Source organism: Mesoplodon mirus (genome assembly GCF_964341445.2).
Source record: "Mesoplodon mirus genome assembly, chromosome: 2".
Taxonomy (NCBI): domain Eukaryota; kingdom Metazoa; phylum Chordata; class Mammalia; order Artiodactyla; family Ziphiidae; genus Mesoplodon; species Mesoplodon mirus.
In genome coordinates this window covers 33,688,116-33,741,162 of record NC_138977.1, presented here as the reverse complement: position 1 = coordinate 33,741,162, position 53,047 = coordinate 33,688,116, and the positions used below count along the sequence as shown (strand labels likewise).

The following is a 53,047-nucleotide window of genomic DNA, read 5'->3' as shown; positions in this document are numbered from 1 at the left end:
TCCCCGCGGTGGAGCTCGGGGCAGTAACTAACCTAAGTGCCTGGTAGAACGGAGACCGGAAGTAGATTAATTAAAAGTCTGCTCGTTTGGTACCCGGCCTTTTCCAGTTCAGCAGTTCCCTCGGAGAAAGAGCAACAGAGGCCAAATTGTGGCCAGCTACGGACTCCCTGGAGTCGTGGCTCCTGGCTGTGGTGCGGGGTCAGGTGTCCCACCCGGATGGAGTCCAGCGCCCCCTGGACTTGGCAGGGCAGTTGAGTAACGGGCAGATCTGGTTGACACGATGCTCATCCAAACTATGTTACTGAAAATTTTGGCTCTCTCAACTAGTCTCATTGACGAAAAGTGGAACGTGATGAGCGCAGTCTTATGAGCTTTCAGTTTGCCATAAACGATGTTGAGGGAACAAGCCACAGAGGAAATGTTTATCTGCAGCACTATACTAAACAGAAGGATGCTGACCACGAGGGCGTATTCCTTTCAAGGGGTGTGCGTTACAAGATAGACACAAACACACACACACACACACACACACCCTCCTTGGTCTGCACACACACACACCCTTAGTCTGCATACGCACACCCTCCTTAGTCTGCCCACACACACGCACGCACACGCACACACACACCCCTCAGTCTGCACACGCACTCGCACACCCTCCTTAGTCTGCACACACACGCTCACCCTCCTTAGTCTGCACACACACGCACACGCACACACCCACACCCACACACACCCCTCCTTATTAGTCGGTGCTCCCCCCCGGGGCAAACCTCTGCATAAGAATACGTTTGATGGGAGGACGCAGCAGCTGCATCTCCCCGCCCCAGAATTGGTGCGCGGAGCCGCTGCGGCTGCTCCGCCGTCCCTGCCGCGGCCTCAAACGAAAGCTCGTCAGCGGGCGGGGCAGCACCGCAGCCACCGAATTCCCTGCGCTGCGCGGCCGCGGATTGGTCGGGAGGCGGGGGGCGGCGGCAGCCGGGGGCTCGGCGCGCGGGCGCTGCGCGGGGGGGCATCGGGCCGCGCCGGGCCGGGCGCCGCCGCCTGGGTCGCTCGGCCGAGCGGGCGCGGACATCATGGTGAGTGCTCTCGGCGCCGGGCTGCGCGTCCCGCCGGCCGGTGGGGCCTGGCCGCCGAGGGGACCGGCCGAGCGCCGCGGACGCGCGGGGGCCCGGGGCAGCCTGGCGGCTCGCTGTCGTCCGGAGCCGGCAGACCGGAACGGCCGGGGTCGCGGCGGGGGCGGCCGGTGCCCGGCTTCCCGGAGTCCGCACCGCGCGCGGCCTCCGGAGCTCGGGCAGGGGGCGCTCGGCCGAGGCGGGGGGCGCCCGTCTCAGGCGGCCGGCGGCCGGGGAGGGGGCGGGCTCGCGTCCCCTCCGGAGGCCCAACCCGTCTCGGCGGCCTGGGGGTGGGGACCACGGTGACCGAAGGGCTCTGCGCGCGACCGGCGCCAGGGCCGCCTCTCCCCCGCTCCCGCGCCCCCCGGCCGAGCGGCCGCGGAGGAGGCAGAAGCTGGGGGCGGGGTAGCGGGCGCGGGTGCGGCGGCGGCCGCCGGGCCCCCAGGCGCCTTGCCCCGCAGCCGGTCCCTGACGCTCGGCTCTCCCTGGCCCCGCAGTACGGGTTCGTGAATCACGCGCTGGAGCTGCTGGTGATCCGCAACTACGGCCCGGAGGTGTGGGAGGACATCAAGTAAGTGCGCGCCCACCACCCCGCTTCCTGCCCGGGGCCGCCGCGCTCCCACGCTCGGAGCCGGCCGGGAGGGGCGGGCGGGAAGGAGCCCGGGGTCGCGCGGCCTCCGCCCCGGCGGGCGTGGGAACGCGCTGCCCCCGCCCCGGCGGCTCCCACGCGGAGGGGCCCCGGGGACGGCGGGACCTCTCAAGCGGACCGAGACCGTCTCGCGGGCCCTTTGCACACCTTGCAGGCACGCGCGGCAGGGACGCCCTTCCGGGCTGCGGACACTCCCTTCTGAGCAGCTGTGAGCGGAGCGCGTTTTTCCCCCTGAAACGAAGGGACACCTCTCCCGCCCCCCGCCCCTCCCGTCCCCCCCGTCTTTTACGTCTGGTTTCTGCTGTGGTGAAGTCTGTCCGCGGTAGGAGGGCACCCTAGTTTCTGTCCAGAGCTGTGAGCCCAGTGCTCTGCACGTGCGCGGAAATACCGCAGCCACTGGGAGTTTAGACCTGCTGCAGCGACCGGGGCATCGTCCCTGTGGACCCCTGAGCGTTGCAGTCCAGCAGCGCTCTCTCCTTTTTTTCCTCTCACTCTGGTGAAATTTGCGTGTAACGTGTATGGATGACCGCAGCCAAGTCGCCACACCGACACCCAGTACTATCTGGATTTGCAGCCTGGGACAGCAGTGCGACTGCCACAGGCAACCAGAGGGAGAGAGGGTGTTTTCCCCGGTGGGCAGAGAACACCTTGCTGTTATTCACTCTCATTGCCTGTGCTCACGGATTTCCTTCTGTTACGTCAAGCAGGTGATGCTTTATGCTGTTTGCTCCTAAATGTATTACAGTTAGTGGCAGTGAATGCCAACAGGCTCTATCATGCAGTTCCGTGATAGTGATTTCTTCTACAGATCTGTTCCCGTGGAAATGCCCAGGATTAAATATTAAGCAGTAGAATGCAACTTTTCCTCCCCTCGGGTCTGTACCCTTGAGCATTGTTTCAGGTTCCATAAGCCACTTATGTTGCCCACGGAGCACATCTACTTACTATAAAGAGAAGTGGGGATTTGAGAGTTACGTGGTTCAATCAAATGAGAATCTAGGCACTAAAGCTTACTTTGGGATTTGAACTTTCTATCCACCTTATTAATACCTTCATAATTTTTATGTTTCTTGGTAGACAGAGTTATAGAGAAGGCAGGCATCAAGAGTAAGATGTTAAACAGTGTAACCTCAGTGTAGGATTGTTTTTAAGCCGCTTTCTCTGTGAATGTATGAAAACACCATATGTATCTCCCACGTGGTAATGTCTCATCCGTAAGCTAGAAATCCCCAAATTTCCTGGTGGATGTGCGATGGCAATGAATATGTTTAGAATTTTGAGAGCACAGGATGGCTGTTGTGGTGAAACAGTCTTATGTATGTTTATTGGCTTAGAACGTGTGTCTTACCCATTGTCAGTTTCAATCACTGTCAAATACAGAAATGAAAAATAATACCTCATAGGGAAATGTGTCGGAAATTTAAACATTAAAGTATCGAATGATTTGTTTATGTTGGCCGTATTTTCCACAGAGAAGGTCAAAAATATCTAAAAATTTACAAATCCCCTCGATGTGAGAACTTAACTCTACCAAATCACGTTAAGAATGTTGTTTCATTTTCCTTTAAAAAAAGTATTAATTTTTAATTAAACATCACTATCGTCTAACTCATGAATTTATGTTTAAGTAGCATCAAGCAGTATCCTTCATCTGTTTAAGTGCTAATAATTTAAATTGTACAAAACATTTTTTTTTCTGGTAAAGTGAAGCAAATCATATGTATCTTTTTCCTACAGAATGACCTCAAGGATTGTGTGCCCCTGCAAGAGAAATGCTATTAGTTATACTGGTGTTGGCAATCCAGGTGTTGAGTTTGATTCTCTCTTGTCTCAGCATCCCTCTTGGTGGAGCCCATCTTGTCTTGGATATGGTTTAGTATCTGGACGAGAGAACCTTGCTGAGCTTTCTGCATGGAGGAACTTAGAACAGCTCACTGTCAGGACCCCTGAGGGATCCCTGTGTGCTCCCTGGAAGAGTATTTACTTAGATCCACAGAGATTCTCACTGCCTGGGGGCAGGACAGGAGAGGTTGGCAGGGTTTAAGTTTAAAATGCTCCCTGGGAGATTCTGAGTCCTCCTCTGACCTCACCATCTGCTCCAGGGAGGGTTGCTGCAGTCACTGGTCCAAGATACTTTCAGGTTTACCTTTTTATGGAAACTGAATAAATGAAAAAAAAACTTTTTTATCTCAGTAAATTCCAGACTCCTCTAGCTTCCTTTTTGCTCTGTGAGAAACTGTCTAAATTGATGTTTATAAAATTTCATATAATACTTTTTTGGTTTAGGAGGAAGTGGCCATCCATCCTTCTTCAGAAAGTGTGCCAGACATTTAAGGACAAGTAAAATCCTAAGTAACAGATTCCAGACAGAAAATTCTAAGTGGGTTAGAGCCAGAAATGCTTCATTGTAAACTCCGTATCCACTTACACTATTACCAACAATATAACCATTTCACAACAGTTTTAAATTCCTCTTTGTAAGAAAATGAAAAATTGTCAAGACTGAGGGTCAGCAAACTTTCCCTTCAAGGGCAGAATAGTATATATTTTAGGTGCTGCAGGCCACGAGTCAATAGTGATAATATTATGCGTACCTGTATAACCATTGAAGTGTAACCACTTAAAAAGTGTAAAAGCCGTTCTTAGATCCCCAAAGAGCAGAAATCAGTGTTGGCTGAGATTCGACCCAGAGACTGTAGTTTGCCCCTCTGATCTAGATCATAAATATATGTAAAAAAAGTCAAAGAGACCTCTGAATCTACCTCAGATCTTATTTTGTTGGCGTCCTTTCAGTTTTGAGATGGCCCTTTCTGGAAGCCGTGGGTCCTAAGGGATGAGAAATCTCAATCGCCATTTCAGGAAAAACATCAAGTCAGGATATACATATTAGAAAAGCACCTAAATACTTGATTTAATGACCATGTCTGTCACCCTGCCATCGGCCCTGGCTGCGCTAACATTGCATCAAATTACTGGGTCCAAAATCTTGGTGTGTGATTTGGAAGTGAAGTAATGACACTGTTAGTTGATAAATATTGGAGTATGTTCCTTTAGAAGGCCGCCAGGAAGATGATTACTTCCCTGTGTAAAGAACTCAGACATGTTTGGTATGTGTTGTGAGATTTATCTATAGCAGGGCAGCGTACTTCTTCATTCAGTGACTCAGACCTGCTTTCATTCTCTAGTTAAGCTTATTTTTAAGGAGCACAGTCTAGTGTTCGGGCATTGAGGATGGAAAAATGTTTGACATAATCCTTGCTTTCAAATAGAGTCTAGAGATATCAGGATATTTCTAATCTTATTATATCTTGATTTTTCTGCCTGTAACTCAAACATGGAAGCATTTGGCTGTTGGATAGCATATTCTGATCTTCCAGTTTTGAAATTAATGCATCTACTTGAATTTGCTACTCACGAATTAATCATTATAGTTCATATAAGCAAATGCGTGGCTGTAAGCTAGTTATACGACTTTCCCAGTTGCCTAAACTTTCCAAGACTCAACGCTATAAGGAAACAGATAATAACTACTTCATAGGGTTGTCATATGTTGAATGATGCCTGTAAACTGCTCAACACAGTTCTCGATAAATAACTTTAATAAATGGTAGCTGTTAACGATTTTCACTCTAGAGCCAGAGTTTTTCAGCTTGTCCCTTCCCCAGCTCCGCCTGCATAAGAGTAATCCGTTGAATCCACATGCCACATCCCTCTAAGCGTGCTGTTATTTGAAGATGCAGCATATGCTCTTTTTAAAAATCATTAATTAGTTTGTTTCATTTTTTAGATCCCATATATAAGTGATAACATACTGTATTTGTCTTTCATTTTCTGTAGTGAATTATTTCACTAAGCATAATACCCGCCAGGTCCATCCATGTTGTTGCAAATGGCATTATTCCATTCTTTTTCATGGCTGAGTAATATTCCATTGTGTATATCTACCATATCTTCTTTATCCGTTCCTCTGTTAATGGACACTTAGGTTGCTTCCATATGCTCTTAATATTCATTTTGTCAAAACAAATTAAAACCAAATAGTGGGCCACATTTTGCCACGTTTTAATCAGATTTTCCTATTCCTGAGGCGATATAATTAAATTTCTATACCTTCCTATGTTCTTGCTCAAGTGGGTTTTAAAATATTAACAGTACTTTTTATTATAAAGCTGTTTAAAATTTCCAAAGTCCTTTCCTCTCTAATTTCATGAGTGCCACAATACCCATTTGAAATAAGAAAGGCCTTTTCTACCTCAGTTTTTTTCCAGCTTTATTGAGATGTAATTGGCCCATAACATTGTGTAAGTTTAAGGTGTATGATGTATGGATTAGATATGCTTGTAAATTGCAGAATGATTTGTTCCTCTATTGAAAGTCTTTGTGGTCAGTCTTCAGATCACCCAAACGTGGGACCTTTCAGTCCACACGGCCCACTTACTCTCAGCACCCTCATGGGCCGGGGGTCAGTTCCTCAGCCAGGCTGGCCTTTCCCGCCCAAGAGGGAGGACACCTGTGCTCAGTAGGGTTTCTCTCCGCACGCCCCACTCCGTCCTGCAAATGGAAATACTTCCAGCTTTGAGATGGCAAGACAAATCTTACTTCTTTTTTTTTTTTTTTTTTTTTTTTTTTTTTGCTGTACGCGGGCCTCTCACTGCTGTGGCCTCTCCCGTTGCGGAGCACAGGCTCCGGACACACAGGCTCCGCGGCCATGGCTCGCGGGCCCAGCCGCTCCGCGGCATGTGGGATCTTCCGGGATCGGGGCACGAACCCGTGTCCCCTGCATCGGCAGGCGGACTCTCAACCACTGCGCCACCAGGGAAGCCCCAAATCTTACTTCTTAAGGGAAGACTTCTTTCACCTCCACAGCTGTACTTTTCTTTTCCTTCATAGCACATGCACAAGTTTATAATTACTTATTTGTAGTATTATTTGATGAACAGCTGTCTTATCTCACTAAAGTCTAGCATCTATAACTAGCAGAAACCTTCTTTCTCTCTGTATCTATCTATAATATGTATATGAATTATCTTTCATTTTTTAATTTCCAGAGAATAGAGCACGTGTATATTCATCACACTTAATTTTTTTTTTCTGTAACTGGGATTTATTATGTCAGAACGGTGACATCTTCAACTACTATTTAATAAAATATAAGCTCCGTTGAAATGGGCATTTCTGATATTAACAAAGGCAGAAGATGTATCAGTAAATTATAACGTCTCTTTTTGGGAGGGTCAGCGTTCACACGTGGATATAATAAAAGGATTAAGAACACTGCTGTTGGATTACCAATTTCATAAACCCCAAGACACTTACTGGGTTGGATTCAGGGCAAGATTGAGTCCTTTAGCAAGTGTCTCAAAGGTGCTGTTTAAGGTCAGTATCATAGACTGTAAGTAGACGTTTGTGATGCTGAAATTAAATTTAAAAACCAGATGAGAATGCTCACCAGGACCTTCAGTGCTGAACGTAACAGCTCATACATGTTGGACACTTACCATAGGTTCCGCGGTAGTGGTCCTGAAAGCTTTGTACTTGTTAACTCACCTAATCCTCACATCCACCATAGAAGATAGATGTGTTCATTATTCTTCTTTCATAAATAAGGGAACTGAGTCTTCAGGACTTTAAACGCCTGCCTCAAGCCACTCATTTGTTAATCATCAGAGCAGAGATTTGGACCCAGATAGGCTTGTAATGATCCTATTATGTGCTTTTCCCCAAACAAGGACTTCACGAGCTTCTCCTTTCCGATTTTCCAAAGACCATTTAGCATGGAAATGGGCAACATATATGTGTGTTACTGCTACCATCTTTGTTTTTGTTTTCCTGTACTTTTCACGCTCTTGCCAGGTGCTTGTGGCTGTTATATTTTTACAGGTGATTTTATTCAGGAACAGGACCTCTACTAAAGAAAATCAGAGCCTCAGAAATTCTGAGCAGTTTATGTCGTTTTGGAAGCACCCTGGGCCGCTGTGCTCGTGAGCCGAGTTCAGGGTAAAGGACACACAGGGCTGAGGGACTCATTTGTTTGATGAAGCTGCTGCCGAGTGCTCCTTTGAAATGTTAGTGATTGTGTTTCCAGAACTGGGGCCGTTTACTTATGAGGCTGTCTCATGGCAAGCTGGACACAGTCAGAAAAAAAAATACCATTATGTATCCAGAGTGGTACTTTGCCTAAATCCGTGTCACTTGTGAGAACGTGACTGTCACCATTTATAGGGCTTGGATGAGTGAAGACACTGGCTTGAGAGGACTGACCTTCACCAACTGGAAGGGGGTCCGAGCAGGAGGCCTCTCTCCTCCAAACCCCCTAAACTAGCCTCTCCTTTGGGGATTCAGACTTTTTGGGAATCGTCGGATTGTGCTGTTGAAAATTGAGAGGTAGTTAATACTTCACAGCCACTCCAAATAAAGGAATGTAAAATTTTAATTTTTAGGTGTCATACATCGTAATTGCCTTGTTTTATGGTGGGAGGTTTTAATTTTAATACCAGGTGGACACAACCCAGCCTTGAACGTCCTTACCTCTCACTAAAATGGACCATCCTAGGATTTATCGTCACGACGATATCTGCGTACTGTCTTTAATACAGCATGTGCTGGGATAATGGTTTTTATAGGATCAGCACCCCTGGGAGCTGTCGTTGGTCAGGTTGATCGTTTGATGTGTGTTGATCTTTTCTGCCTGAGACCAGACCTTATTTTGAGACTCCTGTATTCAGCCCATCCCATCTAAGAATTCCCGTTTTCATACCTCGCTGGGAAGCTTCTTTACCTACTAGCCAGCAGTCTCTGTAGTATCCTAAACTTCCTTGAAAGGTGTATAATAGCAGGAGCTCAGTGTCAGAATATGAATTCAGTTTTGTACATTCACATTTTGAAGATAAGGAATATCTCCTTAGGTATGGAGTTATGAGAAATGCTGCTTGGATATTTCTGACAACTTTAAATAATAAAAAAATTCCCAAGTTTGAAAACAAACTCTGAACTTCTGCCGGTAACGTGTGATTGTTTGATTTTTGGTAGGGAGTTTGGCAACACGTGGAGGGAAATGTATTTCATTCATTCATTCACTTCTTTTCAAACATGCACACATTCACAGAGTGCGTGCTCTAATCCAGGCATCTGGGTTAGGCACCAGTGATTAAAAAAACAAAACCATCAAACCCCACCATAATAAAAATAGCTGTGACCCTTTTGGAGAAAGGTAATTTGTGTAAATAAATGATCAGTTTAAATTCCGACGAATAGCCATCTCTAAAAGTAAGTAGGAAATGAACTGCTACTGGGAACCTTTTTTTCACGTATACAGACTCAGTTTTCAAATACTTCTTATGGCTACAAATATATAGAATAGAGTTATTTCTTGTTTTATTTCCAGGTGAAAGTTAGAACTTTATTTTTAAAGCTCTTGGGAGAGGTGGAATTTGTTTGGGTTTGGCTCTCCAAAGTAATAAATTCTATCAGCTAATCAACACACTAAGTGCAACTTTAGTTTAATTGTTTGGATGCTGAGTGGAAACCTCTCCCCACGCCGTCCCCGCTTCTTCCGCTCTCGCCGTTTCCCCGCCTTTGTCGTCTTCAGCTACTGACTACTGTCAGTTAGACGTTCGGGACATTGAATGTGGGAGGCCTTCCCCCTAGATTCTTATGCCACCAGCACGGCCCCAGGTGGCGCGGTTCTGCCTGTGATAGGTGAGCGCGCGCATCCTGAGGGCGGTGTGTGTGGGGTCCTTCCTCTCCGGCATGTGCAAGGGATGACTGTGACCTGGGATGAAACCACTTGAGCTTCTTTCCATCTGGGTTTACGTGGTGGTCAAAGAAAGTGCCTTTTCATCTCACCCCACCTCACCTAGGCAAACTTAAAACTGAACCTTCTCTAAATATTTATTACTGTCTGCTGACCTCTTTCAGGGAGTAATGCACCAAGTAGAAAGATCTAATGCTTAACCCCCAAACACAGTTATTAAGTGTACAGGGAAAGATAACACAAAGTACGGCCAGTCACACTATTTGGAAACAGTGGGAGACTGTAGTCGTCTGGGTTTATCCGGGGGATTGTTACAGTCGTAGTGGGAAACAACAGAGTGTAATCACACACACCAGGATATTTGATGGTAGTGTCTCATCAGTTGCCATTTGATAGATGAACAGCGTGGAATTCATCTTAATCCAGTTCGCCTATGGCTTGATATGGTCTTTTTTGTCAGCTAAAAATTATTGGGAAAAAAAAAAAAAACATGTCCAAAGTGTTTCATTTTGGGGAAAATTTTCAATCATGTTTCTCAGAGAAGCCTGTGTTTTCCTCACATGTAAACCGCATGCCATTTAAATAACGGGGAATTATATAATTGTCTTGTGTAATGCAACATTCTAAACAAAATTGCTGCCCAAAAATATATTCTGAATAATGAATGAGTCTAGAAAATTTGGTCAAGGTGCATGGCTGAATTTGGATAATTTAAGCACAAAAGGAATTCTACATATCAAGAAAATAAATCAAATATTGTTAGAAATGTTGTATGTGTATATTTGAGTCACCCTTTACTTTGCTTTTAAGGAGAAAAAAACCCTTGAAAGTTATGGGATGACAAAGTGAGGGGTAGAGAAGTATAAGGTGATGTTACCTGAATTATGTATGGTGTTTATGTAATCCGAATAGTAGCTTACTTCCCAAGCTTTCTTTCATTTGTGGGTCACCCTCTGTGATTTCAGGTAGCTGGTGAAAAGACATTTTCTTCCCTCAAAGAACAGGTACAACTGAGAGATTATTGTTATCACGTCTGTGCTCTCTGGAGGCCAAAACATTTGACAGCAAAGAGTCTGAACGAACCTAAGTTTACCTCAAAGTTAGAAGAAGAGCAGTGTTGAGAATTAAGAGACATTCACTCAAAAGTCTACTGACTTCAATGGCCGTATTGCCAGAAATCAATTTTTTGGGTATGGCTGCTTTGGCTCTGTAAATTCTCCTGTTCAGTGTAACGGAGCAGACCAGTTGTCAGTAAAGTGTTTGCAATATCTCCAATTAGCTTTTACCCCGAAAAGGGAAGAATCTGAAGAATGGGCTGCAGAAAGACGTGCGTTGGGTCCAGAGAGACGAGGTCCCAGACAAAGTGTGGCCTCTGGACCCTTTGCTGAGAGGTAGCTTCAGGAAGCCTCTTGTGGTCACTGCTTGACCTTGCATCCTGCCCCTCCTCCTCTGCCCTCCCCTCACCCGTTTATCCTGCTCTCCTTTCTTTTGTAGCATTTATCACCTCGTAATAAATTATAAAATGTGCATATATATTATGTAAACATAATAATATATAACTATGGTAATACATGAATATAATGATACATGCTTGTTGTTTGTTTCCATCTGCTAAAATGTAAAGCTCTTTGAAGGCAGGAATCTTCATCTGTTTTGTTCATTCATATATTAAAAGTGCTCAAAAAGGGCTTGGAGCATAATAGGTGTTCAGTTATTTGTGGCAAGACTCGTTCCCCATGGGGAAAAGGACCCAAAGGGCGACCCAGAGTTCCCAAAGATTTCTAAGACAAATGTAAATAAGGAATTCTAAGCACTTTGAATAATTTATTGGAATTCAGTGTGAGATTTTTGAGAAGACGATTATTTCCTTTCATGTACTGCTGTTTAATTTATATCTCAGCCTCCCTCCTGGGAGCATGTTGAGCTTGATTATTCCAGGAAGTAAAGCTTAAAAGATACGGGCACTTATTTTATTAAAGCAGAAGAAAGAAAAGAGGGAATGCATTGACTCATGGTTAGGGGATTTCTAGGGAAATGGCCCTTTCTCTATTTTGTGCAGAAGAACTTTGTATTCTGTTTAACGGTTTTGAATTGGTGACTGTTTCTGAGAAACTGAGTTCATTACAAAAACTTACGTCATTCGATTTATCTCAGTTGGAAGAAAAAGAATAGGGCATAGTGAGAGCATGAGTTAATTTGTCCTTTATTATATATTTAATTAAATTTTATTTATATTTTATTAGAATGCCCTAAATCAGAGGCTTCAAAATTCCAATCTGTAGACCAGTGCTGTTTCATAATAAAATGTTAGTGACAAAATGAGAAAAATTAGACTCTCCATATCCTGCAAATCAGCAATTTCTTTTCTAGGAATTTATTCTAGAATAAATTAGAATTTAATTTAATTCTAAATCTAGAATTTTTACATAGAAGTATAAATAATGCTACAAGGATATTCATCACAACATTTTGTTTGGACTTATGAAAAAATAAAAGGACTTTAATATCTACTAAAACTTCAGTGTGCCTAACCAATGCAATTTTATGTAGTCAAGGTATAGAAAGGTATATTTATTGACATGAAAAGATGTCCATCAAACAGTTAAGTCACTAAAGGAGGTTTTAAAGCATTATGATCTGGTGTGTGTTATATACGCAATTATTTTCAAGCATAAGGAACCTGAATATAATACCAGCGGTGGTTGTCTCAGGATAGTGGAGGATTGTTTTAAGTTTTTCATTTCATATACTTTATATTTTTATACAGTTAGAAATTAGAATGTGTAAGTTACACAATAGCATTTATCAAAAGGTAAGTAAGTGTTTTTACATTCTATTTTCATAATTTGGGGATATTTCACTGACTTTTGGTATTAAAAAGACTTGAAGTTTTGAAGATGTGTTCCTTTCATTTAACAGCAGCGTATGTTCAGCCAAAGGGAGAGTTTCACAGCTTGTATGTAGCTCTTTGATTTTTTTGAATATATAGACATGGCAAGCACTGCGGTCATCAGTTATATATATCAGTTATATACATAAAATGCTTCAGCAGCTTAGAACACACTTTTGCACTCTTCATCTCACTACAGCTGTGGAAGGTGGGTTATATTATTGCTCCCATTTTAGAAGAGAGGGTTTTAAAAAAAATTTTATTGAAGTATAGTTGATTTACAATGTTAATTTCTGCTCTACAGCAAAGAGATTCAGTTATACACATATATACGTTCTTTTTCATATTCTTTTCCATTATGGTTTATCACAGGATATTGAATATAGTTCCCTGCGCTCTACAGTAGGACCTTGTTGTTTATTCATTCTGTATATAATAGTTTACGCCTGCTAATCCCAAACTCCCAATCCTTCTGTCCCCCAAGAGAGAGGGGTTTTAATGCTCACATGCTTTATGTGATTTGTCCAAGTTCATTCAACTAGGAAATCCTGGGCTCTGAAATTCACGTCCTCGTGCCCACCAAAATCATGCCTTTCCCCCCACGTGCACTGTTACGTGTAACTGCAGGCAAATAAATGGACTGCTCTGAAGAGCACAGCGGTGTTTGAAGAAATGTCCATCCTCCCCGGGCCCAAGCTGTGCTACCATTTGGAGCAGACACTGGTGTCACAGCCACGGGCAGCCACTGTGACAGCCCCACTTCCGAGGGAGAGAAGGCAGGAGGCTGCCAGGCCATGAGGAGCTCTCATGTGGTGAGAGCTCACCCAGTGAGCTGTGGTGAAACTTCACCCAGTTATGTTCTCCCTGAGCTGCCTGTTTTTGTGCATCTCACGTGGACAAGGTGTCTGGAACCTCTGCTGTGCTCTTTCAGGGCAGGCAGTGTTTTGAACAATGGATTTCTCCTCCCGTTTAGACACTAGTTTGAGAAAAACAAGCTAAATCCCATCAAAATGAATATATAACCATGACAACTATTTAACTGATAACTATGATTTCCTGTCACTAATCCTGCGTGTATTTTGAGTTACTGCACTTAATACGCTGAGGATGTGTTGGAAGATGTTACCTGTCCACCGGGCACCTCAAACTTCACGTGTTTAATACAGAGCTCTGGGCCTTACCCCTTGGTCCACAGCCAACCGGCTGTCTCAGTTCAGCCTCTGGCGACAGCATCCTTCCAGCTGCTCCAGCCAAAACCTCAGTGTCATCCTTGTGTCCTTCCCTTCTCTCACATCCTGCGTCCATTTCATCAGCGAGCCATGTGGAACCTTCATGTACACCGGGATCTGGGCCACTTCCCTCCCTCCCCTGCTTTCACCCTGACTCAGGTCACGGGCCTTTCTCGCCTGAATGTCCCGGTGGGCTCTAACCTGGTCTCCTTGCTGTGGCCTTGCTTTGTCCTTGCTATGACCTTTCTGTCTTTGCTCTGACCTTGCTATGACATTGCTCTGTCCTTGCTATGTCCTTGCTATGACTTTGCTCTGTCCTTGCTATGACTTTGCTGTGACCTCTCTTTGTCCTTGCTCTGATGTTGCTTTATTCTTGCTATGACCTTGCTCCGTCCTATATGCCTTCCATCCACGCTCAGTGCAGCCCCAGGATCCGTCCCCTCACTGAAGCTCCTGCTGCTCCTCCAAGGCCCTGGGCTGCCCCCGCCAGCGCTTTCACCTACTCTTCCCCCAGGCTGCTAAGGGCTCCCTGCAGAGATGCTTCGCACTTGAGTGCATGGCCAGCTTCTCAGTGATGCTTCCGGTTGTCGTACTTGAGTCCCTTACCCCCTTGCCCAGCTTTATTTTTCTCCAGACTACTTGCCATTATTATATGTGTGTGTGTGTGTGTGTGTGTGTGTGTGTGTGTGTGTGTGTATATCTTAGTTACATCTTAGTTCTATGCCTAGAATACATTTGTTCCAAGAGGTTGGTACTCTCTCCTACTAAAGGCTGTATCCCTAGTGCCTCTAACTGTGCCTGGCACATAGAGAGACTCAACACATATTTGCTGCCCATTAATTTAACCAAAAGTTATTTCATGATTATATTTAATATCAGGTATAGTATTGAGCATTAGAGTGCTATACAAATGTTAATCTTGTTAAAACATAATTAAATGTATCATTTTTAATCTGGGGAGGGGGGATGTGAAATAAGATCTTTGTAATCACTAGACTTTGAGGTACCTGTCACTGATTTAACCAAATTTGCCAAAAGTAAATTCTGTTCCAGATACGCAGCCATTTCTTATATGATCATTGTAGCTGTTCTTTTATCTGTCTGTCTTGTTTTTGTTTTCTAGAAGAGAGGCACAGTTAGATGAAGAAGGGCAGTTTCTTGTCCGAATAATATACGAAGATTCTAAAACATATGATCTGGTTGCTGCCGCAAGCAAAGTCCTCAGTAAGTTAAATGTGACTCTCCTTCTTTGGCTAAACCCACCATAGACATCCAAAGGCATGCATGGCCCAAGGTCGCGGTGTGAGCTGCATAGGACATGTGCTGCCCAGCCCCGGCCTGGGGCACAGTCACTTGTAATGTTAGCCTCAGGCCACACTGAGTCCCACTGCTCTTTTTACAGACTCTTTAGAGCAGAGAGGAGCTCTCTGCCCCTCCCCACAAAAAGCCATGTGTTGAGGAAGGAAAAAAAGTATTGATACTTAATGTAATAAGTTAATAACGCAATAACAATTTAATGTTGCCATGTCAACAGCACAGTCATTACAAAAGTGTAGAATGCAGAAAATATTATCTCCAAATCTCTTTTGTAATCACAGGTTTTGTTAGGTATTGGTAAAAGAAACAAGAAACTGAGGTCTGCGTCAGACAAAACTCATGCAAGGAGGGCAAAGTCCAAAAAAAAAAAAACTTCATGGGAAAAATGTTGTTCTCAGAGTAGTATCTCACATCCTAATAGCACTTAATTTACAGCTAGGCTACAGGTTGGATAGACTAGATGGATGCTTTTTGGCTTTGTCAAATATAGCTAGAGCAAGTGCTACCTTTTGCAGGATACAAGAATTACCAAAAAAAAGTATGGTAAATTGTTAATAATAAGAAGAAAAATATCTTGCCTCATTGGTAATCAAAACTGACACAAATGTGAAATAATTTTTATACAGATTTGGCAATTAAAAAAAAGTATCTAGTGTAGTCAAGGGTAGAGTTAAAGAGGAAATTGTGCACATTTAAAATCTGTTGGTAAGATAAGAGATTTTTTAGAGAATAATTTTGCGTCATCAGTCAAAATCTTTTAAAAAATGTTCAAATCCTTTAGAAATTTTTCTTAAAGAAATGATTAGATTTATTAACATTAAGAGTTATGGGTGTTTTCATTTCAAAGTTACTTACATTATGAAAAATTGGAAAAGCCTACATTTCGAGCAAGCGGGCATTGGTGAAATAAATTGTTGCATATGTGTTGGATAAAATAGTGATTAAAATTGGTATTAAAAAATTTTAAATTTTAGGCAATATTAATAATTGAATATTAAGAAAAACACAGGGTCTTAGGGTACATACTATATGCAACCGAGTTATTAAATATGCATATTTATATAAAGAAAAATAATTTTGCACCACAATATTATCATGTGCATTCTTGATGATTTTCAAGATCCTTCTGTATTTTTTGGAAAAAGTAGGTTATACCTTAAGTATAAGTTTAAAAAAGCTCAAAATTTTGTCATGCAAACTGAGAAACTGCTTTGCTTTAAGTACAAACTTACCCTGTTAACACGTCAATACGCTGTCTTCTCAGATTTCATTGTATTTTCCTGGCCAGATGTTTTTCCTGTGATCTGTTCACTCTGCACAGAAATTGAGGATATTTAACATTTTTTATTATGCACTTGTCTTCATTCCTCCCACTAACAATTTTCCATCTCTAATATATTTTCTTTCTGTTGCCTCTCAAATCTATAAACTAGATCTCAATGCTGGAGAAATCCTCCAAATGTTTGGGAAGATGTTTTTCGTCTTTTGTCAAGAATCTGGTTATGACACAATCCTGCGTGTGCTGGGATCTAATGTCAGAGAATTTCTGCAGGTGAGCAGTTTGAGGTTCTGGAGCTAAAAGTTCTGAGTTTTTGATTTTCCAATGTAGTCTCTAGAATCCTGTTGTTCAGCCAGCTGGATGAGTGTCTAGCTGCTGAAATGGAATCATAGTGACATTTTTCCTAATTCACGTAAAATAATAATTATTGGACGGTCTTGAATACATTTTAGCATTTTTCCTTCATATTTTTTCTTTAATTTTTGGTACTGATGCTGAATACTCAAGTTGTAAAGTAGTGGTCTCTGAAAGACTCAACATGTGATCTGTGCAGCTCCCTTTTAAAAAATTATTCTTTGTGCTAGCAGCTGTGGTTTTATGTATATAACATGGGTTTATTTTCTACTTGTAAGTCACTCCGAGTTTGCATAGCGTAATTAAATAGTGTATCAGTATCTGTGATGTTCTACCTGAAGCTCGCTGTTTCGGAGAAAGCGCCTGCCACCAAAACAAATTTGAGAATCATTGCTCCTGGTTACATATTAGTTAATCTACTCTGGAGAGGAAAATAGGAAATCTTCCAAAGTCAGTCTCAGGTGAAGTCAAAGATAAATAATGTCGTCAAAGGCCTTTGTCTTCTTGTTAAGATTACCTTATTTATTTATTTTTTTTATTATACTAGCAAATGACACAGTAGGTGGGAGACTATTTTGGGATTGACTGTCCTATTTTAAGCACAGGCATTTGTGAGACCCTCTTCTTGAAATGTGTTAACATTGAATGTTATGTGGTTGTTTGTAAAGGATATTTCTAAACTGGCTGCTGAAAGCAGCCAGATCTTGCTGGAAAATGATGTCAGTGCAATACTAGCTGAACCGGAGCCCAGTTTGGGGGGAATGTAAACTGCTTGCAATCCAGCTGCATTATTGATTTAACAGCCAAAATAAGAACTGTAGTGTTTAATCAAAATGTTGGTGGTTTACATAGTGACATTTTTCTTATAAACTAAAAACAGCATTAAATCAAGATGGAAACTGGTTTGTGGTCCCTGCCATGGATTTACGGAAACTACTGGTGTCCAGAAAAGCTGCCACTTCCAAATGAAGTAGCTGCCAGGAGATATTTAAATTAACCTTTAACAGGTTGTATTTAAATGGATTACTTTACATGGATTGAAGTTTGAGATGTAAAAGTATTTTGGGATCTGGGGGTTTTGAATACATTTCCATTTTTAATACTTCTGTTGACTGCTGTCACCTCAGCTAAGTTTCAGTTGCAGTTCCTCTCCCTTAATTTTAACGTTGTCAGTGGCCACATCTGTGTCAACAAACCGTTTACTTTTTTTTTTACCCTTTACTCATTGTGACCGACTGCTAGGTGTGTAGTGGGACAGCAGAGGATGGGCAGCTCCGGAGGTTTCTCCTGTTCTGTAGAGCTGCCCTGCCCGGCAGGATGGTCTCCACGTGAATGCTCAGCCCGTGAAACGTGCTCTGGGTAAAACACACACCAGGCTTCAAAATGAACGCAAATAGCTTATACCTATTTTATGTTGACTACATGGTGAAATGATAAAATTTTGGAAATACTGAGTTCTATAAAAATGTATCATTTACATTAATTTCACTTGGCTCTTTTTCCTTTTTTAAACACGGCTACTAGAAAATTTAACATTACATGAAGACTAATATTTGTGACTCGCCTTAATGGCTGTTAATGCCTTTTATTTTCCCTGGGCAGCGTTATTTTAAGTAGTCCTGAGTCTGTTTTCCTCAAAGTCAATAGGCAGTTTTTAGTTAATATACCTTTAAATTACACACGATTTTATTTTATTTTTTTCTTTCGGTGCAAGTGTGAACAATGAGGAAACTGGAAAGTTAGAATACTGTAAAGTTTTCGTCAGTATTGTCTATTTTTGATTGAATTGGTTTTTTTCCTGGTTTTGAAATTAATATCTTAATGGCAAATTGGCTACATTAACATACTGCTTTTCTTAAAAGTAGATATTTGTGTTATGAGTAGGCTAATTACAAACAAATTAAATGGACCATTTTTCTGTAAAACTGACTATGAAATAAAGCAACTAATTTTCTTAAATTGTTTTAAGATCCTAGCTTGCATTTAAAAATTGACATTCTTCATTATATAAAATAATAAAACATTCTTCATGGTAGACTTTAAAGAGTTAGATAAACTGGGCCTTATTCTAAGGATAGTTAAAAGATTTCTTTTGTCTTTCACCACCTGACTTTAACCAATCACTAAATCCTTAGACTCTATGTCATAAATACTGAATTTTCAGAATCCTACCACTTTTCTTCATTTCCCTACCCTTCCGTGGGACAGTCTACCATTATATACAGGACGGATCGGTTTCCCCATCTCTCTGCATGACCCCTCCATCTCCTCTCCATTCTATAACTAGTGACTTTTCTGAAATGCAGATATATCTCCTCCCATTAGTTACTTGCTTAAACCCTTCAGTGATTCCCAGTTGCTCATTGGAAATGTAAAAAGCAATTAAAATAATTGAAACTACTCACATCCCCGTCTATCTCTCCTCTTACGCTCCCCTAGCCCAGCCAAACAGGACTTCTTCCAGAACTGTTTTGTTTTTTTTTTTTTTTTTAAACTTGCTCTCTCCATCCTCTGAGCTTTTGCACCTGCTCTTCCCTTTGTCTGGAACACTGTTCCTGCTCCTTTTCAGCTGGACCTGTCCTCTTCATCCTGCTGGTCAAATTACTTCTTCCAGGAAGGCTCCGCTCCTCTCTCCTGGCTCTACCCTATTTGAATCAGGGAACCGACATTTCTCATGTTTTGACAGTACATCTATTTCCTCACCCATAGGAGGTCTCACACCATAGATCATTTCCTGTTTGGGGCTGGAATGTAAATGCCATGAGGCCGGAGGTCATGTATAGTCTCTTTTTTCTTTTTTGCGGTACGCGGGCCTCTCACTGTTGTGGCCTCTCCCGTTGTGGAGCACAGGCTCCAGACGTGCAGGCTCAGCAGCCATGGCTCACGGGCCCAGCCGCTCCACGGCATGTGGGATCTTCCCGGACCGGGGCACGAACCCGTGTTCCCTGCATCGGCAGGCGGACTCTCAACCACTGTGCTACCAGGGAAGCCCTATGTGTATACTTTTTATTTGACCCAGGCTGTATTATCCAGATAATACCTCTGTTCCTTTATACACATTTTATACTCAAGGAGATGCTGTATAGATAGTATCTGTAATTTAGTTCCAGAAAAAATGTTTGTTTCTCTCATGGATTTTGTCATTTTGTTTGATTAGTGAACTTAAACAATTTAACAATTTACCAGCTTGAATAACGGACAGTTCTCCTTTGAAAGGCTTTGCTGCCAATAGCAAATTCCCGGCTCTGCTTATACACTCTCCCTTGCATTTTCAAAGTCATTTTAAGAATTTTTACATCATGCCTATTTTTAGTCTACCTCGAGACTTTCACGAAAAGAGCTACACATCTTAAATGGATAATGTAATAAAATGTAGGTTTTAGAGGAAACTTTTTAGAAACATTATTCTTCCAAAGACATCACACAATTTGGAATTGATTTTTGCTAAATGTCCTATGAAAACATCAGTTTGTGGACTATTGATAAAAGTAGATAGTCCTTGCAATTAATTATTATCCTTTTGCTGATTTAGTAACCAAAAACATGATTTATCAAAAAGAGTTAAACAAGGGACTTCCCTGGCAGTCCAGTGGTTAAGACTGTATGCTCCCAATGCTGGGGGTATGGGTTCGATCCCAGGTCAGGGAACTAAGACCCCATATGTGGTGTGGCCAATAAAATAAAATAAAATAATAAGTAGAGAAGAAAAAAAGATAAACAAGAATAGGAAGACATTTTGATTTAGATTTTTGGATTTTACACATTTTATCTGGATTTATTAAAGGTAAGACTATATTTCAGCAAGAATTTTTTCTCTATTCTGCCACTTTCTTATTCTTAACTTAGGAATAAAGTGTGGTTTCATGCTGCTGCTGTAGTAAATTTCTATCTGAAGCTTCTAGTGTATTGATTAAAAGAATGCACAGAACAGATAGGATTTGAAAGCTCCATAAAACATACAGCTGGTAAGGAATGTCCAATCTGATGGTATTCCCAGCCTAATCCACGCTCCCCTTTACCTTCTGATGCCCTATTGCATTACTGCAGATTGTGTTTTCCTCAAATAGCCACACTAATGTCTCCCATCTCACACGCTCTGCTGCAGTGTGATTGTGCTTCTCCCCCATGAAAGGGTGGAGTCCCCTTCCCATGGATCTGGGTTGGCTTTAGTGATTATTTGGCCAGTAGAATACGGCAGAAGTAACATTCTGATACTTCCTAGGCTAGTTCATAAGAACTCTTGAAGTTCCCATCTGAGTATCTGGGAGCATTTGCTCTTGGGAAGTTCCCTGTAGGAACCCAGCCCGTGACACGAGACGCCCAAGCCACAGGAGGGGCCTGTGCAGGCCCTCGGACAGCGCTGCTGGCTGCGCTCTCAGCTGTTACGATGAGTCCGTCCTAGCCTCTGTCTCACTCCAACCCGAGGACTTCCCACCTGAGTCCAGACAGCCCACAAAACCATGAGAAATAATATTAGCGTGTTAAGCCAATAAGTTTGGGGTGCTTTGATATGCAGTGGTGGATAATTGGAACAGCACTCTGTGTCAACTTGTTTTTCCTTTTATGTTTTGTGTCTGTGTTTGTGTGTGTGTACATGTGTACATATATTTACGGATGGATGAGTAGAGCTTTGAGTTGTCCATGTTTGAAGAGATAAGATGGTATACGACCTCTGGGTTTGGAACCCAAGTCAGTCCACAGCAGGGCTACTGATTCATTTCCAGTGGTGTCTTGTTATTTATTATGCTATATATTTTTTACTTCCCCAATAATTTTACAGAGGTAAAATGAAACCTAAATGAGCGTGGAAAGCTGACTATTGAAAAATAAAGGAACAATTTGCAATCTTAGAGACCAGTCAGGATTTAAACTATGAGCCTTCTTAAATATGCATAGGAATCTCAGTGGAATAAGCAAACAGATATTCTGTCATCCTTCACTGGAAACACTGGCTTCTTCCACTACTTTGGGTTTGGTGGCATTTTCACTTACTTTCCCAGTTCATAGACCTAAGAGTCTTCTGCCAGGGCCTTTGTTCAGCCTGCAATGGGATTTTCTTCAATCCATGTCGGCTCCAGGGTTTGGCTTCTAAAAGACTACACTGTAATTTGGCCAGCCCGCCAGGAGCAATCTGGGGTTGATGGCTGATCTGAAAGTCTTAAATGTTTGTGCAAAGTGTTATTTCGGGAAATAGGATTTTTCCTGAACAGCTGTGAAATTCTAATATTTCCCTAAATTATTTATAATGTTTCTTAGAAAAAAAATGCACCATTCATTTTATTTTTAACTTTTGAATTTCAAAAAGAGCTTTTCTCAAAATCCCAAGCACCAGTTTCTATAACCTGTGTCTACCTGAAAAAAAACCACACAATGTAAGAGCCATGAGTTGAGTTGATTCAGTGTCTTGCTGAGGACCGTAGGCAGGGACACAGCCTCTCGGGTGACTCTCAGAAACCGTGGCACAGATGGAAGGGGCAGGTCAGTGTGTATGTGGTGTTGGTGAAGGGCTATGTGCAGTCAGGCGCACGTCTCGGTACCAGATGTCTGCTGGCCACCAGGAGCAGGGATCTTAGTTAATGGCTTTAGTGCTTTTCTGAGTGGCGGAAGATGCAAGAATCCAGGCTCATCAGAATTTCCTAACTACCTGAGGGCCTGTTCTAACATGTTTTTCATCCCTGATCTTCACCCTGAATTCTTCCCTGGGTGTATTGAAGGTCAGCAACTGCAGGGGCTCCATGACTAAATTCTTGTAGAACCAGGTGAGGAGTGGCATCCCTTAGTTGGTATCTGCAATTTTAAAGTTGACATGCTAGAACTCTTGAAGGAAGATAATATTTTAGAATTGTAAGAACTTTTTCTTTGAATAACTCATATATATTTTCACAATTTTACAAAATATTGATTGTCAGAAGTTGTATATGAACGAGATTTTTTTAAACATGAATTTAAAGGCAGTATTATAATAAGTGAAATAGCTTACACAGGTACTTCTATGACTCTTTGCCTTTTTTTTTTTTAATTAAATTTTCTCTTGAGAGGATGGTAATGATAACTATAAGTAGTTTTAAAAATATCACCATTTAAATATTTTTAGTGACTCTGGTACAATTTCTTTTTAAATAAGGCCTTACATTTCTTTTAAAAAAGAGTCCCTGTAGCTTTTCGGTTGGAAGACTATTTCTCAAGGAGCAGCTTTAAGTAGAAAAGGCACAAAACTATCATTAAACATTGACCCTTACTTGCTGTGAGCTCATGCTACTGATGCCCGGACTTGGTGCTTCCCATTATGCAGGGGTGACTTTTCCACTTTATCAGCGTCTTGCTTGTTTCAGTTTTTCACATTCAAATTCTAACATAACATCTTTCTTAGAAAACTTAAAATGCTTTTCAAATTGCATGACTCTCACAAAGTAAATATTGATGTTGGTCTTGCTTTTCAGAAGTGTGAGGGATAAAAAGAAAGGAAATGCTGTCCCTCATCCTCTTTCCTTAAAAAAAGGGAGGTTTGCAGTGACTGATTTTTAAGATTCTTTCCAGCTCTAGACTGCAATAATACTCTCAAGTAACACACTCAACTCCCTTCTCCCCATCCCCTAGAATAAGGATTCTTTTTTTCTTTTAATTAGTTAATTGATTTTTTTGGCCGTGCTATTCTGGCTCTGTGTTTGCGGGGTCTCAGCTCCCCGACCACGGATTGAACCCAGGCCACGGCAGTGAAAGCCCGGAATCCTAACCACCAGGCCGCCAGGGACCTCCCTAGAATAAGGATTCTTGAACGCTGAAAAATCTCTCTCTCTCTCTCTCAACACTTTCAAGGCAGGGTCTTAAGACACCCATTTATGTGCATCATTTAGGAATTTTTAATTAGATGCCCTGGAAACAGGGGAATGAGGTAGTTAACTCCCAGAAACTTTGCCTCTGTAAGTATGTATAAGCTTATTTGTGCCATGCATATTACAAAGAGAAATTTTGCATTTATTTTGAAGCATTCCAAGATGTTTAAAAATATGGAACTTCAAAGTAATATTTCTCAAAGGATTAATACATTCTCTTTTGGTCCTAAATCTGTGGGGTGTACTAAATCCCAGGACACCAGCACTAGTTTTTTCTTCTGTAAATGATAAAGGCTGGAGGACTTACAAGTAGCAGAATTCCTGAGAAGCAGTACATTCATCTTGCTTGCAGGAAAAAGCAGTAAAATGATACCAGGACATTCAGAGAAATGAAATGAAAACCTCAGACCAACCTTTTGGCATCTTGAGGCAAAATAGATGAATGAACCTGCTCTCTGTTCCTTTCCTGTTTCCTAGTGTCATAAAGCTAAGGAGAATGACATGAAAGCGTATTTGAGGTTTGCTTTACTGTTTCCTGGGAATCTACTTGTGCTGAAATACATGCGTTGACTTTTTTTCTTTCTCTTATTTGTGTACTTCTTTGTAACTAGCCATTCAGCTCTTTTCTTTGTATAGCCACCTCCATGGGTATATTTAGAAATAAAACAAAACCAGTTTTAATTGAAACTCTTGTTTTCCAAAATATATTGCTACAACCATGTGGACGAATAATCAGCTTTGTATAGATGGTGTTATAAAATGTAGACAGACAAGGTTTTTCTCTTGGCTATTTTGAGTATCTTTGTTGTGGCCTTTGAGGTTCCTGCAAACAATTATAGTCTGTGAAGAAAGTACATTTTTAGCAGTACAGATGTACTCAGTTGAAAATAATTTAATATATAACCATGAATTCCATTTCTCATAATAGGCAGGCAATGGTAATCACTTCAGTTTTGAGAGAGTAAGACCCAGTAAGGGAAGCTGTAACTAAAGAAATCCCAGGAGTACTTTTTATGGTTAGATACTACCTAAAGAAAATCAATATTACATTAAGTGGTGTTAAATCTTTTATGCTCCAGGAAAGCACTTTAGTTGTCTAATTAATAGCAAACTCGACAAAACAGTCAGTCCCTGGAGAGTTGGTTACCACAGAGACGTATTAAAAGATTGACATGACCTCATGTGTCTTGATTTCCCACTTGCTTTGGATTGATAAATTTAAGCAACATTTTATTATTAATACTTTAGTATTAACAATACCTTTAAGGCAAATATTAAATTAAGATGGCGTTATTTAATTAAATTATTTAAATTAAAATGTCCCCACATATAGGGAGCAGTGCCTGTCCCTGTGTGACTCCTGGCTCATCTCTCGCTTTCTTTAGCATCAAAGATGCAGAGAAGGTGAATGGTACCATCGGTACCGCTTCCTGCCATCTGCTTACCTGTGTATAGAAATGTGCTCATATAATATGACACAAGATGAAAACAGATGAGTGTGAAAGTAATCTAGGCATATTGACTTAAGATGTACTGTATGTGAACATTTTATAGAAGAGAAATTGAAAAAAAAAAATCTACATATTTCAAGTTACTGTTTGACTCATTTTTAAATTTTTTCATGAAAATGAGCCGCAACACAGTACCCGGGCCTGACTACATTAGGAAATTATTTTAGGAACAAGAACAGAAATTTAATTTAGCAGCAACAGGCTGAATTTTGACTTTGCAGGGAACACATACAAAACTCTCTTGATGATCTTTTTTCTCACCAGCTTTTCTATGACAGCGTTTTTGCAGCATCAGCAGACGTGTAAGGGGTCTGGCAGGGTTATGAGGGGCAGTCTTCATGTCTCCCTTCCCAGGACAGGGTTCCCGTGGGAAGACCTCATCATAGGAAAACCCTCTGTGTGACTTAGCACGTGAAGTCGTCTCAGGCCTTCAGCTGCTCGAGGTTTCTGTAAACTGTCCGTCCTTAGCATCTGCTGTGTTGGGTTCCTTTTACCTGGTAACGGCAGCCTGTGGAGCAATCAGGACCACTTGGTATTTGAGTTGAGAACTGGCCTGACTTGATTATAACAGGTGGAACTGGTGGGGCAGAAAACCAAATTTTAGCCCTAGGCCTGAAGGCATTTCAAAAAGAAGCCAGCTTCACCAGTTGAGGGGACTGGAGCCATGTATCCCAATCAGAATGTCAGCCTTCGTGACCTCAGCTCTTACCTGCACTCTGTGTCTTTGGACCCCCATCCTTTAGTCTAACCCTAACCCTTGTAGGCACCCAAAGCCACTCTGCACATTGGTTTGTGATCTAAACCATGAACTGCTTACAGTTCGGGTCCGTGTGGTGCAGATCTGGGCCGGCCCTGTCCCCTGCCCCCGGCTGCAGCGCACAACCTGCGTGACGCGCAGTGCACGTGCTTTATACGCTGCACAGACAGCGCACAGATGAGCGTTGGGCGACGCAGGGCCGCACGTGCCCTCACGGAGCTGCCTCCTGCCACACTCGCGCCGTGTCCTAACTGACGTCTTACTGGATCCTTGTTTCCGTAAACTGGCCTCTCTGAGGCATCTGGAACGAGAACCGTCCTTCCGTTTTGGCCCCTTTCCACACCTCCTTTTCAGATGTGCTCCTTGAGGCCCAGGGCATCCTGAGACCGTTCTGCTTTTCCCATTCTCTTTAGCAAAATCACCAGTTATTGACAGGTTCCTATTTGGTGAATTAGCTGTTTTACTGCTACCATGACAAATGCCCACAACCATAAGCGCTTAAAACAACACACATTATTATCCTGCACTTGCGTAGGTTGGGAGGCCATAGGGGTCTCCCTGGACCATGGTCAGGGGGCCAGCAGGGCTGTGGACGGGGATGGAGGATGGGGAAGGTTTCCTCGCCTGTTCGGGTGTAGGCAGAATTCAGCCCCCGGGGCCAGACGTAGGGCTGTGGACCAGTTTCCTTACCGGCCATCGGGGGGCTCATAAGGCCCCAGGCTCTCCCCAGGCCCTGCGTGCAGTGTCCTGTTCCTCAGACCCTGGTTCCTCCTCAGTTCCCACATCCCTCCCTGCAACCAGGAAAGGTTCTTGGCACCTAAGGACTCAGTCACTCATGGGATTAGGCTGGGGCCCAACCATAATCTTCCCAAGCAAGGTCCAAAACCTTAATGCCATTTGCAAAATCTCTCTTGCCACGTGAGGTAACATGTTCAAAGGGACTAGGTCTGGAACCTTCGGGACACCATTATTTTGCCTACTACATCTGGGGTGGGCTCATGCTTTATATACATCATTTTAGTTATTTCCATTTTATCAGAAGAAATCAAGCCTTAGAAAGTTTGGGTAGGTTGGCTACATTATCATGAAATGACAGTGTCATGATTTAAATCCAAGTCTGCTTGATTATTTTTATTATTATTATTTAGTTATTTTTTAAATAGTTGATTTTTTTTTTCATTTTTCTTTTTTTTTGGACACACCATTCAGCTTGCGGGATCTTAGTTCCCCAACCAGGGATCTAACGTGGGCCCTCGGCAGTGAAAGCATGGAGTTCTAACCACTGGACCACCAGTGAATTCCCAAAGTTGGCTTGATTTTTTTTTTTTAATAATAAGTGATTAATTTTATATTGTTTTTTTTTAAAACATCTTTATTGGAGTGTAACTGCTTTACAATGGTGTGTTAGTTTCTGCTGTATAACAAAGTGAATCAGCTATACGTATACATATATCCCCATATCCCCTCCCTCTTGCGTCTCCCTCCCACCCTCCCTATCCCACCCCTCTAGGTGGTCACAAAGCACCGAGCTGATCTCCCTGTGCTGTGCGGCTGCTTCCTACTAGCTAGCTATTTTACATTTGGTAGTGTACATATGTCAGTGCTACTCTCTTACTTGGTCCAAGCTTCCCCATACCCGCCGTGTCTTCAAGTCCATTCTCTACGTCTCCGTCTTTATTCCTTCTAAAGCCACCTTGCTCTTAATTCCTGTACCATGCTATGCTATGGGTGTGAGCTACTATATTTGTGCAACACACACACACAACACGCATTATGAATTAAGTGTTGGAAAGCCATGTTGCACCCAGTCAGTAGTATAGCTCGCACCATTTCTTCTGATCTTTAAATAAATATATATATTTTTTATTTTTAATATTAGAGAGTAATACAAGAAAGTGGGGAATTTGGTACATTCTAAATTAATCACAAGGCTATCAGAACAGAAAATATTTATTTGCAAATTTATTAGTTTTCCAAGGCTTCAGTTCCAAAAGGTTCAATTTCACAGGTTAGCTATGAGGCTTTACCTTGCTTGGAGACTATAAATGAACATGAAGAAATTATACTGATATAATTTCCAAAATGATTTTAATTACTAAAATATTATTTCACAAAGAGTATGCTTATATTTTCATATGCTTATAACTCTGATGTAGTTTTTGAATTAATAGTCAAGTTCTAGGATTGTAGTGGAAACAAAGTGTAATATGTGATCACTTTGGGCATTCCATGCTGGTTATCATAACATAAATATACAACTGCCCCAAACTCTTGTAAATATGCATACCTTTGTCTTAACTCATAACTGTGTTTCTTTTTTCTGCTTCAGGCATCCGTCTTACACCCCCTTCTTTGTTTACCTTCCTTAAAATGTTTCCACTGTTAACAGTCACAGATATTTTTCTTTTTTTAAAATTATGGAAATATAGTTTACAATGCCGTGTTAATTTCTGCTGTACACCAAAGTGATTCAGTTATCCATATATATACACATTCTTTTTCATATTCTTTTTTTTAATGCAAAGGTTTATTATTTATGTATTTTTTTTTTTAAATTTTATTTACTTTTGGCTGCGTTGGGTCTTCATTGCTGCACGCGGGCTTCCTCTAGTTGTGGCGAGCGGGGGCTGCTCTTCGTTGCGGTGCGCGGGCTTCTCATTGTGGTGGCTTCTCTTGTTGTAGAGCACGGGCTCTAGGCATGCGGGCTTCAGTAGTTGTGGCACACGGGCCTAGTTGCTCTGCAGCATGTGGGATCTTCCCGGACCAAGGATCTAACCCGGGTCCCCTGCAGTAGCAGGCGGATTCTTAACCACTGCGCCACCAGGGAAGTCCTCATATTCTTTTCCACTATGGTTTATCACGGGATATTGAATACAGTTCCCTGTGCTATACAGTAGGACCTTGTTGTTTATCTGTCTATACACAGTAGTTTGCATCTGCTGACCCCAAACTCCCAGTGCATTCCCCCCCGCCCTGCCTTGGCAACCACAAGTCTGTTCTTTATGTCTGTAAGCCTGTTTCTCTTTCGTAGATATGTTCTTTTTTTTTTTTTTTTTTTTTTTTTTTTTTTTTTTTTTCTTTTTGCGGTATGCGGGCCTCTCACTGTTGTGGCCTCTCCCGTTGCGGAGCACAGGCTCCGGATGCGCAGGCCCAGCGGCCATGGCTCACGGGCCCAGCCGCTCCGCGGCATATGGGATCCTCCCAGACCGGGGCACGAACCCGTATCCCCTGCATCGGCAGGCGGACTCTCAACCACTGCGCCACCAGGGAGGCCCTCGTAGATATGTTCTTTTGTGTCATATTTTAAATTCCACATATAAGTGATGTCATATGGTATTTGTCTTTGATGTACTTCACTTTGTATGAGCATCTCTAGGTCCATCCATGTTGGCATATGCAAATGGCATTATTTCGTGCTTTTTTATGTCTGAGTAGTATTCCATTATATATATATATATATATATATATATATATATATATATATATATGTGCGTATCACATCTTCTTTATCCATTCACACAGATGTTCTTAATTTCGTCACCTTAGTTTCAAGTTCTCTGTGGCTCTTGCCTTACCGACGTCTGGATGCAGCAGGGAAGGATGTGCCCTGTGCGTGTTCGCATGGCCCGTGGGCCCCTGAGCTCAGACCTGAGTCTGCTTCCTCAGCCTCCTGTCCCGAGGGCAGCTGCCCCCTGGGAGCAGCGCTTACACGCCGCTCTGTCCTCTTCCTTGCAGAACCTCGACGCCCTGCATGACCACCTCGCTACCATCTACCCGGGTATGCGGGCGCCTTCCTTTAGGTGCACCGACGCAGAGAAGGGCAAAGGGCTCATCCTGCACTACTACTCAGAGAGGGAAGGCCTGCAGGACATCGTCATCGGGATCATTAAGACGGTAGCTCAGCAGATTCACGACACTGAAATAGACATGAAGGTAATGGTCAGTAACTGGGGCTCTTCTGGGCACAGATGACGTGCGGGGTGTTAGAAAGGTGCTCTGAATGTGGCCCTGCTCGGCGCCGCTAGTGGCGCTCGGCAGAGGTAGAGACCAGCCGTAACAGTGGCAACGCTGGCAGTCTTCTGTATTTGGCTTGGAATGCATATACAGGGTGGTTTTTCCTTGTGGGAACAGATTTTTCTTTCTAATTATATATATTGCTCAAGGCAACGGGAAATTTAATTTGCACTTCCTGTGAGCTCACACTAGCTGGGAAGCAGGAGGACCCGTGTCTGGCTGAGCTGTGGCCTTCAGAATACAATAAAAACCCTGTAACATGGACACATTCTAAAATAATATGAAATGAAGTATTATTTTACTGGGTTTTTGTGTGTGTGTGTGGATTTTTTGGTCTGTCCTTGAAATGTGGTTCGAATATTTCATTTTTGTGGGCTAAAACTTTTGCTTTTTTTTTTTTTTTAAATTAGATCACTTGGTAAAAGAAGCTGGTCTCAGACTTTAAAAAATGTGTTGCTGTTGATAATTCACACTGTCAGTTTTGAGTGATAATTTCAAGGTATTGCTACAATAGCTGTGCAATAAAGGGAGCCATCATTTTTCCTTATTTCTAATCCAGAGAGTCACTCCCAGGGAGCTGTGTTTTGTGTGCTCAGCGTATTCAGCCCCAAGAGACATTTTTTCAGTGGCCCTAGGTTTGAGAAAAGTGGGCAGAGGGTACCCTATTTCAGTTTTCTTTCTTTATAGAAAATCTAATAGGCAGTGCTTTCTTAGATCTATAGTTACATTCTAACATGTGTGGGAAGCCCACACTTTAAGTACAGTATTACACAAATAGAAATTGTAACATTTAAATTAATTTAGAAAAGTATGCAGTATATTTAGTCTAGTAATGTCACATGCGATTTCACGGGTGTTTTTTCTTTCAAGAGTTGGTGTCATTTTTTACGTGATCCCCAGGTGCATCCTTAGTTTCTCTACAACTAGAAAGTGGGAGTATGGATAACGTAACATTATCAAATCCAGAGACATTTAAAAATTAAAAACTTGGGTCAAGGATTGAAATTCACCCGTGATTAGGAATCTCACTGGAATTCAATTAAAATTGTATATGCCTTTCATTTCCAACTTTGGATCCTGACACCGAACTAATACTTCACTTATAGTACATGAGCCTGTATCAAGGGGGTTGTAAACACTGGGTCTGCTCTTGGTTTGTTCATTACGTAGCCAAGCTGAGCAAGAAGTAAGGGCATAGAAACTTTAGGAAAGCAACATAAACTGGGGCACCCTTGGAAACTGCAGTTGCCATGGTTATTAGAGCCTTTGGTATGGGAGGTTGACAGCAGTAGCACTCTGTATAATTATGGGGTTCACTTTATACATCCCACTTATACAATGTGGGTTGTCTTGTGACCTTCATTTGTTCAAGTATTCCAATATAGATGTCTGAAATATTTGCATTTGGTAATTATATTTGGTATAGTTAATGTTTTTCAAAGGCACTGTTTTAATTTCCTGAGGTATTCTTAGGTTGAATCCCTAAGTTTAATAGGTCCAGAGCTACCAGACAATTTTAACTACTTCAGGAATATTAGACCATGTCATGAAGGTGATATACAAAGGGGAGGGTAAAAATATGATCAGAAAAGCTGTTCATTTTTCTGATTTAACCAAAGCAAAAGGGTATAATTGAGGAATTCATTAGTAAATTTAGGTTGCATATAACTCAGTTCTTCTAGCTGAAATGGAAACACAGCAGAACATCAAAATTTTAAGATTGTTTTGTTTTGTTTATGAGACTTTAGGGAAATCAATCTTCATGGGGCAGAATTTTCCAATCATAAATAAGAATATTAATCTTTCAGCAGTGTAGTAGATTAGTATGACAGTTTTAGTAGTAATATCCTGATTTCACCATGAAACTACATTTGGGAAAACATATACAATAGCGGACATATTAATTGAGGTTTGTTCTTAAGTGTCAGAGTTTGCTGCAGTGAACTAAGGAAAAAAGGGAAAAAGAGCAATGTTTTGCCTTCATTTAGCTGCAACTGAAGAAATACTCATTCAACTATTTCCCATTTTGATCTGGCTGCAATTTGAGATATGTTTTTTTCTCCTTATAAGAGGATGTGTTGCTTGCAGTTTCTTAAACTCGAAAGGAAAAATCTTTTTTAATAAGCTTAATCATTTATTTGCCTGTGAATAATATTTAGAAATGTAGTTATTCTTTAAATTAGGGAGCTTCGCTCATGGTCATGATTACTCCCATAGAATAAAGTCCTAGATTTGGAATTAAATCAAAAAAGGTAATTTGGGGAGGGGGGATTTTTATGCATTTTGTCGGTCTATTCTTCAGAAAGATTAGTCAGAATACCCCCATTAATGGCATGTGACGTGACTCTTCTTTTGTGTCCTACCTCATTTGATACTGTCATTTTATATACTTGCCAATTGATGGATAAAAAAATGACATGGCATATATTTTTAAATATGTATTTCTGTCATTTCATTTCCCTGTGTGTGCATGTCATTTTTGATCATATTAAACATACCACTCTGTATGATGTGTAGGGTGTCTACTGTACGTGTGCCTGGCTGAGGGGTGCTGAGCCCACCAGGACAAGGGGGTGCTTTCCCCCAAATTCTACCAAAGAGGCTGCATGGACCACTAGGGGACTCGTACCAGATTGGCTATCTTTCTGTGAATTTAGTCAGTCTTCAAATTTCATAAATCAATGTCCAGAAATAGTTTTCTATATTAGGTGTGTATAGTGTTTGCATATATTAAATTTTAAAAGTTAACCTGCTAAATGCAGTTCGCATCACCAGTTTCTTAGGTATTGTAACTAAATGCAGACAATTAACACCATTTCCCCTTTGGGCATCCAGGTTATTCAGCAAAGAAATGAAGAATGTGATCATACTCAATTTTTGATTGAAGAAAAAGAGTCAAAAGAAGAGGATTTTTATGAAGATCTTGACAGATTTGAAGAAAATGGTACCCAGGAATCACGCATCAGCCCATATACCTTCTGCAAAGCTTTTCCCTTTCACATCATATTCAACCGGGATCTCGTGGTCACTCAGTGTGGCAATGCCATCTACAGAGTCCTTCCCCAGGTAAAAATACATCACACTCCCTTGGGGCCTGAGACAAAAGGCCACAAAGACACTATTGTTACAGGTGACCATTCACACCTTTAACCCTTTGCTTATATATCAGGTAACATGGAGCACACTGTACGTCACAGAAGTTCTGTAACTGTAAACTAAGTATGTTTGAGCATACTGCAGCTCTGCCTAGGACAGCTACTTATTTTTTTCTGTTTTAATCACAAGGGCAGTGGGAGAATTCTGTGGGAATAGTGTACTTGTTTTAATGAGGAAGTGAGTAACTTTCCAGTAACATAATCAGTTTTCACTTAATTTATTCAACATGGAGGAAGTAGTCACTGAATATCTACTGTCTGAAAATAACTTTCAAAATCAACCACTGACATTTGCAGGGAAAAGAAAGGAATTTAAAATACACCAAAGAGGAAAGCAATAGAGGTTACCGTGGGGTTTAGTAGAAAAAGCATCAAAAGACAGCAGTTGGGTGATGCCAGGAATGTATGTTTGACTTGTATTATTATTATTGTTATTATATTATCTTCTTATTCAGACCCATTGTCAAGTCCTCTCTTCCTACTTTTCTTTTCTCTCCTTTTCTGACTTTTGGAATTGCACATGACATGTGTCTAGAGATACTTTTTGCTTGTAATTAAGGACACAATTCAGGATGAACTCACATGGGATCTGGCATGAACCCGTAAATCTGGAAGCAGAACGATGTGTGGACTGGGCTGTTATGCTGGCTCTGCCTCTCCTCCATTGATGACCTTGACTGTGTCACGTCCCTCTTGGCCTGCTTTCCCCTTGTTATACTGTGAGGCTAGAGGGTGGATGGAGATCACTTAGTGTAAGCTGTCACTCACTTTCCCTTTTATTGTTAATTAGCCGTCTCCTGATAAACTATGAGTGTCGTGGGTGGTTTTGCTATTTAAATTCCATTTTAAGCCATGGACATCTAACCCCTCATGCTACAATTTAAAAGCTAAGTTCCATTCTTTTTTCTTCAAAAATTCTTCTCTTGTTTAGATTAGCTTATATTTGAATATTAGTCCCCTGATTCCACATTAGGTTTCATGTTCAGGCAACTACTGGATGTTCATTTAGTTGCCAAGCTGCTTAGATGATGATGTGAGTCCACAGTTGAGGTCACTTTCCTACATAATAATTACGATTTTCTATGTTGAAGTGCTGTTGAGCTGGTCTGATCTAATAACTACTATCAAATCATAAGCATTATCGACTAAGTATCCTTTTCTTTTCATCTGCATTTTAGCTCCAGCCTGGGACCTGCAACCTCCTGTCTGTCTTCTCCCTGGTCCGTCCTCATATTGACATCAGTTTCCACGGGATCCTCTCACACATCAATACGGTCTTCGTGTTGAGAAGCAAGGTAACTGAGATATTACTTCAGTAAATGTGAGGAAGTAAGGTCTGTTACAGATTAGAAGTGTTCCACAGGGAGAATTAGCTGCAAAAGCATTCTGTGAGATGCAGAAGGTATATAGAGAGAAAAACCGGAGCCTGAAGGGAGTCCTGTTTCAAAGGCAACGGTGCTGATTTGGGGGTTGCCTGTAGGGCAGTGGGACCCTCTCCTCTGGTTAGAAGAAACACGTGAGAGTTTGGAGAAGGCCTTGCCCAGGCTGCCCGGGTGCACACAATGAAACCAACACCTTTTACTCAATATACAGCTACAGACTCCTGTTTTAGAAATCTGGGGAACTAATAAAGATTTTTTAAACTTCACCCAAAGCCACTGGTTTGTTGTTCCCTAAATTGTCCGTTATTCTTCAGGGCATTTTTGTGGGGAAATACAAGTGATAACATTTTCATTCAGTTGATAGTTGGTCGTGCCCAGATCTCGTAGTTTCTGTTCTTGGGGCTGTTGTAGCCCAGGTGTTCCAGAGGACGAAGCTCATCATCGTTTCCGCCCTCCACCTACAAAGGTCTTCCCCGCACCTACTTCCTGTATTTGGAACCAGCTGCTTCCAGCTGCTCTGTGCATGTAGAGGTGGGCATGGAGACACTGGGTCTGGTCTTTGCTAGAGCCTGGGATTACGTGCTGTGGCCATGGTGGAAAATCAGAAATAAGACTCACTGAAGCTTTCCATAAAGATGTGAGAGTAGCACAGCTACTGTCTTTCTGGGTTCAAAGGAGACGGTCAGTTGGCTTTTCTGCAGTGATGTAAGGCTGTCTGCTTGTTACCTGGCGGACTCTGGTGAAACGCCTCTCCTGTTCTACCTGGGCCGATGTTCTCCCTTACGGTTTGGTGGGAATGAAGTCTCTGTGTCCTTCTCGGCTGAGTCGTTAGGTAGAGACAAAGGCATGAGTGGACGGTTGTGTCTTGCCTTTTCCAGGAAGGGTTGTTGGATGTAGAGAAATCAGAGTGTGAGGATGAACTGACGGGCACTGAGATCAGCTGCTTACGGCTCAAGGGCCAGATGATCTACTTACCTGAAGCAGACAGCATACTTTTCCTGTGCTCACCAAGGTAATCACTTCGAGGTGAATTACAGTAGATAGAAGTACCCATCTTGCGCTAATGAAGGAGTCCAATATCTTTTTATTCAGTTGTTTCTACAACGTATGCTTAGACTTCACAACTCTTTTTATACGCCTCTCTATAACAAGGATAACTTCATTGAACATTTGCAATAAACTCGGAAGAAGTCATGTCTTCTGTTTTATTTGCCATATCTTAGTCAATTTGCTGTGTTTTTGCCATTAGATTAGGGGATCCCTAATCTGAAGGTAGCTAACTCTGTAGCTTTGTACCTTCCAAAGACGCATGATATGTCCATAAGCAAACCTTTAAAGCATGTAATGCGATGGCAGAAATACATGGTTATATTTGGCACCAAGAAATTACTTTTCTAATGATTTCTGGATGTAAGCTATTTTATATTAAAACTATTTCACTACTTTAACTGAGATACACTATTCAAAATATAGTTTTAAGTTGACATTTATGTAAATAACGTTATTTATAATAAACATCGGGACTTCCCTGGTGGCGCAGTGGTTAAGAATCTGTCTGCCAATGCAGGGGACACGGGTTCGAGCCCTGGTCCGGGAAGATCCCACATGCCGCAGAGCAGCTAAGCCCGTGCGCCACTACTGCTGAGCCTGCGCTCTAGAGCCTGCGAGCCACAGCTACTGAGCCCACGTGCCACAACTACTGAAGCCCACGTGCCTAGAGCCCGTGCTCCACAACAAGAGAAGCCACCACAATGAGAAGCCCGTGCACCGCAACAAAGAGCAGCCCCACTCGCCACAACTAGAGAAAGCCCATGCACAGCAACAAAGACCCAATGCAGCCAAAAACAAATTAATCAATTAATTAATTTAAAAAATAAATATAATAAACATTAGAGGGAAGTAAAACTGTAGGTTGGTATTTTCCCAGCGTGACAAGCATTCTACTAAAAGGTGCATGGGAATTTAGAATAAGAAACATATATCTAAATTTACTTGAGAGCAGTATACATAGATAACTATAGAACTTGTTAGCTGATATTTTGTGTATTTATAACTTTGTGCAGACAAAATGTATGCACATTATTTAGTATCACTCAAGAAAAGATGTTTTGGTGGGCTATTGATTAAAAATTTAGTTTAAAGTCCAACTGATCACTTTTCATTTAAAGATATTGTCTTAAAATTTCTGAAAAATCAAATGAATTTTGTAACACCTTCCTTGGAAATTATTAATATGGTATTAAAGACTCATGATGGGTTTTTCCCCTGAGCATATATATTATGAAAATAAAAGAGACAAAATTAGGGAATATGAACTCTTTATATTTTTTATTAATAACCTCCATTGATCTAACTACATCTTCAACTGCTACAAATAAGTGGTCTTCCTTCTGCCTCTTTCCAAGTTGAGCATTGGTAGAATGACAGCTTCTCAATAGGGACAGTTTCTATTCATGGAGAGAAAGGTTTCTTTGGAAATAGAAGCAGGAAATTTAGAGTCTACTTGCTAATCGCCATATGCAGAAATTGGCTACATAGTGACACACTCACCGATCGTCATATGGGAGCTGCTCATGTGTATAGAGAAACCAGTACTCACACAAAATGAGATCAACTGAAAGCAGTTTTACTTACAAAATAAATAACCCCAAGAGGAAAAAAGTTACTGGCACAAAAACAGAAATATAGATCAATGGAACAAGATAGAAAGCCCAGAGATAAACCCACGCACATATGGTCACCTTATCTTTGATAAAGGAGGCAGGAGTACACAGTGGAGAAAAAACAGCCTCTTCAATAACTGGTGCTGGGAAAACTGGACAGCTACATGTAAAAGAATGAAATTCGAACACTTCCTAACACCATACACAGAAGTAAACTCCAAATGGATTAGAGACCTAAATGTAGGACCAGACAGTATAAAACTCTGAGAGGAAAACATATGCAGAACACTCTATGACATAAATCACAGCAAGATCCTTTTTGATCTTAGAGAAATGGAAATGGAGACAAAAATAAACAAATGGGACCCAATGAAACTTAAAAGCATTTGTACAGCAAAGGAAACCATAAACAAGATGAAAAGACAACCCTCAGAATGGGAGAAAATATTTGCAAATGAAGCGACTGACAAGGGATTAATCTCCAAAATATACAAGCAGCTCATGCAGCTCAATATCAAAAAAAAATCCAATCCAAAAATGGGCAGAGACCTAAATAGACATTTCTCCAAAGAAGATACACAGATCACCAACAAACACATGAAAGGATGCTCAACATCACTAATCATTAGAGAAATGCAAATCAAAACTACAATGAGGTATATAACCTCACACCAGTCAGAATGGCCATCATCAAAAAATCTACAAACAATAAACGCTGGAGAGGGTGTGGAGAAAAGGGAACCCTCCTGCACTGTTGGTGGGAGTGTAAATTGATACAGCCACTATGGAGAACAGTATGGAGGTTCCTTAAAAAACTAAAAATAGGACTACCATATGACCCAGCAATCCCACTGCTGGGCATATACCCTGAGAAAACCATAATTAAAAGAGTCATATACCACAATGTTCATTGCAGCTCTGTTTACAATAGCCAGGACATGGAAGCAACCTAAGTGTCCATCGACAGACAAATGGATGAAGAAGATGTGGCACATGTATACAATGGAATATTACTCAGCCATAAAAAGAAGCGAAATTGAGTTATTTTTAGTGAGGTGGATGGACCTAGAGTCTGTCATACAGAGTGACGTAAGTCAGAAAGAGAAAAACAAATACCGTATGCTAACATATAATGGAATCTAAAAAAACAAAACAAAAAACAAATGGTTCTGAAAAACCTAGGGGCAGGACAGGAATAAAGACGCAGATGTAGAGAATGGACTTGAGGACACAGGGAAGGGGAAGGGTAAGCTGGGACGAAGTGAGAGAGTGGCATGGACATACATACACTACCAAATGTAAAATAGATAGCTAGTGGGAAGCAGCTGCATAGCACAAGGAGATGAGCTCAGTGCTTTGTGACCACCTAGAGGGATGGGGTAGGGAGGGTGGGAGGGAGATGTAAGAGGGAAGGGATATGGCGATATAAGTATACATATAGCTGATTCACTTTGTTATACAGCAGAAACTAACACACCATTGTAAAACAATTATATCCCATAAAGATGTTAAGAAAAAAACGGGAAAAAAAAGTTAATAGCTCATTAAAATAATAATAAATAAGTTTTGAGAACAATGAGACATAATTTGATTAAGTTTTCTCACTCAATATGAGCATTTTAACCCTTCATTTTCATTTTACAGTTATAGTCATTTTTCCTCTGCTCACTGGAAGGTCTTGTAAACCATTTGGTGGATGATCTGGCCTCTTTCCTGAAGGGTGTGTGTCAATAGTAAACTGATCATTTTATTTTTCTTTATTAGCATGCTAATTTTTGCTTTGATTTATGGACATTTCTGCTGAGAATATATTGCAGGGAGACATTTTATTAATCCCAATTTCTTTAGTAAAGTCACAACACAGTTATGTCATTTTAGAGAAATTATTATTATGTACGACTGGAAATAATTACTTTGCATTTAAAGAATTCAAACCAAGAATGTAACCTTCAGACACTTTAACCGAATACTAAATTTTTTAAAAGTCAACTTTTTACTTACCATATCTTCACCGAATCAATAAATATTACATTGTTCTAAGAATGACTTAAGTTACAAAGATGCATCAAATTCAGCAAGAGCAAATACTGTTTCAAATAAATGAGAAAATTTGTCAAAGAAAATAACAGTAGTAGAAGAAATTAGAGCCAGAAATAAGAGTAGAATAGAAAGTGCATGTTAGAAAGTCATGAGTACAGAAAAGTCATGTTGAAGATGGGTCATAAATCAGGTTGTAAACCTTTCATCATCGTCTGTGAAAGAGAAGACACCTAGTTACGTCATAGAACCCCTAAGGCAACAATGAACTAGCTTCTCAGAAGAAACACTGTTATCCTTGTTAAAGAGAGTAAAGATAACTTTTTTTTCATCTCTTCATAATGAGGAAAAACTGTGGCAATAATAAGTAACAGGCTTGTGTTAAAAACCCGAGCGGGTTTCGTAGGGCAGTTTTTCACATTATCTTTTAATTTAGGCTGATGGCGTTAGAAAGTGCCATTTGGCAAAAGTGCATGTCAAGTTCACTGCTCTTTTGATAGATGTTTAAATATTGAGAAGAATGAAGCACATTCCTCTCGCTTTTCTCCAGATTTTCTTCTGCCTGACCTGCTGAATGGCAGGCGGCAGGATTAGACTCCTGGACAGGAGCCAGGGCAGTGTTACCGTGGGGACCCTGGGGACTGACACTGCCTCCTTCTCCCTGTGACAGTGTCATGAACCTGGACGACCTGACCCGGCGAGGGCTGTACCTGAGCGACATCCCCCTGCACGATGCCACGCGGGACCTCGTGCTGCTGGGGGAGCAGTTCCGAGAGGAGTACAAGCTGACCCAGGAGCTGGAAATCCTCACGGACAGGCTGCAGCTCACATTGCGTGCCCTGGAAGATGAAAAGAAGAAGACAGATACGTAAGCACGTGCCCTGTGCTTAAAGAGGGCGGGCAGGGCTGGCAGGGCTGGCCTGCGTGGTAGCCGGGGGCTCTGCTGTAGTTAAGACTGACTGTCGGGCTGCTCGCTGCGCAGCAGGCCAGTAAATCCAGACACAAGTTGCTGGGGCAAGGAACAGCGATCGTAGTCGGAAAGACGGCAGACCCAGAAGACGGCGGGCTCATATCCCAAACGACCATCTGGCCTGAGTTAGAATTCGGGCTCCTTTTATACTAAAAGGGGCGGGACCAGCCAAAGGGGCGGGGCTAAAGCTAAGCACTTCCTGGTTCCCCGGCAGCGTCTGGGGCTGGGAGGTGTGAATATCTTCCTTCCTGCGGCCGCTCCCTGGTGAGCCTAGTCAGGCTGTTTCCTGGGAGCTAAACAAGGGTATTTAGCTTAAGGCTCATGACCTGGGGAGCAGGGTTCCCAGAGATGGGCCATTGTGTACAATTTAATCTGATAAGCATCACCCCGTTAGTGGTTAGCTTGTAATACAACACAGAGGTTCTTCCCTATAACAAGACTCCGAGGCGTGGGACCCGCCGTAGGTCTGGAGTCCTAGGTAAACTCTAACACATCACTTAAATAGAAGTTATGCACACAGAAATCAATCAGTCCTAATAGTAATTTTATAAACCAAGCTGGTAGAATATACACTAAAGCATGTCTCTGGAAATCATTAGAAGAATAAGTCAAGTGCATATTTCAAGTCCAACTACCCGTTCATCCAGTTCTTCACACAAGAGGTGTACCGAGCATCTTCTAGGTGCCAGGGCTGCCCAGGTGCTGGGGGACACTGAACACTGAACTTAGATTTGGCCATTATATTTCAAAAGCGTTCTGTTCTTGGACTCCAGATTATTTTTGGGTTCGGCAGGTGTGAGTCTGACAGACTGTAGTGTCATCTGCGATGACAACAATTGCATCTGTAATTTGATACATGAACAAAGGGATCAAAACACAAAACTATTATTTTTCTATGAATGGTGGATTAAATTATGAACTATTGGGCAAGTAACATTTAAGATAATATTTCGTTTTCAAATAATTCATTTAAACAAATACACATCGTGCATACTGCTTGGCCTTGCTTGAGCATATTAATTAAAATTAATTAAAAGCATGAAATCACTGACTTTCGTAAGAGAATTTTACTGGTGGTCTTGTGTGTTCATTTTTAACGTTTGTATAATAGGAAGCTATCTTGGAGAATTGACCTTATCTTCCTTCGTGTAAGAACTATGTCACTCTACTTGACACCATAGGGTTGGTAACAGCACCACTTCCTGTCCTTTTCTTGCATTGATGTGTGTGTGTTGCCTATGGATGGATGCTGTGCCCACAGGTAAACACATCAATTAACTGTTTATTGGCAGCTTAGATAGATAGAGAATCCACGTAAATGTCTGTCTTCATCCCTAGCTTCTTCCTGCCCTTCTGCTTTGTATAATGAAGCTGAAAACTGTAGTTTCTTCGACACCACTTTACTTTCCTCACGGCCCTGAAGGGAACCCCTTAAGCGTTCCAGGTATTTGGCAAATTTCCAAAAGTATGTGGGATGAGGTGGGCCATTCAAATTCCTCCTACTGCTCGAGAAACAACTCAAAATGTATATTTATCAGTCTGTGGTACATCTTCCACCATGAAAAATAACACATTTTATGGAGCTTGTAAGATAGTACTTAGGACCAAGGCTCACAGTCACCTGTATTTGTAAGTCTGAGTTACTCGGATCCTGCTCTGGCTGTTATATTAGAAAACCACCAAGGTTTCCATCTTCGTTGGTATTTGGTTTTCAAGGTGATTTAATTATAAACATTTACTATGAATTTTTGTTGAAATGAAGTAGTTGTACTGGTCACATTTAATATTCAAATACAGCTTTAAAATATTGTATAAAATGTTCTCTGTTTGAAAATGAAAAGTGAAACACTGAATAAATTCCACTAAAGGTAGCGAAAAAATGAGACCTCAGCTCCATTCTGCACCTTAAACTTGGCACCGGTGCCGTCTGGCTTAGGGGAGAAAGAGGCTCGGAGCTGGTGTCTCCTCCTATGCGCCGTCACGTCAAGGAACCGCAGGTCTGCCTGCTTCCGCTTCTCTGCTCAGCTCTCACCCCTCCCGTGTGCTCCCCACTCTCCCCGCTCCCCAGGGCCCCTGGTCCCATCAGCGTGGTCTCAGAATTCTCAACGGAAATAAGCTCTTTTCTGGTCTAGACCAATTTCTACCTGCTTTATCTGCTTCTTCCATGAAGGAGTGAGGCAGGAATGAAACAGAAACATCTGCCCTTTCTTCCTTCCTTTCCTTTCCTTTCCCTTTCTTTCTTCCTTCCTTCCTTCCTTTCCTTTCCCTTTCTTCCTTCCTTCCTTTCCTTTCCCTTTCTTTCTTTCTTCCTTCCTTTCCTTTCCCTTTCTTCCTTCCTTCCTTCCTTTCTTTCTTTCATTGAACTATAGTTGATTTATAATGTTGTGTTAGTTTCAGGTGCACAGCAAAGTGAATCAGTTATATATACATATATACATATTCTTTTTCAGATTCTTTTCTGTTATAGGTTTTTACAGGATATTGAGTAGAGTTCCCTGAGCTGTACAGTAGGTCCTTGTTGGGGAAATCTGCTTTTCACGTCAGATGACAAACGTTGAGGCAGATGGCTTATCCCTGAGAGGTGAACGTGTCCCTGGTTTTGTGGGATCCATACAGTGCTAAGTGCTTGAATGGCTTCTCTCATCCTGTGAATATCACAGCAGGAACCTCGACACACAAGACCACACAGGACAACTTTGACTTCCCAGTGTCAGTACTCTGTTTTGTCTGTCTGTTTTGTTTGGCTTATTTTGATTTGCTTTGAATTGGTTTGGATTTGGGGATGTTCTGTGGGATTAAAACAAACCAATTATTTATATTTTCTCAACTTGACTTACAAAGATGGCTAATAGTGGGTGTCCTGTCAGAACCCAAGCCTGCACAGTGCACATGGCATTGACGTCTACGAAGTGGGCCGTAGAGGCACTGAAGCTGCTCTCAGCATCTCTCACTGTGGCTTTGTCCTCACCCCTCTGGACAGGTTGCTGTACTCTGTCCTCCCTCCTTCCGTGGCCAACGAGCTGAGGCACAAGCGTCCGGTGCCCGCGAAGAGGTACGACAACGTGACCATCCTCTTCAGCGGCATCGTGGGCTTCAACACCTTCTGCAGCAAGCATGCGTCTGGGGAAGGGGCCATGAAGATTGTCAACCTCCTCAACGACCTCTATACCAGATTCGACACTCTGACGGATTCCCGGAAAAATCCATTTGTTTATAAGGCAAGTCCAGGTCCTGTCCTAATGCAGTGCCATTCATGATTCTGAAGTTTCAAGCCGTGGCTTCCAAAGGCACTGCAGTCACCATTCCCTGACTGTAGCCCAGGAGGCTTGGTACGGGCAGCTCTCATGCATTCGTTATTTACCATTTTCTTAAATAATTACCTCTCGTTCTAAAACATTCTCTTCCTTGTAACCGAAATGAATGGAACAGACGATTCCCTAGTTAAAATAAAATGTTAAATCCATGCAGGTGGTTTATCACACATAATATAAACATGGCATTCGTGTCTGTGGTCTGCAAGGGACATTTTTACTGAAAGGTAAAAGGGATTTTCACAGTAAAGAAATCATGGAGCATAAGAAGGGGACTCAGACCTGCTTTTAGATGACATCAGCTTGAAGGGAAACATTTATAAGGCATTTCTGCCCTTGGTTTCAATTAGTAACAAATATGAAATTGGAAAAATGACGTCAGTGGAATATTGCTTCGTAAAGGCAAGAATGTGAACTAAACCACCCCCAGGCATCTGGAGTCATAGAAGTGCCACAAGGAGTATTCATTTTATAGTCTTTTTCCGAGCAACAGTGTAACACTTGGTGAGCACATCATAAAAATCAGTGGTTAATGACCAGGATAAATCACTGAACTGGGGGCAGTGGAGCTTTGGCCCATCCAACCATCAGTGTTTTAAGGGGAAATAGGGTAGTAAATTGTTCTACTGGGTAGTAAGCATATCTGAGCTGAGAAACCGGGACTTAACTAGAGGAAAACTAATGCCTGTAATCAGACTCCCAAGTGCCAGATGTGTACATTTCCAATAATGACGTTTCTTCTTGTTGGAGTTGAAGGTATCAGAATTTTAAGAGATTCAGGGGAGGAAAGTTGAAAGTTATTGATAGCAATTGGAAGAACGTGTTTTGTGTAAGGGTAGCAAGTGAAACAGTCATGTTTGTACTGACCAATCTGTGCCCTGCTAGGTGGAAACGGTTGGTGATAAGTACATGACGGTGAGTGGGTTACCAGAGCCCTGCATCCACCACGCACGTTCCATTTGCCACCTGGCTTTGGACATGATGGAAATTGCTGGCCAGGTCCAGGTAGATGGTGAATCTGTTCAGGTTAGTAGATAAAACAGATATTATAACGGTAGTAATAGACCTTTTGGACAACCGATTTATATTCTTGACCAGCTAATCATTATTTACAAGGAATAATATCTTGACAACAAAGACTAAGATTTTTAATGTTTTTTTTCATTGAAGTATAGTTAATTTACAATGTTGTGTTTCTACTGTACAGAAAAGTGGTTCAGTTATACATATATAATATGTGTATTCTTTTTCATTATGGTTTAATACAGGATATTGAATATAGTTCCCTGTACTATACTATAGATCCTTGTTGGTTATTTATTTTATATAGAGTTGTGTGTATATGTTAATCCCAAACTCCTCCTGATTTATCCTCCCTCTTCCTTTCCCCTTGGGTAACCATATATCTGTTCTCTATGTCTGTGAATCTGTTTGTGTTTCGTAGATATGTTCATCTGTGTCATATTTTAGATTCCACATATAGGTGATATCACATGATATTTGTCTTTCTCTGTCTGACTTCCTTCACTGAGTATGATAATCTCTAGGTCCATCCGTGTTGCTGCAGATGGCATTATTTCATTCTTTTTTATGGCTGAGTAATATTCCATTGTATATATGCACCACATCTTTATCCGTCCTTCAGTGGACACTTAGGTTGCTTCCATGTCTTGGCTATTGTAAATAGTGCTGCAGTGAACATTGGGGTGCATGTATCTTTTCAAATTATAGTTTTCTCCAGGTATATGCCCAGGAGTGGGATTGCTGGATCATATGGTGGCTCTATTTTTAGTTTTTTTAAGGAAACTCCATACTGTTCTCCATGTTGGCTGCACCCGTTTACATTTCCACCACCAGTGTTGGAGGGTTCCCTTTTCTCCACACCCTCTCTGGCATTTTTTATTTGTAAACTTTTTAATGATGGCTGTTCTGACTGGTGTGAGGTGATACCTCGTTGTAATCTTGATTTGCATTTCTCTAATAACTAGCGATGCTGAGCATCTTTTCTTGTGCCTTTTGGCCATCTGTATAAACAAAGACTAATATTTTATTGAACCCATTGTACTACATTCTTCCATAGAAATGGGAAACCTGTCCACCTGTTTGAAATCTTCTTTATTCCATGTACTGAAAGTCATGAGGATGAGATAAAACCCCCTGTCCCTTCTGGTTTATTTTTTAAAATCTCTTTCCTGTGTCTCATGTAAGTTGCCAGATTCACATCTTTGAAAGCTTCAAACTTGACAAAAAGAATGTTTCTCTTGAAAGATTTTTGTGAGGGTTTTTGTCTGTAATATGCTTGGAGTTCTAGAGAATTCTTATGATTTTTATATGATGACTCTATGTTATTCTTTAATATAGAGTAAGCAATAATTCAGATTACTGAATTTATTAAAGGAGAGCTTTGATTTCTGCAGATAACCATAGGGATTCACACAGGGGAGGTAGTCACTGGTGTCATAGGACAGAGGATGCCTCGCTATTGTCTTTTTGGAAATACTGTCAACCTCACAAGCCGAACAGAAACCACTGGACAAAAAGGAAAAATAAATGTGTCTGAATATACATACAGGTAAGAGACACATCTAGGAATTTACTGATTTGAAAAATGTCTCTTTGCATGTGTTTTAATTCCCTGGGTGCTTTTATTACCTTTAACATTTATCACCTCTGCTCTTAGGATTATTTATTATTTATTTGAGAAGATGGTGTCATTATTTACATTTTAAGTGATTCTTCACCATCTTAGGAGTTTCTGCTATGACCATTGTTACTAAAACCTTGAGGTATCTTTAAATAACTTTGGTGTGTGTCACTTTCTCTGTGCAACCATACTCCACGCTTCTCTCCCTGTTCCCTGTTCCCTGTCCCCTTTAGATGTCTCATGACACCAGAAAATTCAGACCCACAATTCCATTTGGAGCACAGAGGCCCAGTGTCCATGAAGGGCAAAAAAGAGCCAATGCAAGTTTGGTTTCTATCCAGAAAAATTACAGGAACAGAGGTATGACTCATCAGAGTGTAATTCCTTTTTTAAGACAGACTGTAAACATGGGAGCTAAATCATAATCACTGAAAACACATTTCATTTGCAAAGAATTCTTGCTTACGTGAACTCTTCAGTAAAGCAGCAGAAATCCTGAACCATTAGTGAGCTGGTTAGAACAATACAGACTTCTTAGGGGAGACTTCATGGTTGCTGGTTTTGTCCTCTAATGAATTTAAAACCGAAGTACTAGACAGAGGAGACGTGGTTTTGGTTGTTCCTCCGTAATCTGGCTCAGACCCAGCTGAGGAGTGGGCGGTGAGGGGCATCCCCGGGCCCTCCCCAGTGCCCTCAGCTGTTGTGAGGTCGCCACCAGGGCCAAGACGGGGCCGCCTTCACGGGAGGTTTCCTAACTATGACGCTCCACATCCTTGTAAGGGCCACGCTGTCACCTCGGGGAATGTTTGGGCATCTTTGGACATCCTAGTCCCTCGTGTGTGTTTCCTGGAGAGAAGAGTGATTTATACTTTTCCAGAATCTAAATGATTCCGCAGGGAAGCTATAGGTGCATGCTCGTGCCCTGGGTGTACTCCAGCCTGAACCCAGGTGCTGGGGGGCCTCAGAACTCTGGGTTTCGCTCGGGGGTCCTGTGACCCAGGGTGGCTCATGACACCGAGGTCCTGCCAGCTTTGCCCCCGCCCAGTGGGTTGCATCAGAAACAAGTCTGATGCTTTGTTCCCCGCTGATGCACTGGTTCTTTAGAGGGGGTGAGACCCCTTGACTACATGTCTTTTCCTGGATGTACACATTCCTTATAAATGCTTTTAGAGTAGAAATCCTAAAAGGAATGGAACACCAAGTTCTGAAATATTTACCTTCATCTTCTCTTCACTGTTTTTACTTCTGGTGCTAGCTTGCTTCCTGATGTTCTTCTGATAAATTAGCTTCCCTCCAGTACTGCTCATTTTACTTGGGTGCTTCTGTCTCATCCAGCGTGATGATGGGAATGACTTAGAAAAACGGTAGATATCAATGCAGATCAAATTTTATTTAAAAAAAGAAAAAACCTTTTGGGAGTCCTACAAGCTTTATTATCACTGAAAATTAATACCCTATTTTTTCCACTTTGTAAAGGAAACAAAGCAGGATGACAACTGAATCTTGGACCTTGAGGTGAAGAGGACGGGGTGAGGTCCAGTCTTCCCCTAACTCATGCCAGGCCCGGGAGCAGTCACTCCCTCGGTCCTTTTCCATTTCCCCAAGCCTTTCTCCTAGTTATCTCTTTCCTTATTCATTATTCAGCTTTAGCTCTGCTTTTGAGTATTTTCAAGGTTTAGTATATTATCTGAAGTTTGGCTTCATGTGGGTGATGTGAGCTTCACGTGTCTTAAAATCTACTACAAGCATCACCTAACGTGGTGACTTGCAAGTAGTAGGCACCCAATAAATATTTGTTGAATTTAATTAAATGAAACAGAACAGTATTTGGCCATGTGTCTATATATATATTATATATATATATATATATATATATATAATATATATATACACATACACACACACATACACACACCATGGTTTTCCAAATCTGTTCAGTGCTCTCTCTATATATATGCATATGTGTATTTTAATGACTATAACATATAAAAATTTTATCATGTTGGTGTATATCATTATAGAAATCATTTTCTAAAGGAGTGAATTCAGAATTTTAGGGAAAAAATGCAATTTATTTTCAGACTCCCCAAATAAGAATTAATATATCATGCTAAGAAAATACTCACTATTTTGAATTATGCTAACTTTCCTTCAGAAATAGAGAATACACATTTCTGTTATTAAACTAGTGGGTTATTCATTCAGATCACATGGCAATTATAATTCCTCTAAAATGCTGTCGTTTGCATTGTACCCCTTGTATAATTATAAATCTCACTAATCCCATGCAGCTGTTAAAGCCACACTGTTTCACAATGAGCTATTGTGTTAGTTTGGGGTAAATGTTAGGGGCTCTGACCACATCTAGGGAAAAAGCTGGAAGCATGGCTGGGGTGTTCCTGTTCGTCAGAGCCCCTCCTGGCCCTTTATTCCCAGAAATTAGCTCCTTTTTCTTAGCTTACAAAAATGTGACTATATCCAGGGCATCATGTTCAGAAAACTTACTTTAATTTCGACATAGAATGCATTCCTGTTGGACTCATTAGCCTGTTGTCCTTCAATATCTCTGATAATTTATTAACATCTATCTTTATAAAATATAGTACAACTACTTTCGTGTAAAAATGTTTGTCTTTACATTTAGCATTTCCTATCAGCACATTGATATTTGTATAAAATGTTCTGTGTTCATGTGTAAGAGATCCTGCAATAAATTATTTTTTCCACTTGTCTGTAGACAGTTTTTAATTCAATAAAAATGAAATGAATAGTCTTGTCGGTCATTTGATTGATTAGTGCCATTTTTGGAAATACATCTTATCACTTTGCCTGTTATAGGCTTTCATTTTGATTCCCTGCTGTTAGGATAAAGCTGAATGGTCCCTCTTCATCAGGCCTGTTCCCAGATGGTATTTTTCTTCAATGACAGCGGCAAGACCATCCTTGGCAGGGGTGGGGAGGATATATGCACAGATACATGTGAAGTGACACTGACGAGCTCCCGGCATTTTAGGGGTGAAAGACACGTACAAATAACTAAACCGTCTGATATTCATAGTGTTGAAACATATTCAAGACACAGAAAGAATACTCAGAGCCTGAGAAACAGGCCAGAAGTGGGGTGGGAAGAAGAAGGCGGGAGATCAGCTGGATTTTGTGATGGTTTTGTCTAAAGGTGAATTAATGCGTCCCTTGTAGAAGCCTACTCTCAGTGTTCAACCCTTCTGGGTAGCACCAAAAAAAGAGAACCAAATGTTATGTAAAGGTAGGAGTTTCTCAGCTTGATTTGAGGATAATGTGTACGTGTTTTTAAACTTTTACAGAAGAATAGCAATTTATACCCACGCACAAATATATTTCAGAACCAGTTCATTATCTCATTTTACTTAAATCTTGAGGGATTCACCAGATGACATGTTCTGTCTCTTCGTCATGGAGGGTGTGACATTGTGGTTTGTAGTAAGAGATGTATGTTTGGTCTTAGTCCCCATCCCCTTTCTGGCTCCGAGCTCCTACAACTCTAGGAATTTCCTAAGTGATGAAAATGACAAAGGTGTCTTTCCTCATGTTAGTGACGTGACTCGGGGCCTGCGCTGGGTTGGGGGGAGCTTGTTGCCAGGTGAACCGACCTGGAGTTCAGAGGGTGGGAACTTTTAGTCCCACCCTGACCCGCGTCTCCTGGGAAGGGAGAGGGCCTGGAGATTAAATGCTTGCCAGCAGCCAGTGATTTCATCAAGCGGGCCTGTGTGATGACGCCTCCAGGAAAGCCCAAAGGTCGGAGAGCTTCCGGGTTGGTGGCCATGGGGCGAGGCAGGGGTGGGCCTGAAGCTCTGCGTGTCTCCCATCTGGCTGTTCTGAGTCACATCCTCTTGTAATTATCCAGGCAGCTAGTAAGTAAAATGGGTCCCTCAGTTTGTGTTTCTCTCTAGCAGGGAACCTTGGGTCTGCAGCCGGTTGGTCGAAAGCGCAGGTGACAACCTGGCCTTGCTTTGGTCTCCAAGTGGTTGCGTCTTGTAGGGCTGAGCCCTGAACTTGAGGAATCAGAGGCGATCTTGGCGTAGATGGTGTCAGACTGAGCTGCATTGTAGGACACCCCGCCGGAGTCCTGAGAGTTGCTCTGTGGTGGGGAAAACACCCCACACTGTAAATGGGTGCAGATTCTTACAGGGGAAGAAAAGAGTCACGTCTCTGCTCACCGTTAAGTAGGTTTCTCTTTGCAGCCTCGCTGCCGGCTCTTAGGACCGCTAGGGGGCAGCAGAGGGGCAGTGCCGAATCGAAGGGGGGCGGGCGGAGGGGGGAGGGGAAGGACACGGGGCTCTCGTAGGAAGCGGCGCTCGCGCGTCTTGGCTCCGGACTGAAGGCCGCTCCCTGCGTGCAATCTGGAATTCATCCCTCCCACTGTCCCCTACGGTCAAAGGAACGTCATGAAAATAATTATTTTTACGCCATTATGACCGTTTGTGTAGCAGGAAATCTACTCCCATGCATCATGTTCAGAAATTTCACCCACATTTTTCCTGCTGATTCTGTAGGAAGGTGTGTAAACGTGTCAAAACAGGCCATTTGTACTAGAAGCTATAATTTCGTCCAGAATAATTATAGGCAAGCTAAATTGCATGTAGCTCATGTTAAAATCTATCAAATACAAATAAAAGTATTGTTGGGCTTCCCTGGTGGTGCAGTGGTTGGGAGTCCGCCTGCCGATGCAGGGGACGCAGGTTCGTGCCCCGGTCAGGGAAGATCCCACATGCCGGAGCGGCTGGGCCCGTGAGCCATAGCCGCTGGGCCTGCGCGTCCGGAGCCTGTGCTCCGCAACGGGAGAGGCCACAGCAGTGAGAAGCCCGCGTACCGCAAAAAAAATAAATAAATAAAAATAAAAGTATTGTTTATTGACAAGGAGAAAATTGGAAAACCCCTTATTGTGCATTTAAAAATGCATTTAAATGATTCTCTCTTGCTTCTACCATATTGGAGAGAGGAAATAGTATAGGGTAGATGTAAAAAAACAAACAAAAGCAAAAACCACTGTCCGGAGAGTCAAGAACCTGAGTCCAGTTCTGGCAAGGCCAACCCTGTGGTCTTGGCATGTTCTTTAACTTCTTAGATTCCTAATCTGTGAAAGGAGCTGGACAAGATGATGTCTATAGTTAATTCTTGCTCCAAAATTCCAACGTTTCTGTGGTAAAAATTTTAGGGCAGGGATGCTGTGACTTTGGCCTGGCCCTCTGGGGAATTCTTAGAAAGACAATCCAGTCTTAACTCTTTTTAAGTCAAGGAACAACTTAGCATTTAGCAACTTAGCATTTTCAGATGATAAAGGACCTTCCATCTTCACGTGACGATTCTTTTGCAATGTTTTTGCATAAGAAGCAATTATGAAGCACCATTATCTTTTGACAAAGCTGACTCTTTATAAAGATTTAGTTCATCACTGAGGTACCACCCACACTCCATTCTCCTGTTCATTTGTATTCCTGTTAAAGATTGTTCTTTCCCTGTCGACCCAACCTGCTATTTTTGCATTTGACAGGACTATTACCCAGGTATTAACGAAAAATTAATCATGCAAAAGGCAGCTGCTAGAAGTTTTGCACATGTATATACATGAACAGTTTTTACTTTGCTTGTGCTCAACAAAATGTCCCAGAACTGTAGGGACTTTTCAGACTTTAGTGGGAGCAAATGTGCCTACCACACTGACCACAAGCTCTTCTATGTGATTTTACCAAAAAGTTGCTCCTGATGTATGTATTTTTGAGATTCATAACTCTTTAAATACAGCTCTTTGCATTCCTTAACAGGTAAATCCCTTTTAAAAAGAGTTCTTGTAAAAATAGTGTTAACACTATAATAAAAGTTACAAACTCCTTTATAAAATGTGCATTTCTTTAAGTGTTGTCCGTATTGCAACTGCTAATTGAACTTCGAAGACAAGAACAAGCTAAGGGGTGATCAGAGACCCTGCTGTCCCTGAAGCTTAGGACAAAGCCTACATCACCAGATGGCAATCAGGGGGCAATACTACAGTCACTACAGAATGCCCTTGTCCCCAACATTGTTTGGAACATTTTGCGTGTGTTGAATCCTTGTAGCAAGCCATTGAGTAAATATCCTTATTATCACCTCCATTTTACTTAGAAGGAAACTCGGGCACATAAAGTTTGGGTTCCTCCCCTAAGGTCAGACAAGAGTGAGTGAAGAACCAGTAATTATACACAGTAACCAGATACAGAGCCCATGCTTCCAACCAGTGGTCTCTGAGACCTCTGAGACCTCTGCTCACCTGAGGTGAGCAGAGCAGAGGTGAGCAGAGCAGCTGGCAAGTGATGAACTTCCAGTGTGTGTCTAAACATTAGAAGATTGTTGGTCAGGTAATAAAGTTCTAGTTGGACAGGTGGACAAAGAGCGTGAGGGAGATATGACAGGTGGTTTTGGTCCCGCATCTGATGACTAACACTAAGAACAGGATTTGGAGGCCTGAGGCACAAGTAAGGGACCAACGCAGGTCTAGAGAAGGCACACAAGGCAGCAATCACAGGATAGTACAAGAGAACCCATATGGTGTGCACTAGGAGAGATATCCTGTTAGTTATTTGCCCCATTGTGCCTGAAGACCAGATTGGCCTTAGAGTTTTCAGGCTGTGAGACCGACTAATTCAAGAGGGGGCTCTGCTGGGCTGGAGGGGGAGTAGAGAAAGAACATCATTGGCTGAGTCCTTCCATGAAGGCAGCTGCTCAGAGTGAAGACTGCTAGCTCCCTGGATGTAGAGGAAGTCCTCCAGAGGGTGGCAACCTCACCGTCCTGCACCTGCCCCCATCACTAGCATTTTCTATTTATCTGTGAGGGCTGCTGACCAAGGGAACGTTTTCTGACTTTCTTTTCTAAGGCTTCAAACAAGGTCTCTCAGAAATATACAAGACATTTCCTTTATTTCCCATCTTCTGTTGTACCTGGATGTAATCCATTTCCATTCTTCTATTTGTTCTAATGTTGATGACTAAAAACAGATATCTCTGTGACAGTGAAATATAAAATCTTTATTCATTCTTCTGGTGTTATATCAGTTTCCAAGAAAAGGAGGGACCTGACTTCTTCAGTGTTTCTTAATATCAATCTTATTTGAGCAATAAAATAAATAATGATAATATTGGATTGTAACCAAAGTATTAAAAAAAAACTTTCTGAA

The 53,047-nt window shown here is 41.8% G+C and overlaps 1 protein-coding gene across 1 annotated transcript; it reads left to right on the top strand.

The window, feature by feature from the left end:
- Positions 1-845: 845 nt before the first annotated feature.
- On the top strand, positions 846-48,603 carry GUCY1B1 (guanylate cyclase 1 soluble subunit beta 1). Its single transcript, XM_082638047.1, has 14 exons — positions 846-1,076; positions 1,610-1,683; positions 14,757-14,857; positions 16,384-16,502; positions 29,420-29,617; positions 32,534-32,764; positions 34,032-34,148; positions 35,114-35,247; positions 39,606-39,803; positions 42,886-43,123; positions 44,102-44,242; positions 45,634-45,788; positions 46,094-46,220; positions 47,337-48,603. Exons 1-14 carry the CDS (start codon positions 1,074-1,076, stop codon positions 47,358-47,360), a joined length of 1,860 nt encoding a protein of 619 aa, XP_082494173.1. The 5' UTR covers positions 846-1,073; the 3' UTR covers positions 47,361-48,603.
- The last annotated feature ends 4,444 nt before the right edge of the window (positions 48,604-53,047 follow it).

Coding starts and splice junctions, on each gene's coding strand:
- GUCY1B1 (XM_082638047.1), top strand. Junction 35,248..39,605: donor CTTTTCCTGTGCTCACCAAG/GTAATCACTTCG, acceptor TCCCTGTGACAG/TGTCATGAACCTGGACGACC. Junction 39,804..42,885: donor GAAAAGAAGAAGACAGATAC/GTAAGCACGTGC, acceptor CCCTCTGGACAG/GTTGCTGTACTCTGTCCTCC.